General features: G+C 36.0%; 1 long non-coding RNA gene and 1 pseudogene across 2 annotated transcripts; both read right to left on the bottom strand.

Moving 5' to 3' along the window:
- Window positions 1-18,064: 18,064 nt before the first annotated feature.
- LOC306652428 lies at window positions 18,065-58,656 on the bottom strand. Its single transcript, XR_013761395.1, has 3 exons — window positions 58,563-58,656; window positions 55,260-55,326; window positions 18,065-18,182 (listed from the first exon to the last, which is right to left on the bottom strand). It is a non-coding gene; the product is annotated as an uncharacterized lncRNA (long non-coding RNA).
- Window positions 44,127-48,896, bottom strand: LOC306652429 (E3 ubiquitin-protein ligase RMND5A-like; annotated as a pseudogene). The gene is made up of 2 exons: window positions 48,860-48,896; window positions 44,127-45,639 (listed from the first exon to the last, which is right to left on the bottom strand). The product of its transcript is annotated as an E3 ubiquitin-protein ligase RMND5A-like (transcript).
- Window positions 58,657-72,089: the final 13,433 nt, after the last annotated feature.

The following is a 72,089-nucleotide window of genomic DNA, read 5'->3' as shown; positions in this document are numbered from 1 at the left end:
TTAAAAGAATTGAAGGTCACCAAATAAATGACCTAATTTTACATCTCAAATAGCTAGAAAAAGAAGAACAAATAAACACCAAAAGTAGTAGAAAACAGGAAGTAATTAAAACCAGAGCTGAAATCAATGAAATTAAAACTACAGAAACAGACTAGTTGGTAGAAGTCACGCAGCAAGCTGGTGGGACAGTCAACCCACCTGCCTTGCAGAGCTAGGCAGTGGGCAGCCAACCCACACAAACACCAGGCCAAAGAAGACATCAAAACTGAGCAACCTCACCTGACCCCTGCACTGAGGACAGTGTCATCACTATTAGGTCACAGTCACGGAGCAAGCTGGTGGGTGAGTCAGGCTGCCTGCATCGCTGAGGTAAAAGATGGACACCCAAGCCACCTGCCTTGCAGAGATAGGCAGCTGCTAGCTAACCCACAAAACCACCAGGCCAAAGACAGATGCCATCACTGAGCAACCCTTCCCTACCACCAGGCCTAGGTCTGTTTCCATTGCAGAACATACCGGCAGACAAGCTGGCCTGCTTGCACTGTGGAGCTAGACAGAGGCTTCTTTATAGGCTGGTCCAAGCATTTTGAATTATTCCTGAAGGCATGGCCATCATCATTGGAAGGGCAGCTCCATTCCTGACACATTTACAGGAGGCTAGAGGACCTTTGACAAGACCCAGGAGTCAAGAAGTGGTGATATTGAGAGACTCGGGACCAACTCAGAGCCACTGGGTGAGTCTCTCCCACTGGTTGGGCTCCTCGGGTGGAGCAAGAGTCCCAAAACACAGGGAACTTTGTGGAGTAGAGTGGACCAGTGAGACTCCCCTGCTGGAATGGAGAACCCAGTACACCAGAAGCATTGCAGAGGAGGAAACCACAGCAAGGGGCTTCAACACAGACTGAGGTTCTGAGGCTCAGGCAGTAGCTCCAACCCCAGGGAGTGTAGTAGAGGAGGGCAACTCAGTGAGGGAATCCCTCGCAGGGCCAGGTTCCCCAGCCCAGGTGGTAGGGCAAGACCCCTGGGAACATCACAGTGGAGGGCTTCCCAGTCCAGGTGGTAGTTCTGAACTAAAGGGAACTTCTCAGAGGAGAGCTGCAAAGCAAAAAGTCCCCACATGTTGAGTCAACCTGCTGAGCAAGGCTTTCCCACAAGGGCAGTAGAACCAGAGACCCAGGCCCAGATCAGATGTGCCCCAGTCTGAAGTCTAGTACCCCTTTGACCATCAGTCAACAAGTGGAGGTGCCTTTGCCCACATACAGGGAATAAACTCAACCTGAAGGCCACCGACCCTAGAGGGGCAGCTTCCTAAGTGGAAGACTGCATTATCAAGTTCCTCCAAGACTTCAGTCTAGTGAAAGCTAAGAGGTAAGTTATTGGAAATCTACAGACACAATATTAGTTAATAGAGGAAATTTGCAATATCCCAGAGTTCCACTACTGCAAGGGTAGATACCTGAGCAATATGAGAAAACAAGGGAAGAAAATGTCCCCAAAAAAACCTAGATGGTATAGCAATAAAATTCAATGACAGCAGGCAGAAGAAATGCCAGAAAGGGAGCTCAGAATGTACATAATTAAAACCATCAGGGAAGCACACAAGGAGATAAAAGAGCAAATGCAGGCATTGAATGATGAGATGAAAGAATAAATGCAGGCATTGAATGATTGCACCAATCAACAGTTAAAAGAGCAAATATGGGAAGCAAAAGATGATTTCAATAAGGAGTTAGAGATATTGAAAAAAAAAACAAACAGAAATACTTTAAAGGAAGGAAACAATAAACCAAATTAAAAACTCCATAAAAAGAATAACAAATAGGACAGAACACCTGGAAGACAGAATCTCAGACATTGAAGACAAAATATTTAATCTTGAACACAAAGTTGACCAAACACAGAAGATGGTAAGAAATCATGAACAGAATCTACAAGAAATATGGGATATCATGTAAAGGCCAAATTTTAAGAATTATTGGGATTGAGGAAGACTTAAAGAAACAAACCAAAGGAAAGAACAATCTATTCAATGAAATAATATCAGAAAATTTTCCAAATCTGAAGAACAAAATGGGAAACCAAGGACAAGAGGCTTATAGGACTTGAAATACACAAAATTACAAAATACCCAACCAACCCACATTATAATAAAAATACCTAACAGACAAAATAAAGACAGAATTTAAAAGGCTGCGAGAGAAAAGAATCAAATTACATTCAGGGGAAAACCAATACAGATATCAGCAGATTTTTCAATCCAGACCCTAAAAGCTAGAAGGGCCTGGAACAACATTTTTTAAGCCCAGAAAGAAAATGGATGCCAACCAAGAATTTTATACCGAGCAAAACTTCAGATTTGATGATGAAATAAAATCCTTCCATGATAAAGAAAAGCTAAAAGAATTTATAAAAAGAAAGCCAGCAGTACAGAACATTCTCAGCAAAAAATTCCATGAGGAAGAGATGAAAAACAATGATGTAAATCAGCAAAGGGAGAAACTACACTAAAGAAACAGCCAAATAGAGGAGAAACCACATCATGCCAAAAAAAAAAAAAAAAGTGAGCCAAATGACTGGGAATACAAATCATATTTCAATAATAGCCCTGAATGTTAATGGCCTGAACTCATCAATCAAAAGAAAGAGTGGCAGATTTGATTAAAAAGAAAGATCCAAAAAATTACTGCCTGCAAGACACTCATCTCATAGATAACAACAGACTAAAGGTAAAAGAATGGGGAAAAAATGCCATGCACGTGAACACAGCAAAAAAGCTGGAGTATCCCTTCTCATTTCAGATTATGTGGACTTCAAGCCAAATCTATTCAGAAGGGATAAAGAAGGACATTTTATACTGCTTAAGGGAAGCATAAATCAGTAAGACATAGCAATCTTAAATATCTATGCCCCAAACAGTGGCTCATCCATATATGACAAACAAATCCTTCACAATGCCAGAAAACAAATAGACTACAACACAATAACACTAGGTGATTTTAACATACCTCTAACACCACTAGAGAGATCCTCCAAGAAAACTGAAGAAACTGTAGATCTCAATAACACAATCAATAATTTAGACTTAACAGACATTTATAGAACATACCATTCAACATAGAGTGAATACACTTTCTTCTCAGCAGCACATGGATCCCTCTCTAAAATAGACCATATTTAATGCCACAAAGCTTATTTTAGTAAATACAAGAAGATAGAGGTTCTACCTAGAATTCTATCAGATCGTAATGGATTGAAATTAGAAATAAATGACAGACTAAAAAGCAGAAACTACTCCAACACCTGGAGATTAAATATTGTTGATGAATTGTATTGTATGTCTGAATTGTGTGATGAAAGGATAACAGAAGATATCAGGAAGGAAATTTAAAAAATTCTTAGAGATAAATGAAAACAAAGAAACATCATATCAAAATCTCTAGGACACTATGAAAGCAGTATGTAGAAGAAAAGCTATCATATGGAGTTCATTCAATAAAAGAAGAAGGAAAAAAAACAAATAAACAACTTAACACTACAGCTCAAAGCCCTAGGAAAAGAAGAACAGAGCAATATCAAAGTAGTAGAAGACAAGAAATAGTTAAAATCAGAGCTGAAATCAATGAAATTGAAATAAAAAAAATTGAAAAAATTAACAAAATAAATACTTGGTTCTTTGAAAAAATAAACAAAATTGATAAACCCTTAGCCACGCTAACAAAGAGAAGGAAAGAGTAAACTCAAATTACTAAAATTTGGGATGAACAAGAAAATATCACAACAGACACGATTGAAATACAAAACATAATTACAAGCTGTTTTGAAAATCTATACTCCAATAAGACAGAAAATCTCAAACATATCAACAGATTTCTAGAGACATATGGATTACCAAAATTGAACAAGGAGGTCATACATGATAAGTATATCAATTTCAAGTAATGAAATAGAAGGAGTCATCAAAAGCCTACCAACAAACAAAAGTCTGGGACCAGATGGGTTCTCAGCCGAGTTCTACAAAACCTTTAAAGAAGAGCTCATTCCAATACTTCTCAAAGTATTTCATGAAATAGAAGAGGAGGGAACCCTCACAAACTCATTCTATGAAGCCAATATCACCCCAAAAAATAAACCAGACAGAGACACATCAAAGAAAGAAAATATCAGACCAATAGCCTGAAGAATATTGATGCAAAAATTCTCAACAAAATCTCAGCAAATTGCATACAAAAATATATTAAAAAGACAGTGCAACATGATCAAGTGGGTTTTATCCCAGGGATGCAAGTTTGGTTCAACTTTCCGAAATCAATGAATGTAATTCACCATATCAACAGACTTAAAGTCAAGAATCACATGATTATTTTGATAGATGCAGAAAAACCATTTGATAAAATATGGCATCCTTTCATGCTCAAAACACAAGAAAAAATAGGGATAGTGGGAACATTCCTTAACATTGTAAAGTTCACCTATGCTACGTCCATGGCCAATATCATTCTAAATGGTGAAAAACTGAAAACATTCCCCCTAAAAACTGTAAAAAGTCAGGGATGCCCTCTTTTACCACTTCTATACAACATTGTCCTCAAAACTCTAGCCAGAGCAATTAGACAGACCAAGGAAATTAAAGGGATAAAATTAGGAAAAGAAGAATTCAAACTATCCCTATTTGCTGAAGACATGATTATATATTTAGAGGAACCCAGAAATTCCACCAAAAAACTTTTAGAACTCATAAGTGAATTCAGTAAAGTAGCAGGTTATAAGATCAATGCTCATAAACCCAATGGATTTTTATACATAAGTGATGAATCTTCAGAAAGAGAAGTTAGGAAATCTACCCCATTCACAATAACCTCAAAAAGAGTAAAATACTTGAGAATCAATCTAACAAATGAGGTGAAAGATGTCTACAATGAGAACTACATAACACTAAAGAAAGACTTCAAAGAAAACCTTAGAAGATGGAAAGATCTCCCATGTTCTTGGATAGGCAGAATTAATATTGTCAAAATGGAAATACTACCAAAAGTGATATACAGATTCAATGTAATTCCAATTAAAATTCCAATGACATACATTACAGAAATAGAGCAAATAATCAGGAAATTCACCTGGAATAATAAGAAACCCAGAATAGCTGAAGCAATCCTTAGCAGGAAAAGTGAAGCAGGGGGTATCGTAATACCAGAACTCAACTATACTACAAATCAATAGTTAACAAAAATGGCATGATATTGGCATGAAAAGACAGGTAGAACAATGGTATAGAATAGAGGACACAGACTCAAACCCAAATAAATATTATTTTCTCATACTAGACAAAGGGGCCAAAAATATGCAATGGAGAAAGATAGCCTCTTCAACAATGGTGCTGAGAAAACTGGAAATCCATTTGCAGCAGAGGAAAACTAAATCCCTATCTCTCAGTCTGCACAAAAATCAACTCACAATGGATCAAGGACCTTGAAATCAGACCAGAGACCCTGCATCTTATAGAAAAAATGTACATCCAAATCTTCAGCATGTCATCCTAGGATCAGACTTCCTTGAAAGGACTCCAATAGCACAAGAAATAAAAGCAAGAACCAATAACTGGGATAGATTCCAATTAAAAAGCTCTTTCTCAGCAATGGAAACTCTCAGCAATATGAAGAAAGAACCTACAGAGTGGGAGAAAATCTTTGCCACTCATACTTCAGATAGAGCACTAATTTCCAGAATATATAAAGAACTCAAAAAACTCTACACCAAGAATACAAATAACCCAATTAACAAATGGGCTAAGAATATGAACAGACACTTCACAGAAGATCTCCAAGGAATTAACAAATATATAAAAAAATGTTCAACATATTTAGTAATAAGAGAAATGCAAATCAAAACTACCCTAAGATTCCATTTCAACCCAATTAGAATGGCGATTACCAAGATTACTGGCAACGATAGGTGTTGGCAAGGATGTGGTGAAAAAGGTACACTCATACGTTGCTAGTGGGGCAGCAAATTAGTGCAGCCACTCTGGAAAGCAGTATGGAGATTCCTTAGAAAACTTGGAATGAAACCACCATTTGACCCAAATATCCCACTCCTTGGCCTATACCCAAAGGACTGAAAATCATCATACTACAGAGATATAGCCACATAAATGTTCATAGCTACTCAATTAACAATAGCCAGATTGTGCAACCAACCTAGATGCCCTTCAATTGATGAATGAATAAAGAAACTGTGAGATATATATATATATATATATATATATATATACATACACACACACACACACAAACACACACACAATGAAATATCACTCAGTCATGAAGAATAATAAAATTATGGCATTTGCAGGCAAATGGATAAAATTGGAGAATATCATGCTAAGTGAGATAAGCCAATCTCAAAAAACCAAAGCAGGAATGATCTTGCTGATAAGTGGAAGATGACACATATAAGGTGGTGGGAGGGGGACAAGAATGGAGGAAGGAGGGACTGCATAGAGGGATAAGAGGGGTGGGAGAGGTTGGGGGGAGAAAAAAAATACCAGAATGGATCAAAAAATATTATCCCATGTAAATATATGATTACACAAATGGTATGCCACTACTTCATGTACAAAAAAGAAACAAGATGTATTCCATTTGTTTACAAAAAAATGAATTTAAAAAACTAAATAAACATTTGAAAAGACTGAAGAAAATTAAAAGTTGCTTCTTTGAGAAAATTGTTAAACCCTTATCTACACATTTAAGTGAAAGAGAGAGAAAACACAAATTACTAAAATAAATGATGTAAGTGGAATATGATGATGGGCACTAATGAAGTACAGAATAAAATAAAATTATTTTGAAAATGTATACTTCAATAAAATGGTAAATCTTTAAGACTTTGAAAAATTTCTAGAGACTAAAAAGCTACCCAAACTCAATCAAGAGGACATGCACAATGTGAAGAGTCTAATAAAAACAATAAAATTGAAGAAGCAATCAAAATCTACCAACGAACACAAGCCACATACCAGAGATGGATATTCAGCTGAGTTCTACAATGTCTCCAAAGAAGAATTAACACCAATACACCTCAAATAATACCATTAAGTAGAAAAGAGAACCCATCCTATTTCATTCTATGAATGTCATGTTGACACCAAAAAAAAAAAAAAAAAAAAAAGACAAAGACACATGAAGGATTGAAAACTTTAGATCAATATCCCTGATGAAACAGAACCCAAATTTCTTTTAAAACTTCTGTCAAATCACATACAAAAACACATTAACAATATGGTGCAGTACAATCCAATGGGGTTTCTCTCAGAGATGCAAGGTGAGTTCAACATTTGGAAATCGAAAAACAATTTATCACATCAATAGACTTAAAGATGAGAATCATATTCTCATTTCAATAGATGGAGAAAATGCTTTTTTAAAAAATGTAGACTCGTTCATGTTTAAAACACTAGAAGAAAAAGGGATAGTAGGAAAATAGCTCAATATCATGAAAGTTTTTATGCTAAGTCAAAGGATAACATCATTCTAAACACAGAAAACAATGAAACCTTCCCCATAAAAATTTCAAGAGGACACGAATGCCTTCTCTCACCACTTAATTTTTTTTTTACATAGTCCTTGATAACTAGTCCATTCACAATAACTGTTCAAAAATACTGGGAATCAACCTAATGAAAGAGACAGAACTCTACAATGGAAACTACAGAATCCTAAATAAGAAAATGGAGGAAATTCTTACAAGGTGAAAAGATCTCCCAAGCTCTTGAGTAGGCAGAATTAATATTGTCAAAGTGATCATACTACCAAGACTGTTACAGATTTAATGTGATTCCTACTAAAATATCAATGACACTCTTCACAGAACTAGAAAAAGGAACATGAAATTTATTTTCAAAACAAGAGACACAGAATATCCAAAGTGGTACATAGCAAGAAGAATAATGCAGGAGGGATCACAATGCAGACCTAGAGAGTGATGGTAACAAAAATGGCATGGCATTGGCACCAAAATAAACGTGCTACCATGGTACAGAAGACACAGAGACAAACCCAAATTAATAGGGCTTTCTCATACTAAAGATACCAAAAGCATACATTGAAAAAAATATAGCCTATTATGCTAAGTCAAAGGATAACATCATTCTAAACACAGAAAACAATGAAACCTTCCCCATAAAAATTTCAAGAGGACACGAATGCCTTCTCTCACCACTTAATTTTTTAGCCATTTGTTAATGGTCCTGGAAAAATTGGAAAGTCATAAGTAACAAAATGAATTCAAAATTCTATCTCTAATGCTGTGGAAAAAGTAACTCAAAGGTGAGTAAAGATGTAGGCACTATAACAGAGACCCTGCAAATAATAGAAGAAAAAATTGGACCAAACCTCCACCTACTCAGCTTACAAACTGACCTCCTTACTAGTCTCCAAAAGCACAAGAAGTATAATCAAGAAACCATAAATCGGATGGACTCAAAATAAAAATCTTCTCAGCAAAGGAAACAATCTGTAACTTGAAGAGAGTGACTACAGAATGGAAGAAAATCTTTACCATATACACCTTAGATAAATCGATAATCTGTGGGATATGTAAAGAACTCAAAAAACTTAACATGAAAAATAAAATAATCAATAAATGGTGTAATGAACTGAAAAACACTTCACAGAAGAAAAAATACAAATGATCGACTAACATGAAAAATTGCTCATTATCTCTAATAATTAGAGCAATGCAGCTCAAACCTACTTGAAGATTTTATCCCACTCCAGTAACAATGAAAATTTTTAAAAAATAAAACATAATGTATATGTTTTGGTGAGGATGTATGGACCAAGGTACGCTCATACATTGCTGCTTGGTGTACAAATTGATTTAACCATTCTGTAAATTTTATTGAGATTTCTTAGAAAATTCAGAATGAAACCACCATTCCACCCAGTTATCCCACTCCTTGGTTTAAACAAGAAGGATTTAAAACCAGCATACTACAGTGACTCAGCCACATCATTGTTTATAGCAGCTCAGTTCACAATAGGGAACCAATCTAGATGGACTTCAACCTGTGCATGGATAAAGAAAATGTAGTATATGCAGACAATGGAATATTATTTAGATTTAAAAAAAGGAAATTATGGCATTTTCTAGTAAATGCATGGATCTAGAGAATACCACAATAAGTGAAATGAGTCAAACTCAAAAAACTAAAGACCAAATGCTTTTCTCTGGCAGGCAAATGCTAACCCATAATGGGTGTTAGGTGAAATGAAGAGTCTTTGGATTGTGCAGCCGGTAGTGATGGGAAAGGAATCAGGATAAGGAGGGGAATGACAGTAAAATGATCTGGACATCATTATTATGAATACATGTGTGATTAAATGACTTTTGTGTCTGCAACACTTGCAGCCTGTGGAAGGAGAATTTGTACTCCATTCATGTACAATTTGTCTGAAAGCATTCTACTGTCACATATAACTAATTGGAAACAAGTAAAAAATTTTGACAAATAAACTTTCGTCACATTCTTTTCATTTTTAGAACTTCTCTTCAGCATGATTTTTCTGCAAGTGAGAAATGTATACTTTTTCAATAAATGCTTTGTCACATTCTTTGCATTCATAGGGCTTCTCTCTGGTATGATTTCCCTGGTGGTGATTTAGTCATGCTTTTTATTAAAAGTTTTGCCACAATCTGAACATTCCTAAAGCTTCTCACTAGTATGAATTCCCTGGTGTCAAAAAAGGTTTATTTTAAATTAAAATCTTTGCCACATTCTTTAAATTGGTAGGGCTTCTCTCCAATATGAATTGTCTGGTGGTGAATGAGGTCTGATTTTTCATGGAAAGCTTTGTTGTATTCTGTACATTTGTAAGGCTCCTCTCCTGTATGAATTCTTTGGTGGTATATAAGGTATAATTTTGCATGAAAAGCTTTGTCATTTTCTTTACATTGGCAGGGTGTCTCTCCAGTATGATTTCTCTGATGGCAAATAAGGTGCAATTTGTCATTAAAAGCTTTGGTGCATGTTGTACATTTGAAGGACTTCTCTCCTGTATGAGTTCTCTGGTGTTTAGTAACGTATGATTTTCAATAGAAAGCTTTGCCACATTCTTTACATTTGTAGGGTTTCTCTCCAATATGAGTTTTCTGGTGGCAAATAAGCTCTGATCTTTTATTAGAGGTTTTGTTGCATGCTGTATATTTGTAAGGCTTCTCTCCTGTATGAATTCTTTGATGCCAAATAAAGTCGGATTTTACATTAAAAATTTTGCCACATTCTTTTCATTGGTAGGGCTTCACTCCAGTATGAATTCTCTGGTGTCGAATGAGGATTGATCTTCGATAGAAAGCTTTGCCACATTCTTTACATTGGTAGGGCTTTTCTCCAGTATGAATTCTCTGGTGTTGAGTAAGGTATGATCTTTGATAGAAAGCTTTGCCACATTCTTTACATTGGTAGGGCTTCTCTCCAGAATGAATTCTCTGGTGTTTAGTAAGGTATGATTTTCGATGAAAAGCTTTGCCACATTCTTTACATTTGTAGGGTTTCTCTCCAATATGAGTTCTCTGGTGGTGAATAAGCTCTGATTTTTTATTAAAGGCTTTGTTGCATGCTGTACATTTGTAAGGCTTTTCTCCTGTATGAATTCTTTGATGGCAAATGAAGTCAGATTTTTCAATGAAAGCTTTGCCACATTCTTTACATTGGTAGGGCTTCTCTCCAGTGTGAATTCTCTGGTGTCGAGTGAGCATTGATCTTCGATAGAAAGCTTTGCCACATTCTTTACATTGGTAGGGCTTCTCTCCAGTATGAATTATCTGGTGTTGAGTAAGGCATGTTCTTCGATAGAAAGCTTTGCCACATTCTTTACATTGGTAGGGCTTCTCTCCAGTATGAATTCTCTGATGGCAAATAAGGTACGATTTGTCATTAAAAGCTTTGTTGCATGTTGTACATTTGAAGGGCTTCTCTCCTGTATGAATTCTTTGATGGCAAATAAAGTCAGAGTTTGCATTAAAAGCTTTGCCACATTCTTTACATTGGTAGGGCTTCTTTCCAGTATGAATTCTTCGATGGCAAATAAGGTGTGATTTGTCATTAAAAACTTTGTTGCATGTTGTACATTTGAAGGGTTTCTCTCCTGTATGAGTTCTCTTGTGTTTAATAAGGTATGATCTTTGATAGAAAGCTTTGCCACATTCTTTACATTTGTAGGGTTTCTCTCCAATATGAGTTCTCTGGTGGTAAATAAGCTCTGATTTTTTATTAAAGGCTTTGTTGCATGCTGTACATTTGTAAGGCTTTTCTCCTGTATGAGTTCTTTGATGGCAAATGAAGTCAGATTTTGCATTAAAAGCTTTGCCACATTCTTTACATTGGTAGTGCTTCTCTCCAGTATTAATTTTCTGATGGCAAATAAGGTATGATTTGTCATTAAAAGCTTTGTTCCATATTTTACATTTGAAGAGCTTCTCTCCTGTATGAGCTCTCTGCTGGTGAATGGGGCATGGTTTTTGATAATATAATTTCTGATATTCACTCTGATTTAAAGTTCTCCATAGTGTTCTGTGTTGTAAATAGTCAAAGTCAAAATTTCCATGGTTTCCATTCATCACTTTTTCAAATATATGTCTTATACCGTGGTCTCGTGAAAATTCTTCAGTATTATGAGATGTCATTGCTGAAATAAATGAAAGTTTATAAAAATTACTTAGTAGACTGGAATGAATATATTTAGTATATGTAACAGGAAATTATAGCAGAGTTAGCAATGTCAGGACATCAGCAGTGTAGCAGACTAGTAAACCAAGTCCATCATTACTTCAGAAACGTGTTACATAAAAATGTATAGTCACATATATATTGTAAAAATTACACAAATTCTACAGAGAGCAACATAGTATAAGGGAAGGGATGTATCTTACTTTTATCAACCAAACTCTTTCCTGCTTTTGTATATAGCATTGTCCAATTAGAGAAAAAAATCTACAAGTTGCCTTCACTCTCAGTAGAATAAGTAAAATATGAAACATTCACCAACATTTCTACCTTCTTTGAAGATTGTGTGAAAACTGGTTTTTGTCTCCCGAGACATGGAGATCTGGAACTAACTAATACAATGGATATTCAAAAAGTTTTAAGTGTTAGGGAATCTTAAGAAGAAATATGGACAAAATTTTAGCGAGAAAAAATATACGTGTCTAGAAGATTCAACATGAAAACAAATTTGAGAGACAATAAAACCCTTGCACAGACTATGTCAATATTACTTAGATGAAGCCAACACATGGAAATCAAAAATAATAAATTGCATTTTTAATATTGTGCTATTTGCTGATTTGTTTCATTGACAAATTCAACTTTGTGTATTTACTAATTGTATCATTGTATTTTAATGTATACAAGGTGATATGACAAACATAATATTAATAGCACAAATGTCATTTTGTATAATTATCAGTTTTGTGCTTACAAATATTGCATTTTTTTCTATTAGTATTTACCAAGAACATATTACATAACAGTCACCATGTGGTACAGCAAAACTCTTGATCATTTTTTGTCCATTGAAATAAAAAATTGTAGACTTCGAGTAACAGTATGCCCACACTCCACAAAACACAGTACCTGGCAACAATTATACTCTCTGAATTTCTAATTTTCATATGTGAATCAGATGCTCCTGCAACTGATTTGGTGTCTGCTGCATTTCATATAATGTATATGTTGCATATTAATCCCATATCACTTTAAATGACCATGTATTTTATTTTATAGAAAAATAGAAATGTTATGTAAATACCATGTTTTTAGTCATTCAATCATTGATGGACACATGGATTTATCCTGTAAGTTGAATACTGAAAATCATGCTTACACTGAATGTAATAGTGGAGATACATTTTCAACATACTGATTTAATTTCTGATGGACACATATTTTGTACTGGCATTTCTGAATCATGAGTTCATTTTCCTTTTATTTATATTTATTTATATGTTACTTTTATTTATATGTGTTGAGGCTAACACACAAAAATATGTGGTGCTTAGGATTAAGCCAAAGGGTGCTATACAATAGAACTTCCATACAAGCCATTTAAAAATTGTTTGAGACATGTTGTTTCTAAGTTTCTGTGATCTGCCTCAAATTTGAAATTTTTTCAAATGTCCTCCCAATATGCTGGGATTTCAAGCATATACCTTGAAACTGTACTTGAATTTATTATTTTAAAGTAAATCAAAACAACTTAACTAGCATAATTAAATCTAAAAGAAGAAACTGCCAGGTCAGTTCTGATAGAAAGTAGCAAGATATGGAACACAATCTATTCTAAAAACCTTCTGTGGCTTTCCAGTCCCAGCCTGCTGGGTAAGATGGGGGACCCAGGAAAATGGTGCAGTCTCTGCCCTGCAGAACTACCACTGTCATTGCTCACTGGTTGACCTAGGCTGTTAAAGACTGGAAAACCTCCCTGTATGACCTGATGGTAGCTTTGATATTTCCATCCCGAGACCCAGGAATCCTTGACTGTCAAGTCTCCTGGCCCAATCATGTTCAAATTTGCACTGAGTAAATAGCACCAATGGAAGGTATTTCAAGAATGGTAGCCAAACAAAAGTGCCAATTCCAGGAGGGGGGTTAATGGATGACAGAACATTTGGCCAATCAGCACAGACTAGGGCCTTCAGTGTCCAATCCGTGCATACTACATTAGATGATACCTCGTCCTGAGAAGGCAAACAAATGTCTCTTCATCCCAGAAAGTTAGTAAAGCTGTGGAACATGATGAGTGGAACAGTGAGCACTTTTGGACAGTTGGTGTATGTTCTACCAAAGAGAGGCCATGCAGGGAAACAAACTATTTGACCAATTGGAAATGCCCAACATCCTTCAGGAAAATTTACTCGGCATTTGTAGAAGATGTATGTATATATTATGAAACAGCTGCTCTCCACTTGCCCCCCCAATCATTTAAAACTTTTGCTACATCTGTACATTTTAAATTTTAAACAGGTTGCTGATATAGGTTACAGTTATAATATAATGTTACATACCCATTGGTTTTAAAAAGTCAGAAATGTCTTCTGAAAGTGACAGTGAAATGGAGTTATTAGACTACCTCTAGGAATGACATTGTTCACTTTTATTCAGGGGTTGAGGACATGGAGAAGACTTTGACCTTGAGAAGGGAGGGTCTTGGGCCAGACTGGTTATGTGTAAATTACATTTTTCATATTATAACCATTGCTTGGTATGTGCATTTTACTCCTCATTTCTGTATATATAGTTGACAATGCTAAGTATTTTTTTAGACACAATGACTTTTTAGATATTGTAATGTTCAAAGTAGAAGCAGTAAAATATAACACATTTTGTAAATTACATTTTTTGAACATTTCTAGGAAATGTTCAAATGTTGGGGAGGACAATAGCCAAAACACCTGTTGTGTAATAAGCATTGTATGCTTGTTCTCTAGAACACCACACCAGTGTGCTATTAATGAGGCAAAAGTAACCATTGATCTAATGTTTGTGTGCTTTGTTTTACTTTGCTCTTGGTATAGTGTATATAAAGGACAAACAAGTTGAAATCTACACCTAGTTTTTCTAGATGTAAATGACGTTGCCACTGTATGACAAAAGTAGAATTACTAAACAAAGTTTGTATGTTTTTTGCTAAAATTCCTAGGAAGGATTTTCTTTTTAAAATTGGATCATTATAGCACACTGAGTTGGTGAAGGACCAGAATGCTCATATTTTAAAGTCATTTTCAAATTAGAAGTGTTGTTACATGTGTTCGGTTTCTTCAAAACTGTCATATACATAGTGGACAAATTAGTTTTTAATTGAAACATCTAGTCTGTCTAGACATTTAGAAGTGCCTGATGAATGTTAAATGTACAGGTACTAAAATATCACTGATAAGTCTGAATGTTCTCGATGATATGTGGAGGCTAACACACAATAAGTTGGAGGAACACAGAATAAAATTTCATTGAATTAGATAAAGTGAAATTAAGGGAAGGAAGTGGAGATGGGTATAAGTATAATAATAGAATGAATCAGATATAAATTTCCTAAGTTCATATATGAATACACAAGCAGTGTGAATCTACATTGCATACACTCACAAATATGGGAAGTTTTATTCCATGTATGTACATTGGTCAAAATACATACTACTGCCATGTACATCTAAAAAGAATAAAAGTTTTAAAAAAGAAAAAAAATAAATCTAAGATACAAGTAATGCAATTTACAGGGAACTGTAAATCTAAGGAAACATGTAGAATGAAAACAAGGAATAGAAGAATGTGACATAAAAATGTGGCCAAAAGAAAGCTGGAATGACCAAATTATTATGGAAAAAACAGTTTAAAGCAAGAAGTTATCTGAGATAAAATATATTTTAAATTAGAAAAATCTTTGAAAATAGGCAAAGTATAATGTTAAAGGAAGGTTAAAAAAAGCTTTGCCTAGAATACTACAAAAAGAATAGATAAAGGTTCAACTCACACCATATATCTAAGACATAAAAAGTTAAGAATGACAGAAGTAAATAAAGAAATCAAAATCAACACTTGAACACTAGGAGACACCAATATGCACTTGCTGTAAAGGAAAAGTCAATGAAATGATAATAAAAAAATAGAAGACTTTGAAAATAATTTAAATTAATTTGACTTTTATAATGTTTTCAATAGAAATGGAATATCAAAGTGGATCAGCCAAAAGGAAAGTAATAAACCAAAGGTTAATATGTATAAAGATATTAAAATTACTTTCTGATTATTAGAGAATAATGTTAGAAATCAATAGTGGAAAGATGTTCAAATATCAACACATATGTGGCAATTGATTGAACAAACTTGTACATATCTTTTTCCAGAACTGAAAGATTAAATTAAAAGACTTTTATGCTTCTCAAAGTTATCTGGACGCTACATGTAAATATTTCTCAAACTCCCAATGATATGTTTTGCCCAGACAGAAAAAACTTATTCTAGAAATTTTATGGTATCTCAAATTTTTATGGAGATATCAAAAATATTCAGAATCAAAATAGAATTGGGAGAAGGTTGTTTCATGATTTAAAAACATTAAAAACTGTAAAAATTTAATTGGTAATAATGACATCAATTAAGACAGATGGACAGTGAATTCTGAGTGTAATAAGGTCTCGCATATACAGCAAATTAAGATATTTGAACAAAAAAGTTTATTACAGTATTATTCAATAGAGCTACTATGAGAAAGCAAACCAAATAACGCTTGAAATGAGAGGATGGAGCAATCTGGAATATAGAAACTACAGAATATTTTTCAAATTTTTGCAAACTCTATAATCAGGATAAATCTTCAGTACATTATGTTAACTGAAATATGTCACAACCACAAAGAAAAATATGGGAGAACTCTACTGATATAAGACAACTAAAAACAAACAAACATGCAAAAAAAACCCTTCTAAACAGAAGTGAGAATGACATTAGTGATAGGAGAAGACAGAAATGAGAACTTGTTTACATGGAAATGTATTTATTGATTTTTGATATGTAAGAATTCTACAGATATATTATGTGACAATTTGAATTAATATTGCTGAACAGTATGTGTGATATGGTGAGAAAGCAAGTATTGCTTTATGGTTTTGATCACAATTAAAATTACAAATAACACATGAAACCAAAAATATTGTAAAATGTTTGAAAGGTACTTTTAAAATATTATGGTCTTTATCCTATAAATAAGAACAAATTCATAAATATATGTATAAAGAGCATGCATATAATCTAGAATTACTATTGTAATTCTGAGGCAGGGAGGTAATAATTTCAATGCCATCCTCAATAACTTTGTGAGAAGTTATCTCCAAATATAAACAAAAAGGGGCTGGAGATGTAGCCCATTATTAGAGTACCCCTAGATTCTATCCCTATTGCATTAACATATAAAAATATTGCATTACTCTGTACATACACAGGATAAGAAATCAATCTGGATAAAATTAAAACATCATTTAAAAAGTATACTCTTTATACAAACAAGTAAAAGCATAAAAATTTCATTGGCAGTAGAAACAAGGATCACACATAACTTAATTTGAACATTATCCTAAATTGTGAAGTAATAGAAGTTGTCATATATTCATAAAATATAGACAAAAATAAAACAGTGTTTTGTGAAGTGAGAAAACATCTTCTAAAACATGAAATGTACTCTATAAAATGAAAGAATAAAAGAAAAAATTTAACCAACTGTAGATATATTATTTATAAATGCTTTCATATAACTACAATTTCCAGCTATCATTACATACCACAAAAGAGCATTTATTGTGAATCTAATTTCACGGAAAATCCATAACAAGTATTTATTTATAAAGAGCACATGTTAGTGAATTTTAATGAATAAATATATGAATAATATTAAACTGTTTTAGGATATTAACTTATTAAAATGGATTGACCTAGAATTCTCCAAAAATGTGCACATTATCACCTGAACACCCACAAATAACAGAAATCCTTTTAGATCATGCTGATACTCACTAGCAAAGGAGAGTTTGGGTGGTTAATTTAAATAAACTGGGATATCACTGTAGATACACAAAAGATTTTACAGAATTTTAAAACAAGATAAACATGGGGCAGTACACATTCAATGATAACAAGAGAAATAAACCTAAACTTCTGAAAAATCATTTCTGCTAGGTAACTTCAACATTTTGAAGTTTGGCTTCTTCCTTGAACTTTGTGCTTCTCAACTCTGTTCTTATAGGTGTAGGCCACAGTATTTTATATCACTGAATTACTCTCAGTATTAATTTTCTAAAGGGAAGGATATATAACATAACAAGAAAGAGAGAGATTAATGACTAAATGGAATGTCATTAACATTTTATTTATACCAAAAATGCCCCATTTTTCTTGAAAGTGCAAATCTGAAACACATTCTTATAGAGAAGTTTCCAGAAGATATTTTTCAAGGGAAGAAAATTAAAAAATTATAAGTGATTAAAAATTATGAAGGGAAGTTATGCATACCCAGGAAGACCAAGTTTCTGTAGTTATCTACCATCACATCTCTATATAAGTTTTGCTGAGCTGGTTGAAGGCATTTCCACTCCTCTTCAGTGAAATCAATGGCCACATCCCTGAATGTCAAAAGTTCCTAAAATAAAAATAGGTAAATAAATATTACGGAGGAGAATGGAGCAGCCCAAATTTCATATGACAGTGACTGCAGAATGTGGATCTAAAGGAGGAGGCTCTCAAGGCATCAAGCCTTGGACTGCCCACGGAACCTCTGTTGAAGAGGTGGTTATCTACTGTTAGCCTACAGACTGCAGATCACCAGGGGATCACCAGATGCCTGCTGTTGCCTGGAAATTCACTGCCACAGTACCCACTGGTTTGGTTACACATGGCTGCCACAATTTTGAGACAATAGCCAGCACCGCAGGACCTGTGGACAGATTGAAAAAGCCCCATCTCTATGACATCTCAGCCCAATCACCTACACCCTGCCAACAGGACCCCCAGACAGGCTGACCATACCACATCTCCTGGACCCCTGAACCAGACAGACCACACTCTGCTCCAGGACCCTTTCCAACCAACTACACCTGCCTCCCAGACTCCCAGCCAACCACACCCATGCCCTGAGCTGCAGCTCCCCATTTGTCAACATACTTGTAAGCCAATTTGGCCATCTTGGATTACCTGGGAAGCAGAAGCACCCATCTTTAGTTGGGGCAAATCCCATCCTGAGATGCCTACTGGAAACTGGAAGCTCATTGTCATGTATCTCTCATGCATCAGGCTGCTGAAGACTGGGAGCTTTGAATAAAACATAAGTGTTATAGTACAGGATTTTTTTTTCTCCTTTTTGAAAAATTGTAAGTTTTTGTTTCTTTACTTTTCTTGCACTATTTTCCTTTTGTTTACTGGTTTCCTCAGAGTGTCTTTCTCCCTTTTCTCATGCTAACCAACCAACTACTTTTGATTACACTATCAAACTTTCTAAGATATAGAACTTCTATAAACTACTTTCTCATCCCATTAACAGTTACATCTTACACCACTCCCCACCCACTTTGTCCTCCATTACAAACTGCAGACCTTAATGCAAATCTATCTGTTATAATGTAGATAAGATTTGAACTTATCCTCTGTTTATTATGATAATATTGTTAATGTCATCAAAGAATATTTTTGGATGAGGGCTGCATATTGTCTGTATTGGGTGCTGTTATTATTGATCTCCCCCTTAAAGAAGATGTTTTGGAAACCTATAGGGTGACTATAAGCTTACAGGGGGGAAACTGCAACACTCAAGATCTGTATTGCTGGAGGGGAAGATACATGAACAACATGAAAAGGCAAGGAAAGAAAATGTTCCAAACAAACCTAGATTCTATATTCAGAGAACCCAGTGACAGTATGGTAGAAGAAATGTCAGATAAAAGTTCAGAATATTCATAATTAAAGTAACTTATGAGGCAAATGATGAAATAAAAGAGCAAATGTAGTCAACAAATGATCACTACAATAAGCAGATGAAAGAACAATTGCAGGAAGGAAAAAAAATCACTTCAACAAAGAGGTAGAGATTGTAAAAAAAAAAAAAGGAAATCCTTGAAATGAAGAAAACAATAAACTAAATAAAAAACTCAATGGAAAGCATCACCAACAGACTAGATCACTTGGAAGAACAAACCTCAGACAATGAAGAAAAAATATTTAATCTTGAAAATAAAACTGACCAAACAGAGAAGATGGAATATCATAAGAAATTATGATTGAAAACTCCAAGAACTCTGAGACATCATGAAAAGACCAAATTTAAGAATTATTGGGATTGAGGAAGACACAGAGATACAAACCAAATGAAAGAACAACCTATTCAATGAACTGATATTTAAAAATTCCCCAAACCTGAAGACTGAAATGGAAAATCAAATGCAAGAGAGTTACAGAACACCAGATGCACAGAATTACAGCAGATCCACAGAAAGTCAGAATATAATGAATATGTCTCATATACAAAATAAAGATAGGATTTTTAAGGCTACAATAGAAAAGCATCAGAATACATATAGGAGGAAACCACTATGAACATCAGCAGATTTCCCAGTCTGGACCCTAAAAATTAGAAGGGCCTGGAACAACATATTTCAAGCTCTGAAAGAATGTGGTTGCCAACAAAGAATCCTATACCCAGCAAAAGTAACCTTCAGATTTGAAGACGAAAAAAAAAATTCTTCCATGATAAACAAAAGTTAAAATAATTTACAAATAGAAAGCCTGTGTCACAGAACATTCTCAGCAAAATATTCCATGAGGAGGAAATGAAAAACAACAATGTAGGTCAGTAAAGGGAGAAACTACCTTAAAGGAAAAACCAAAGGAGATACCAATTCAAGTTAAAAACCAAAAATAAACCCAAATGACTGGGACAACAAATCATACCTCAATAATAACCCTGAATGTTAATGACCTAAAGTCATTAATCAAAGAGATAGGTTGGCAAATTGGATTTTAAAAAAGACCCAACAGTATGCTGCCTTCATAAGACTCATCTCATAGAAAATGACATCTACAGACTAAAGGTAAAAGGATGGAAAAAAACCTAAAACACCTACCACACACAAGGACTCAGTAAAAAAATTGGGGGTTTCATTCTTATATCAGATAAATTGGACTTCAATTCTTAGTTAGTCAGAAGGGATACGAAAGGAAATTTCATACTGTTTAAGAGAACCATAAATCAGGAAGACATAATTATCATAAATATTTATGCCCCAAACAACGGTGTATCCATGCAGATTCTTCTCAATTTCATGAATCAAAGAGACCACAACACAATAATTCTGGATGACTTTAACACACCAATGTCACCACTGGATAGATACTCCAAGCTAAATCTAAACAAAGAAAACATAGAACTCAATAGAACTATCAATAACTTAGACTTAACAGACATATATAGAATATTCGATCCATCAACAATTCAATACACTTTCTTCACAGCAGCCCATGGATACTTCTGTACAATAGATCATATGTTATGCCACAAAGCAGTCCTTAGCAAATGCAAAAAAAAAAAAAAAAGAGATAAAACCTTGAATTCTCTCAGATCATAATGGAATGAAATTAAAAATCAGTGACAAAATAAAAACAGAAAATACTCCAACATCTACAGACTAAATAATATACTACTGAATGAAGCACAGACAACAGAAAACATCAAGGAGGAAATAAAAATATTCATAGAGGTAAATAAGATTGATCATACATATCAAAACCTCTGGGACACCATGAAAACAGTACTAAGAAGAAAATTCATTGCACGGAACTTATCCAAGAAAATAATAAAAAGTCAACAACTAAATGACCTAACATTATATCTCAAAGCACTAGAAAAAGAAGACAGAACAACATCGTAAGAAGAAGAAGACAGGAAATAATTAAAATCAGTGCTGAAATCAATGGAATAGAAACAATTCAAAAATTGGCAAAACAAAAAGTTGGTTTTTTGAAAAAGTAAACAAAATAGATAAACCCCTAACCACACTAAAAATGGAGAGAGAAAACTCAAATTACAAAAATTGGTGATGAAAAAGGAATTATCATGACAGACACCACTGAAATACAAAACATAATGAGAAGCTACTTTAAAAATCTATACTCCAAAAAATAGGAAATATTGAAGATATTGACAAACTTCTAGAGACATATGATCCTCCCAAACTAAACTTGCAGGACATACATAATTTAAACAGGTCAATTTCAAGCAATGAAATAGAAGTCATCCAAACTCTATGAACCAGGAAAAGCCCAGTACCAGATTTATTCTCAGTCCAGTTCTACAAGACCTTCAAACAAGAACTCATGCCAATACTCCTTAAAGTATTCCAGGAAACATGAAAGGATGGAACCCTTCCAAACTCATTCTGTGAAGCAGTATCACTCTGATACCAAAACAAGACAACGACTCATCGAGCAAAGAAAATTTTAGTCTGTTATGTCTGATGAATATAGATGCAAAAATCCTTATCAAAATTTTGGCAAATCACATATAGAAACCTATGAAGAAGATAGTGCACCACGATCAAGTGGGGTTTATTTCAGGGATGCAAGGATGGTTCAACATCTGGAAACCAATAAATGTAATTCATCACTTCAATAGACTTAAGGTAAAGAGTCATATATTTATTCCAATAGATGCACAGTAAGTTTTTGACAAAACACAGCACCCCCTCATACTCAAAGCAATAAGAAACATAGGGACAGTAGGAACATACTTCAACAATGTAAAGACTATTTATGCTAAGCCCACAGCCAACATCATTCTTGATGGAGAAGAACTGAAACATTCCCTTTAAAAGCTGGAACAGGACAGGGATGCCCTCTTTCACTACTTCTGTTCAACATCATCCTTGAAATACTAGCTGGAGCAATTAGACAGACCAAAGAAATTAAATGGATTCAAGTAGGAAAAGAAGAACTAAGTGTCACTAATTGTCAATGATAAGATTCTATATTTAGAGGATCAAAGAAACTCCACCAGAAAACTTCTAGACCTAATAAATGAATTCACCAAAATAGCAGAATAGAAAAACAACATGCATAAATCTAAAGCATTTTAATTCATAAACAATGTAATATCTAGAAGGGAAATAACTGTTCACAATAGTCTCAAAAAATAAAATACTTAGGAATCAATCCAATCAAAGAGTTAGAAGACCTCTACAATGAAATTGACATTAAACAAAGAAATGGCAGAAGATCTTAAAAGATGGAAAGATCTCCTATGCTCCTGGATAGTACAAATTAATATTACCAAAATGACCATACTTCCAGAAGTGTTATACATATTTAACATAATTCCAATTAAAATCTCAATGACGTTTACCACAGAAATGGAGAAAGTAATCATGAAATTCATGTGGAAGAAAAAGACCCAGAATACAAAAAACAATCATTTACAGGAAGAGTGATGCATGAGATATCACAATACCAGACCTTAACCTGTAATATAGAGGAAGAGTAACAAAAACAACATGGTATTGGCACCACAATAGGAAGTCCAATGGTAAAGAGGATAGAAGACACAAAGACATAACCACATAAGTACAGTTATCTCATACTAGACAAAGTTGCCAAAAACTTACAATGGAGAAAAGATAGTCTATTAAACAAATGGTGCTGGCAAAACTGGAAATCCATATGCAGTAAAATGAAATTAAAACCTTATCTCTCACCCTGTACAAAACTCAACTCAAAATGGACCAAGGATCTAGGAACTAGTCCTGATACCCTTCACCAAATAGAAGAAAATTTGGCCCAAATCTCCATCACGGTGACTTAGGACCAAATTTCCTCAACAAGACACATATAGTGCAAGAAATAAAAGCAAAAATCAATAAATGGGATAAATTCAAACTAAAAAGCTTTTTTCTCAGCAAAGGAAACAATCAATAATGTTAAAAGAAAGGCTATAGAGTGGGAGGAAATCTTTCCCATACATACTTCAGACACAGCACTAATCTCCACAGTATATAAAGAACTGAAAAAACTTTACACCAAAAATACAAATAAACAAATCAATACATGGGCTAAGGAACTGGGCAGAGATTTCACAGAAGAAGATATACAGGTGATCAACAAATATATGAAAAAGTGCTCATCATTCCTAGTAATTAGAGAAACACAAATTAAAATGATCCTGAGTTCATCGAACTCCAATTAGAATGGCTAATATTAACAACACAAGCAATAATAATTGTTGGCATGGATGTGGCAAAAAAGGCACAATCATACATTGCTGGTGGAGTTACAAATTGGTGCAGCCGCACTGACAAGCAATATGGACATTCCTCAGAAAACTTGGAGTGGTCCTTCCACTTGACCCAGCTATTCCACTCCTCAGTTTATACCCAAAATACTTAAAATCAGCTTACTACACTGATGCAGTAACATTAATGTTCATAGAAGTTCAAGTCACAATAGGTTGTGAAACCAACTGAGATGACCTTCAATAGATGAAAGGAAAAAGAAACTGTGGTATATACACAATGGAATATTACTCTGACATAAAGAAGAGTAAAATTCTGGCACTTTCTGATAAATGGATAAAGTTGGAAATTATCATGCTAAGTAAAATAGGCCAAGCTCAAAAAACCAAAGGTCAAATGTTTTCTCTGATAAGTCAATGAGCATATATAATGAGGGGGGATGGTGGAGGAAAGAGAAGAATGAAGGAACTTTGTATGATGTAGAGGAAAATGGGGCAGGAGGGTGTGGGTTAAGAAAATATAGTAGAATGAGACAGTATTACCCTGTGTATATGTATTATTATGTGAATTGTGTGAATCTACATTGTGTACAACCATAGAAATGAAAAGTTGTGCCCCATTTGTCTACAATGAATCAAAGTGCAGGGAATTGTCAGATAAAATTGCACAACCATGAATCAGAGATTACTGAAATTAAGAAACTGATTCAATAGTTTTGGGATGGAGTTGGGTTTTCTGAAAATGTAACAATTTCTTTAGCTATTCCAAGACCACAGTGGGATTAGAGAAACTTTTGAAAGGCAATGAGATTGACCACATAAAGGAAACATTTACTAGTGAATTTGAGTTCAAATATTTTATGGTATTTATGCATGTTATTAAAACATCAAATAGCAAAAACAATCCCATTTGAATTTTTTTTCAAATTAAAATTATTTTAATATATAAAATTAAAACTATACATATTTATTCACTAAAGTTTTGATACATGTATATATTATATAATGTTTATAACAGGATAAACAACTAGTTTTTCAAACAATTGTCATTTTTATTTAAATTTATTAGTTCTTTTTAGTTCTACATGACAGTAGAAAGCATATTCATGAAGTTATACAAGTATGGGATATATTCTATTCTACTTAGAATGACAATTATCTTATGGGTGGGCATGATGGTGGAACTCACTTAAGTATTTTGACATGTATACTTAGGAAAATTATGTTAGATGTATTCTAGTGTCTTTCCAATTTCTATCCTCCTCCCTTCTTTTTATCACCATTGTCTAATCTTATGAACTTTTCTTACCCTCCCCACTTTTTGTGGTTTATATTTAACATATCAGCCAAAAAATAAACCTTTGAATTTGGGAATGGATTTATTTCACTTAGTATAATATTCTTTAGATCCATCCATTTACTTGTAAAAGTCATGGAGTCATTCTTCTTTATGGCTGCATTAACAATGCATTGGGTATATATGCCCCAATTTCTTTATCCATTCATTTGTTGAAGAGCACCTATGTTGCTTTCATAACTTAGCTATTTTAAATTGTGCTGCTATAAATATTAATGTGGCTGTGTCACTGTAGTATTCTGAATTTAACGTACTATGGGTATATATTAAGGAGTGGGTTCTCTCATTTTAATGGTGGATACATTTCTTCAAGAATATTCATATTCCTTCCCAGAGGGTTTACAAAAATCTGCAGTCCCACTAGCAATGTGTGAGCATTCTGTTTTCTGCACATCCTCATGAACACTTATATTCTTGATACTTACCATACTGGCCAGATTGAGATGTAATCTCCGACACTTTTAATTTGTATTTCTCTAATACAAATTAAATTTGTATTTTAATTTGTATTTCTCTAATACAAATTTGTATTTCTCTAATACATTCTAAAGATGTTGCACATTTTTTGAAATATTTGTCGATTATTTCTCTATTCTTTGTGAAAGTTCTGCTCAGTTCCTTTGTCCCTTTATTGACTTTTTTTTGTGGGTTTGTGTAAGATTTATGAATTCATAGTACATCCTAGAAATTAACAACATATACAGGTAGCAAAATTCTTCTCCCATTCTATAGGTTCTGTCTTCATGTTTCTTTTGGTGTAAAGGTATTTATTTTGGGACAATCTAATTTATTATTGTTATTATTATTATTTTTTAGATCCCTGTTCAGGAAATCAGTTCCTGTACAATGTGTTGGAGATCTGGGCCTAACTGCTCTTCTAGTTGGTTCTGTGTTTCTAGTAAAATTTCTAGGTCTTTGGTTTACTTAGTGTTAAGTTTTGTGCAGGGTGAAAAATAGGTATTAACTTTTATTCTATTACATATGGATTTTCAGTTTTCTCAGCATCATTTGTTGAAAAGGTTGTCTTTTCTCCAGTGTACACTTTTAACACCTTTGTGTAATATGGGGTAACTATATTTATGTGGAATTTAAATATGCATCTTCAATTCTGTTCCATTTGCTTTCATGCCTATTTAGTTTTTTAACTACAGCTCTGTTAAATGATTTTCATTGTAGAGGTATTTCAAGTCTTTATGAGATTGATTCCTAAGTAGGTTTTTTTTTTTTTTTTTTTTAGGCTATTGTGAATGGGTCAGTTCTCCTAATTTCTATAGTAGCAGATTCATTATTGATGTGTAGAAATTCGGATGAGTTATGGATATTTGTTTTGTTTGTCATTACTTGTTGAATTTCTTCATGAGTTCTAGAAAATTATCAGTTGAAGTTTTGGGACTTTTATGTATAGAATCAGGTTGACAGCAAAAACACATAGTTTGAACACTTTTTTCCTACTTATATCACTTTAATTTCTGGCTTTAGATGAATTACTCTTGCCAGGGTTTCAAGGAGTATGCTGAATAAAATTGGTAAATGAGGACATCCTGCTCTTCTTCCTCTTTTTAGTGGGGATGACTTCACTTTATCCATTTAGAATGATGTTTGCCTTGGTTTTGACCATGGTGGCCTATCATTTTATTTTATTTATTTATTTTTAGTTTTTCTTTTCTTTTTTTATTTATTTTTATTGTAAACAAATGGGATACATGTTGTTTCTTTCTACACGGAGAAAAGGCATACAAATTGTGCAATCAAACATTTACATAAGGTAAAGTTGTTTAATTCATTCTGTTAGTTTTTCCTTCCCCCACCCCTCCCACCACTCTTTTCCCTCTATAGAGTCCCTCCTTCCTCCATTCTTGCCCCTTTCCCACCATTATGTGTCATCATCCACTAATGAGCGAGATCATGCGTCCTTTGGTTTTTTAATATTGGCTTATCTCACTTAGCATGATATTCTCCAATTTCATCCATTTGCCTGCAAATGCCATAATTCAATTATTCTTTATGGCTGATTAATATTCCATTGTATATATATACAACAGTTTCTTTATCCATTCATCAATTGAAGGGCATCTAGATTGGTTCCACAATCTGGCAATTGTGAATTAAGCAGCTATGAACATTGATGTGCCTGTGTCTCTGTAGTATGCTGATTTTAAGCCCTTTGGGTATAGGCCAAGGAGTGAGATAGCTGGGTCAAATGGTGGTTCCATTCCAAGCTTTCTGAGGAATCTCCACACTGCTTCTCAGAGTAGTTGCACTAATTTACAAACTTACCAGAAATGTATTACTGTACCTTTTTTGCCACAACCTCGACAACACCTATTATTGCTTGTATTCTTGATAATTGCCATTCTAATTGGGGTCAGATGGAATCTTAGGGTAGTTTTGATTTGCATTTCTCTTATTACTAGAGATGCTGAACATTTTTTCATATGTTTGTTGATTGCTTGTACATCTTCTTCTGTGAAGTGTCTGCTCATTTCTTTAGTCCATTTGTTGATTGGGTTATTTGTATTCTTGGTGTAGAGTTTTTTGAGTTCTCTATATATTCTGGAAATTAGTGTTCTAGTTGAAGTGAGAGTGGCAAAGATTTTCTCCCATTCTGTAGGCTCTCTTATCACAATGCTGATAGTTTCCTTTGCTGAGAGAAAGTTTTTAGTTTGAATCAATCCCAGTTATTTATTCTTACTTTTGGTTCTTGTGCTATGGGAGTCTTGCTAAGGAAGTCTGATCCTAGGACTGCTGAAGATTTGGACCTATTTTTTCTTCTATAAGATGAAGGGTCTCTGGTCTGATTCCAAGGTTCTTGATCCATTTTGAGTTGATTTTTGTGCAGGGTGAGAGATAGGGGTTTAGTTTCATTCTGCTGCATGTGAATTTTCGGTTTTCCCAGCACCATTTGTTAAGCAGGTTATAATTTCTTCACTGTATATTTTTGGCAACTTTGTCTATTATGAGAAAATAGTATTTATTTGGGTTTGTGTCCATGTCCTCTATTCTTTACCATTGATCTACATGTCCATTTTGGTACCAATACCATGCCATTTTTGTTACTATTGCTTTGTAGTACAGTTGAAGGTCTGGTATTATGATACCTTCTGCTTCACTTTTCCTACTAAGAATTGCTATAGCTATTCTGCATTTCTTATTATTCCAGAAGAATATCATGATTGCTTGCTCTATTTCTCTAAGGCACATCATTGGGATTTTAATTGAAATTGCATTGAATCCATATATCACTTTTGGTATTATGGCCATTTTGACAATATTAATTCTGCCTATCCAAGAACTTGAGAGATCTTTCCATCTTCTAAGGTTTTCTTTAATGTCTTTCTTTAGTGTTATGTAGTTCCCATTGTAGAGGTCTTTCACCTCTTTTGTTAGATTGATTCTCAAGTATTTTACTTTCTTTGAGTCTCCTGTGAATGGGGTAGATTTCCTAACTTCTCTTTCTGAAGATGCATCACTTATGTATAAAAATCCATTGGATTTATGATCACTGATCTTATAACCTGCTACTTTCCTGAATTCACTTATGAGTTCTAAAAGTTTTCTGGTGAAATTTGTCACTTCCTCTAAATATATAATCATGTCTTCAGCAAATACGGATAGTTTGAGTTCTTCTTTTCCTATTCATACCCTTTAATTACTTTGGTCTAACTGCTCTGGCTAGTTTCAAGGACAATGTTGAGTGGAAGTGGTGAAATACGGCATCCCTGCCTTTTTCAAGTTTTTAAGGGGAGTGCTTTCAAATAGATCACAATGCAGTAATACTAGGTGATTTGAACAAACTCTCTCACCTCTGGACAGATCTTCCAAACAAAAATTGAATAAAGGAAACAGAGGTATCAATAACACCATCAATAATTTAGACTTAATGGGCATATATAGAATATACCATCCAACAAAGAGCGGGTACACTTTCTCTAACAGCACATGGATCTTTCTCTAAAACAGACCATATTTTATGCCACACAGCTAATGTTAGGAAATACAAGAAGATAGAGATACTACCTTGAATTCTAGTTATTGTAGTGGATTGAAATTAGATATAAATGACAGAAAAAATACAGAAACTACTCCAAAACCTGGAGACTAAATAATATGATATTGTATATTAAATGGATAACAGAAGACATCAGGAGGAAAATAAAAATAATTATTAGAAGTAAAAAAGAACAATGATATCATGTTGAAATCTCTGGGACACTATGAAAGCAGTACTTAGAGGAAGACTTATTTCATGGAGCACATTCAATAAAAGAAGAAGAATCAAGAAATAAGTGACTTAACACTACAGCTCAAAGTCCTAGAAAAAGAAGAACAGAACAACACCAATAGTAGAAGAAAGGAAATAGTTAAAATCAGAGCTGAAATCAATGAAATAGAAACAAAGGAAAAATTGAAAAAATAAACAAAATAAATAGTTGGTTCTTTGAAAAAATAAACAAAATTGATAAACCCTTAACCACTCTAACAAAACAAAGGAGAGAGAAAACTCAAATTACTAAAATTTGGAATGAAGAAGAAAATATCACAACACACACGATTGAAATACAAAACATAATTAGAAGCTTTCTTGAAAATCTATACTCCAACTAAACAGAAAATCTTGAAGACATCAACAGGTTTTTAGAGACATGAATTAACTAAACTGAACCAGTAAGATATACACAATTTAAAAAAGATCAATTTCAAGTGATGAAATAAAAGTCATCAAAAGCCTACTGACAAACAAAAGTCCAGGACTAGATGTGTTCTCAGCTGAATTCTACAAAACTTTTAAAGAAGAGCTCATTCCAATACTCCTCAAACTATTCCATGAAAAAGAAGATGAGGGAACCCTCCCAAAATCATTTTATGAAGCCAACAACACCCTGATACCTAAACCAGACAGAGACACATCAAGGAAAAAAAATTTCAAACCAATATCCTTAATGAACATCGATGCAAAAATTATTCACCAATTTTAGCAAATCACAGACAAAAATACATTAAAAATATAGTGGGGTGAAGCTTGGCTCAGGAAGGAGGCCTGGACAGGGGTGGCTACTCAGAGCAGGGCAGGGCACATAAGTCTTCCCCAGGCAGCCCTGCACCCTCCCACGGTGGGCTCCTTCCACGGGCAGATTCTCGGAGCGGGCCGCCAAGTGAGAGCCTTTCCGCACAGAGGCAGTTACAATCCCTGAAACCAGCAGTGGGCTAGGGGCAGCTTTCTTCAGAAGCACTGCATTATCGAGTTCCTCCAACAATTCAGGCTACTGAAGGCTGGGAGGTGATATACTGGAAATCTACAGGGACACGATAAGCCAATAAAGGAAATCTGCAATATCTCAGAGTCCCACTGATATCTGACCAATATGAGAAAACAAGGGAAGAAAATGTCCGAAACAAACCTAGATACTATATCAATAAAACCCAATTACAGAACAGCAGAAGAAATGTCAGAATAGGAGTTCAGAATGTACATAATTAAATCAATCAGGGAAGTGATGTGGAGATGAAAGAGCAAATGCAGGCATTGAAGGAGGAGATGAAAGAGCAAATGCACACATTAAATAATCACGCCAATCAACAGTTAAAAGACCAAATACGGGAAGCAAGAGATCATTTCAGTAAAGAGTTAGGGATACTAAAAAACAAACAGAAATCCTTGAAATGAAGAAAACAATAAACCAAGTTAAAATCTCCATAGAAAGCATAATCAATAGGATAGAACACCTGGAAGACAGAACCTCAGACAATGAAGACAAAATATTTAACCTTGAAAACAAAGTTGAACAAACAGAGAAGATGGTAATAAATCATGAACAGAATCTACAAGAATTAGGGGATATCATGAAAAGGCCAAATTTAAGAATTATTGGGATTGAGGAAGGCTTAGAGAAACAAACCAAAGGAATGAACAATCTATTCAATGAAATAATATCAGAAAATTTCCCAAATCTAAAGAATGAAATGGAAAACCAAGTACAATAGTCTTATAGGACTCCAAATATACAAAATTACAACAGACCTACACCAAGGCACATTATCATGAAAATGCCTAACATACAAAATAAAGACAGAATTTTAAAGGCCACGAGAGAAAAGAATCAAATTACATTCAGGGGGAAACCAATAAGAATATCAGCAGATATTTCAATCCTGTCCCTAAAAGCTAGAAGGGCCTGGAGCAACATTTACCAAACCCTGAAAGAAAACGAATGCCAGCCAAGAATCTTATACCCAGCAAAACTTACTTTCAGATTTGACGATGAGATAAGATCCTTCCATGATAAACAAAAGCTAAAGGAATTTACAAAAAGAAAGCCAGCATTACAGAACATTCTCAGCAAAATATTCCATGAGGAAGAGATGAAATACAATGATGCAAATCAGCAACGGGAGGAACTAGCCTAAAGGAATAGCCAAATAAAGGAGAAACTAAATCATGTCAAAAAATAAAAATGAGTCAAATGACTGGGAATACAAATCATATCTCAATAATAACTCTAAATGTTAATGGCCTGAACTCATCAATCAAAAGACATAGACTGGAAGATTGGATTAAAAAGAAAAATCCAACAATATGTTGCCTGCAAGAGACTCATCTCATAGAAAGAGATACCCATTTACTAAAGGTGAAAGGATGGGAAAAAATATACCATGCACATGGACACATCATAAAAACTGGAGTATCCATCCTCATATCAGATAATGTGGACTTCAAGCCAAAGTTAGCAGAAGGGATAAAGAGGGACATTTCATACAGCTTAAGAGAAGCATAAATCAGCAAGACATAACAATCATAAATATCTATGCCCTAAACAGTGGCTCATCCATGTATGTCAAACAAATCGTTCTCAATTCCAGAAATCAAATAGACCACAACACAATAATACTAGGCGATTTTAACACACCTCTCTCACCACTGGATAGATCTTCCAAACAAAAATTGAATAAAGAAACCATAGATCTCAATAACACAATCAACAATTTAGATTTAATGGACATATATAGACTGCATCATCCAACAAAGGACAAATACACTTTCTTCTCAGCAGCACATTGATCCTTCTCTAAAATAGACCATATTTTATGCCACAAAGCTACTGTTAGCAAATACAAGAAGATAGAGATACTACCTTGTATTCTATCAGATCATAATGGATTGAAATTAGAAATAAATGACAGAATAAAAAAACAGAAACTTCTCCAATACCTGGAGATTAAAAAAATACACAATTATATGATGAATAACAGAAGACATCAGGAGGGAAATAAAAAAATTCTTAGAAGCAAATGAGAAAGAAGACACATGATATCAAAATCTCTAGGACACTATGAAATCAGTAATTAGAGGAAGATTTATTTCATGGGGCGCATTCAACAAAAGAAGTAGAAATCAACAAATAAACGACTTAACATTACAGCTCAAAGCCCTAGAAAAAGAAGAGCAGACCAACACCAAAAGTAGCAGAAGACAGGAAATAGTTAAAATCAGAGCCAAAATCAATGAAATTGAAACAAAAGAAACAATCGGAAAAATTAACAAAATAAATAGTTGGTTCTTTGAAAAAATAAACAAAATTGACAAACCCTTAGCCACACTAACAAAGAGAGAGAGGGAGAAAACTCAAATTACTAAAACTCAAAATGAACAAGGAAATATCAAACAGACAAGAGTGAAATACAAAACATAATTAGAAACTATTTTGAAAATATATATTCCAACAAAACTGAAAACCTTGAAGACATCAAGTTTCTAGAGACATGTGAATTACCTGAACTGAATGAGGAGGATATACACAACTTAAATAAATCAATTTCAAACAGTGAAATAGAAGAGGTCATCAAAAGCCTACCAACAAAGAAAAGCCCAAGACCAGATGGTTCTCAGCCAAATTCTACAAAACCTTTAAAGAAGAGCTTATTCCAATACTCCTCAAAGTATTCCATAAAATAGAAGAGGAGGGAACCCTCCCAAACTCATTCTATGAAGCCAATATCACCGTGATACCTAAACCAGACAGAGACACATCGAGGAAAGAAAATTTTAGACCAATATCCTTAATGAACATCAACGCAAAAATCTCAACAAAATTTTAGCAAATCACATACAAAGATATATTAAAAAGATAGTGCGCCACGATCAAGGGTGTTTTATCCCAAAGATGCAAGTTTGGTTCAACATCCAGAAATCAATAAATGTCATGCACCATATCCACAGACTAAAAGTTAAGAATCACATGATTATTTCAATAGATGCAGAAAAAGCATTCAAAAAAATACAGCATCCCTTCATGCTCAAAACACTAGAAAAAATTGGATAGTGAGAACATCCCCTAACATTGTAAAGGCCATCTACACTAAGCACATGGTCAATATCATTCTAAATCGTGAAAAATGGAAAGCATTCCCCCTAAAAACTTGAACAAGGAGGTATGCCCTCTTTCACCACTTCTATTCAACATAGTCCTTGAAATTGTAGCTAGAGTAATTAGACAAACCAAAGAAATTAAAGGTATACGAATTGGAAAAGAAGAACTCAAACTCCCTTTTCACTGATAACATGATTATACATTTTGAGGAACCTGGAAATTTCACCAGAAAACTTTTAGAACTCATAAGTGAATTCAGTAAAGTAGCAGGTTACAAGACCAGTGCTCATAAATCCAATGCATTTTTATACATAAGTGATGAATCTTCAGAAAGGGAAGTAAAGAAAACTACCTCATTCACCATAGCATCAAAAAAAAAAAATAAAATACTTGGGAAATAATCTCACAAAAGAGGTGAAAGACCTCCTAAATGAGAATTACAGAACACTAAAGAAAGACATTAAAGAAAACCTTAGAAGATGGAAAGATCTCCCATGTTCTTGAATAGACAGAATTAATATTGTCAAAATGGCCATAATACCAAAAGTGCTATACAGATTCAATGCAATTCCAATTAAAATCCCAGTGATGTACCTTACAGAGATACAGCAAGCAACTATGAAATTCATCTGGAAAAACAATAAACCCAGAATAGCTAAAGCAATCCTCAGTAGAAAGAGCAAAGCAGGGTGTATGGCAATACCAGATCTTCAACTCCACTACAAAGAAATAGTAATAAAAATGGCAAGGTATTGGTACCAAAATAGACAGGTAGATCAAAGCTACAGAATAGAGGACATGGACACAAACCCAAATAAATACAATTTTCTCATACTAGACAAAGGAGCCAAAAATATATAATGGAGAAAAGATAGCCTCTTCAACAAATGGTGCTGGGAAAACTGGAAAACCATGTGCAACAGAATGAAATTAAACTCCTATCTCTCACCCTGCACAAAACTCAACTCAAAATGGATGAAGAACCTTGGAATCAGACCAGAGACTCTGCATCTTGTAGAAGAAAAAGTAGGTCCAAATCTTCAACTGGTTGGCTTAGGATCAGACTTCCTTAACAGGACTCCCATAGCACAAGAAATAAAATCAAGAATCAACAACTGGGACACATTCAAACTAAAAAGCTTTCTCTCAGCAAAGGAAACTATCAGCAATGTGAAGAGAGAGCCTACAGAGTGGGAGAATATTTTTGCCACTCATACTTCAGATAGAGCGCTAATTTCCAGATCCAGAATATATAAAGAACTCAAAAAACTCTACACCAAGAATACAAATAATCTGATCAACAAATGGGCTAAGGAAATGAACAGACACTTCACAGAAGAAGATGTACAAGCAATCAACAGAAATATGAAAAAAATGTTCAACATCTCTCGCAATAAGAGAAATGCAAATCAAAACTACCCTAAGATCCCATCTGACCCCAATTAAAATGGAGATTATCAAGAACACAGGCAACAATAGGTGTTGGCGAGGATGTGGGGGAAAAGGTACACTCATACATTGCTGGCAGGTTTGCAAATTAGTGCAGTCACTCTTGGAAAGCAGTATGGAGATTCCTCAGAAAGCTTGGAATGGAACCACCATTTGACCCAGTTATCCCACTCCTTGACCTATACCCAACGGACTTAAAATCAGCATACTACAGAGACACAGGCACATCAATGTTCTTTCCTCATCAGTTCACCATAGCCAGATTGTGGAACCAACCTAGATGTCCTTCAGTTGATGAATGGGTAAAGCAACTGTGGCATATATATACAATGGAATATTACTCTGCCATAAAGAATGAAAAAAATATGGCACTTGCAGGCAAATGGTTGAAATTGGAGAATATCATGCTAAGTGAGATAAGCTAATCTCAAAAAGCCAAAGGACGAATGATATCGCTAATAAGTGGAGGATGACACATAATGGGGGGGAGGGAAGGGTTAGTGTTAGGGTTAGAGTTAGGGTTAGGGAAGGGGGCAAGTATGGAGGAAGGAAGTACTGTATAGAGGGTAAAGAGTGGTGGGAGGGGTGGGGGGAAGGGAAAAAATAACAATGAATCAAACAACATTACCCTATGTAAATTTATGATTATAGAAATGGTATGGCTTGACTCCATGTACAAACAGAGAAACAACATGTATCCCATTTGTTTATAATAAAAAAGTAAAGATAGTGCACCACAATCAAGTGGTTTTTACCCCAGGGATGCAAGGTTCATTCAACATTCTGAAATCAATAAATGTAATTCACCATATCGGCAGACTTAAAGTCAAGAATCACATGATTATTTTGATAGATACAGAAAAAGCATTTGATAAAATAGATCATCCCTTTGTGCTCAAAACACTAGAAAAAATAGGGATAGTGGAACATTCCTTAACATTGTGAAGGCCATCTATGCTAAGACTAAGGCCAATATTATTCTAAATGGTGATAAACTGAAAGCATTCCCCCTAATAACTGTACCTATCATTTTAATGTGTTTTTGTATGCAATTTACCAGTATTTTATTAAGAATATTTTGCATCTATGTTCATCAACGACATCAGCATAAAGTTTTTATTCTTTGATGTGACTTTCTCTGAATTTGGTATCAGGGGGCTCTTAGTTTTATAGAATTAGTTTGAAAGCATTCCTTACTTTTCTATATTGTGCAAAAATTTGAGTAGGATTGATGTTAGTTCTTTAAAAGCATGGTAGAACTTGGCTGAGAGTTTACTCAGTTCTAGATTTTTCTTTTTGTTAGATTTTTCCATGGCTTCTTCAATTTAATTACTAGAATTTGATCTCTTCAAATTTTCTAGATTCTTCTGTTTCAGTTTGGTTAGATCATACATATCTAGGAATATTCTAACACACTGGAGTATAAGAACAGTATACTTTCTGATACTCCTTTCTAGTTATGTAGGGCTTGTGTTGATATTTTCATTGTGGATTTTAAAAATTTACATTGTTCTCTCTTTTCCTATTCTTTGCTGAGCTAAAAATTTATCAAATTTGTTTAGTATTTCAAAGAGCTAACTTTTTTCATTGATTTTTGAATTGTTTTTATAAGGTCAAATTTATTGAGTTGAATTCTGATTTTATTTCCTGGGATCTATTGATATTGTTATTGATTTGTTCTTCTTTGTCTAGGTCCTTAAGATGTACTGTAAGTTCATTTTTTGTGTCTTCCTGTTTATTTCAAAAAGGAGCTCAATAGTATAAACTTTCTTCTTCTAGCCTCCTTCATAGTGGTCTAGAGGATATAACATGTTGTACCACCATTATCATTTACTTCTAAGTAGTTTTTATTTCACTACTAATTCATACTGCAATCCATTCATCATTCAATAAAATTATGTGCAATGATTTAGTCTACAGGTATTTGAGTATTTTCTACTTTTTGTCTTATCATTGAATTCTAATTATATTTTTCAAAATGTTTCACATGCTGTGGAGATGAAGGTATATTCAGTCATTAATCAATTAAATATTCTATATATGTCTGTTAAGTCTAGATTTTTTTAGCATATTTATTTATTTATTGTGTGAATTGTCTATCTAATGTTGAGAGGGGCATGTTAAGTTTACCCAGCATTATTGTTTTGGCCTATTTGATTCTTAATGTTAAGGAAAGTTTGCTTGATGTATATGCCAAGTTTGCTTTATATATGCTCCTTTTAGAACATATCCATGACTGATTTTTCTTCTTGTATGATTCCCTTAAGCAGAATAAAATGGCCTTCTTTGTTTAACGATGCTTTGAAGTCCAATTTATCTGATATGGGAATAGAAATCCCTGCTTATTTATGAAGACAACATGAATAATATATTTTCCCCAAACATTCACTTTCATTCTGTGGATGTATTTCTTTATGCATAAGTCTTTGTGAGACAGCATATAAGTGGGTCTTGTTTTTCAATTCAATCTGCAAGTCTATGGCTTTTTTTTATGAATTTAGACAATTTGTGTTCAGTGTTATTATTGAAAGATGCTTTTTAAAATTTTTTTTATCATTTTGGTTTATTTCTAGTTTTTAACTTGAAATGATTCTCTTTTGAGTATTCTTCTAGTGTTGTTTCTGATTTGCTTTTTTTTGTTTTAGATCCATGTGTTTTTGAAATATTTCATTGAATATCTTTTGTGGTGTCAGCTTTAGGTTGTGAATTTTTAAACTTTTTCATGGAAATTTTTTACCTTATCTTCAAATCAAAACCTTAATTTTCTTTATAAAGTATTTTTGGTTGGCATCCATTTTCTTTAGAGTTTGATATATAGTATTCTAAAACTTTCTATCTTTTAGGATCTGGGTTAAAAAAATCAGCTGAAATTTACATTGGTTTTCCTCAAAATGTGACCAGTCTTTTTCTCTTGTTGCTTGTATGATTATATTTCCTGTATGTTAGATATTTTCAAAATGATGTGCTTTGTAATGGGCCTTATGCAATTTTGTATATCTGGAGTTCTGTATGCTTTCTATATTTAATTTTCCATTTTGTTTTTAAGATTTTGGAAATTTCCTGATGTTATTTTATTGTTAAGATTGTACAGTATTTTGTTCAGAACCATTATCTTTAAATTTCTGTTCATAGTCCCTTAATATCTTTTATCTGTAGTCATTGTTTTTTAAGATAATATACTTTGTCTTCAACCCTGATAATCTATCTTCCATGTGGTCTAGTCTGCCGGTAATGCTTTCAATTGGATTTTAATTTGGTTTATTACTACCTTCATTTTTATAATTTCCAATTAAATCTTCTTCAGGATCTATATCTTCTTATTGAAGTTATCTTTCAATTCTTGTATTTTTCCTCTTAATTCATTGATTTTGTCATCTTTTTTTCTCATAGATCAGTTTAACCATGAACTTTCTGAATTCCAACTCTGGCCTTTCCTCCATTTTTGTGTCAATAAAATCTGTTGTTCAGGTATTCTGTTGTTTGGTATGTTTTTTCCTTCATTTTTCATATTGATTGTGTGTCCACCCATCTATCTGGATGGATCTGAAGCAGTAGAGTTTCTACTTTATAAGTCTATAGTGCCCCTCTATGTAATAAGCATCTCACAGTTTGGGGGCAGAGACCAATGATAGTAAAAATCTATGCCAAGAATATACAGCAGTAGATTAGGTACTTAGTTCCTATTTTGACATCTACAGTGTTACTTGGTATAATATGCAGAAATAGAAGGATCAGTGATTTACATTAGTAAAAAAGTAAGTAATCATAAATTATGTCTGGCACAAACTTAAACAATAGGTGTTGTCTATGACTTCTGCCATATTAATTACTGCTCTGGCATTGGTGGTAGGGGAATATATTATATACATCAAGTATCATAAAGAGGTGTTAAGGATCCATTTGGTTGTGGAATAAGGAGATAGGAAGGTAGAAAATGTGTGCGATTTTAAAGGGTAGAGTGCAATAAATGGTAACATAGGATGTCATGATAATGAGGAAGAGGGAGACAAAAATAGAAGAAAGAATATAAAGGAAGAGCAGGATAGAATTTGGTTGTTCACAATAGAAAATGGAGAGGGGAAAAGAAAAATAGAGAATACAGTGGTGGAATAAAGTATACAAAACAAAATCAAACTATGCTAATCAAAAACCTTAACCCTCAAAAAACTGGCCATGAAAAATAACCTTCAACAAAAAGACTAGAAATTAGGAAGAGTAACAACTCTTTATATGTATAGGTGTTCTTGAACCAATCGGTTTATATTGAAATAAATCAAAACAACAAAAGCAAAATAAAACATAACCAAAAATTTAAAAAAAACTGAAAAACCTGGATGAAAAGTTAAGAAATTATGAAGTCATTTTGACTGTGTTGGACAAATAGTGAGCATATGTGTTTGCTCTGTCCCCGACTGATTTTGTTTCTTCTTGAGGTGTGAACTGAGTGTGGGATACGGGCTGTGGGTTTTCAAGCCCTTCCTTTTTATTGTGTTGCTCACCATGTTGCCAGCTGGATTCTAAGACTTCTAAACTTTTCTTCTTGTGAGATAGATAAGGGTGAAATGGGAAGAGCTGTGTACCCATTACCACTGTGTGCTCTGCATTGGGCTCTATGAGAGAAGGTCCCATATGTGGAGTTCCTGGTTGCAGGGACTTAGTTTTAATTAGGTTCTCATTGCTTTATTTTGTGGTGAGTTTCTGGCATTGTTGAATTAATATTCCTCTAAAGCCTGGCAGATGTCAACCTGTGATGGACTGGGCACTTCAGGTGGTGAAATATTGGGCTGGTTGGGGCTGCCTGTGGGTCAGAGAGCAACGTGGGTGCCTGGGTCAGATTGAACTGGCAGGGACATTGCAGACTGGCACTCTGCCCTATGGGCCAATCAGTGAAATTGCAGGCATAATTGGTCATGCAGTGGGCAGGGTGTGAGGTTTGGGGGCTTAGAATACTGGGTCTCTGTGGTCCAGAGGACCCAGGCTGATTGTGTCCACAGACACCAGACAGATAGGGCAAACCAGGAGCAGTTGGATGTCAGAAGATTGGCAGGTGTCAGCAACAGGTAGGGCACTATAAATGGTGGAAACCAGGGACTCAGTAGGTGCTGAACTAGGTGGGTTCAGGGAAAGGTGGGTGCTGTGGTCTTGGAAGTGCCCAGAACCAGTCAGGCAGTTAATCACAGAGCTATGTACCCTGAAACTCACCACATCAAATATCTGATTCATTGTAGCTGGCCTTATAAGCTCCTTTGAGCCACAGAACTCTAAGAATTGGAGAGAGTTGGGTTCTCTCTACCTCCCCAAATGTTCTTGGTTTCTTCTTTTCCCTGGGTTTTTAAATCTCAGTTAAGTCTTTGCTAGGCTCAGAGAGGTTTATGCATGCCTAGTCATAATCTCCCAAATCTGGGTTTCCACTATCCATTGGAACAGCTGTTGTTTACTCTTAAGTTTAATCCTGGTTCAGCTCTTCTATGATGATTGGTAAGCTTGCTGTAACTTTTTTTTGGATCAATTTAATGAGTTGAACAGTTTCTGGTTCAGCATGAGCACATTGACCCTCCAGTCTCAAGATTTTTCACTTGAAACCTCAGAGAGAAGTACTATTTTTTTTTAAATGTGCATTTCTTTAATTGTTAAAAATATACACAGGACAAGCCATGTGTTTCACATAGGAGTACACAAAACAAAGCTTTTCTTATAGTTTTCCAAAACTCTATTATCAGTCTGAAATTTATAAATTAAATATATCAGAATTTTTTTTAAGTTAAATGAAATCCCTGAAACTACTAGATATGCTCGACTTTTTCCAAAATCAAACGAACAGAAAATGAGCACGGTTTGTGGAAAGTAGGGTTTATTGTTAGCTTTATTGCCTATAATCTATAAGATGCGACTTTATCATGCCTTTGCAAACAGGATACATCTCTTAAAAAACAGATCGAAACTGTCCGTACATATAGCTCTATATGATAGATTACAGTGCAACACTATTCTCGTTACATAGTCATAGAAATACCATAGAACCAAGAGCACAGGATAAGCCAGAGAAACACGATCCTGAGCCATCTGAACAGACGACCTGAGGAACCCTTCACGTAAGTTCAGAAACACCAAGGAGGGACGCCCACACACTGTGGCCCTGGCAAAGCCACCCGACGCCTGCCCTCGCCTCCCCCGCGACCACAGGAGTCCACGCCCGGCTCCTGTCCCTCCCCCCAGTACACACAGAGAAGGCCAGGCACCCAACCCCAGCGGCCCACCGGCCGAGCTCAGGAAGGCGCGGTCCTCCCCTGACACGGGACGCCGGCTGCAGTGCTGCGGGGGCTCCGGCCTCTTTGGAAGTCAACGAAGCCTGTGCTGCTAGTTTACAACTGCAGCTTAAAAATGTCTTAAAAACAAAATTTATTTTTTATTACATCTTGAAATAAAACCAACAGTGGGAACCTCACCCTAAGACTAAGTGCCTCCTCTGCTATTAAAATACACTTGTCACTCTATTTTTGGTATCTACTCCACTACAGTCCAGCAAGGAGTCCAGGAAGCGTGAACCACAAAACAGCTGCCCCAGGCCTGCCGACGCCCCCGCGGCTCAGCGGGCACCCAAGGCGAAGTGAAAGTCGCAGAGCCCAGTGGAGAAAGGCCTCTGGTCTGTGCTCCCCTCACACGTCCCAGCGATGAAACTGACCAAGCCAGGCCTCCACACCTTCCCTGAAGACAACCTGAATCTGTGGAGGAAACAGACTGACCAGAGGCCACCAGTCCACTTTGTCAGATGGGCAGCAGCCCGTCCAGTGCAGAAAAACCAAGAGCCCTTGTCACTGCGGTCTCCACGGCTATGTGGCCGAGACCACCCAGGGAGGTGGACATGACTTGGCAGGAGAACACTGAACTTGACCCTTGGCCACGTGGCCTGTGTGGGTTTTAGTGTCTGTTCACATTTGCTGCTACAGAAAAATAAAAATAAGAGTGCTCACAACCTTCTACTTTCAATTAAATGCTCACACACTCACAAGACACACCCCATGAAGACAAGGTGGCTCTTTGACATTTTTAGGTAGAGGCACCAATACCCGTTAGCTGATGTGTCCAAAGTCTCATGATCGTCCACAGAACAGCAACGCCTCTGCGATGCCCGAGCCCAGGAGGAAGTGTGGGAACGGCTGAGCCCAGGGCAGAGGGAGCTGGCCCGGCAGGCAGGCAGGCAGGCTGCAAGGTCTGGCCAGGCCAGCAGAGTCCCGAGGACTGTTCACAACTGGCAAATGGCAATGGCTCCCCAGGGAGCGTAAGAAGCCATTCTGAAACTCTTTCAACGCACTGCCAGGCAGAGGCAGGGGACAAAGGGCATCCTCTGCCCGCTGAGGTGCAGTGCCACCAGCGCCAAGCCCTGCCGGGAAGGCGCTTCCTTAGCAGGAGGGCCAGAACATGGCACCACAGCTTCTTTGGTTAAGTCTGGCCTCTCCCGCACGCTCGGTCTCCAAGGGGTGTAAGGTCAAGAGGCGTGAAGGAGTGCAAACTGCTGCCACGGCCGGGGACCACAGGCCCACACAGGAAGCCGCTGCTCGCTAAAGCTCGTCCCTTTCAGAGTTTCACGAGCTGCACAGCAAGAGGCCACTGGGCTCCCTGCACTGAGAGGGACACGGCAGAGCTCTGGCCCGTGGCCTTAGGAGTGGACCCAAACTCGTGAACACGGAGAGGCCTGGCCTAGAGAGGAAACGCGGAGGAGGAGAGGCGACCGCGACACAGAGGACCGCCGGTCCAGGGGCCGGCACTGCCTGCTCCTTCCGGCTCCTGCTTCGCTGCTGCCGTGGAGGGGCTCGAACAGCCTCCCACCCCGGAACAAGCCCGCGGCACAGCCAGCTCGCCTGCAGCAGCTGCCTCCTCCGCACACAGACCCCAGGGCTCCAGGAGACATTTCAGGACCACGCCCCCAGCTGGCGTCCCTGACAAGGCTGCCAACCCAAACCTGTCGTCTCCCCCCAAACCAAGTCCACTTGCGGCTGCTGCAGGAAGCACCGCATCTGATTCCACTCTCCTCTGAACCTCCGGTGAGAGCACTCCTGTGTTGGTGTTGAGCTCCGCGTCAGACGGAACACGTGCCAGATCTGGTGACCTCCACGTGATGTCCTCCGAGGGAGCGGCTTCATGGGTCCACGTGGGAGCTGCGCCCTCCTCGCCACGACTCCTCACTCCGAGCAAGCCCTCGCGGATGGCTCTTTCTGGACAGTGCCTTCGGTGAAGATGCCTCGCCTGAGCAGGGCACAGCCTCGGTCCAGAGGCACCAACAGTCTCCCGAGCCAACCCGGAGAAGCCGCGGACACCCTGCTCCACAGGATGAAGCGGGTCACAGGCCCAGTGAGGGTCCGTGGTGGCTGCGGCGGGGCCCGAGCCGCTCCTCCCCTCAGGTGCAGTGGCAGCACGGCGCACACACAGGCGGCACCACGCTGCTGTCGAGTACAGGTGCGGCAGGCGGCCGGTCCTGAAGACAGGCTTCCAGGACAGGGCTACCAGACCAAGAGGACACTGCTAACTTCAGAATCTCATTTTATTGAACACATTTTTAAAACAAGCACCTCTTAGCAAATTAAAGTTAAAATAATAATAATAATATTCCTTCCACTCTGTTCTGGTGGAAGACTTCTCACACTAGCCTGCCAAATTCACCACGGTGTTTTAAATAGGCAGCCTGCTGGGGCCAGAAAGAGCTCACGGCAGGTGTGTTAACCTCCGGGTGAGGCCGGAGCAGAGCATGTCAGAAAGCAAGAGTGGGCTCTATGGCAGGTTCCTCTCCACCCAAGCACAAAGGAAAAGAAGGCAAGAGTAGGTTCGTAACCACAATTCAGTGTGTCAAACTTTCTCTGAAGGGTTTTCATCTAATCATGTGCACAGAACCAGTAAGAAAGCTTTTTCACAAACATTCTCAAGGCCGACAATCATCAAGAAACGACCAAAGTGAAGCAGGAGGGACACAAGCGCGCGGCGGAGAGCGTGGCTTCTGTTTCTGCTCCTGAGTAAAAAACCTTTGAATGACTAAGTAGAAAAGCCTGCACTGGAGACTGCTGGTGTTTACTGGATCAGAGTGGAGACCGGCTTAGCCCATGCACCCCGCAGGCGCCCTCCTGTGCACGCCAGCCGCAGTCTCTGGAGCCCGGCTGTGCGACACGGAGTCCTGGTTGGCGGCACTCGATGGAATGTTCTCTTCTGAAGTGCACCCACAAGTCAGTTTCACGTACAAACCGCAAACTAAATTCATTTCTTCAGAAAAATATCTGTTTGGCATCTTCTGGGCTCTGTTCCATTGGACAATACGGACACTTTAATTTGCTGCCATTGAACATCTTGTTCAGGGCATCTCGTGATATGATATGACCACAGACCAATTTCATGGATGGGTTGCTATCTGTTGTTTGCTGACGAAGGATGGGACAGGCAAATATAGAGTGATACCAGCACTTCTTACCAAGGTCCACTTCAATCGGTAACTCATCCTTCTGGTTCCACACTCCAGTGCACTGCCTCTGCTCGATGATGGCCTTGATGTTGATCAGAGCGGGCAGCGCCACGCAACCTGCCGAGAAACTGACGCTGAGCGGGGACTCCACAGACAGCCCCAGGAGGGCGCAGGCATCCCGCGTGAAGATGTCGCAGATGTCTCCCCACTGGTTCGCGTCCAGCAGGTGCACATACGGCGAGTTCTCGATCCCTTGTCTCAGGTACACGAGGCTTCCCAACAGCACCTGAATGTCTTTTTGATGATTCAGGGCAAATGGCTGGAAATTCTTAGCATACTGCAGTGCCTCTCGCTGATTTGTAGTTCCACCCATCAGCAAGCTGATAAAGTACAGTCAGTCGGTGCAGCTTGAATTCCAAGGAGCTGTTTTGAGCTATGAGCATTTCTCGGTTTGACACTGCCCACTCCAGGGCAGGTCTTAGAACTCTGACTTTCAATGCTTCTAATATTCAATTTACCTCCACAAATGGTTCTTTCTGACTTGGGTCTACAGAAAGACCAGATTACTGGCAGAGCTCCTCGGCCACGTCCAGCATCCCCTGCCTGAAGAAGTGCTCCACCATCACCTCGTTGAGAAGCCACTGGCTGTCCGCCTGCCAGCAGCCGTCGATGTCCACACTGCTAATGTCAGAATCGAAGTTCTTGTCAATGGCTTTTCCAACCCGAGAGACACTGCTGTGGATGTCTTTGTGGTCTGAGGCCAACTTTTGAACAGTATCCTTTATTCTTTTACAGCACCGTGTCAAAACAAGTGAAAGTGTCCCTGATAATTCAGCATCTTGGCCGTGGCTCTGCTTGAGGCCGCCAGCTAGTCCATGAGCTCCTCCAGGCCGCGCTCGCACAGCTGCGCGTAGCCCGAGAACTTGAGCAGCACCTTCTCCAGCTCCGCTCCACCGTCACTCACTGCTCCATGCCGGGCGGCGTCCGCGGCGGCCGGCCTTGAGGCTCCCGCGCGCGTCCCGGCCGCCCGGCGGGGAGGCGGCGTGCTAGCCACGGCGCCCGGGGAGCCCCGCGCGCGCCCGCCCCATGGCGCCCGGCCCTTCGCGGCGCTCAGCCCCGCGGCGCCGCGATTGTTTTGCTTTCCGGGAGCCGCCGCCGACCCGGTCCTCCCGGCCGCTCCAGGCCCGCGACCCGAGGGGGAGGGGAGAAGTACTATTTTCAACACTTGAGTTCTGGGTAAGTGAGCTGGGAGAAATGCTCCCTCACTCTAATACACCATCTTGCCTGCCTCAATACTAATCTTTTTTTAGATTTTTTCAAATGTGTACATAACACTGTATGAGTTTTTCATATCTTAAGTCATAAAACCAAAAACAATGTGGATAGTAGTAATAGTATTCCTTTTTATGATATTTTATGAAGTATCCATTAGATGGTAGAGTTCAATATTTACCAAAGTTCATTTGAGCTGAAATTCAGATTTAAGAAAATATTAAGGTCAAAAGAATGTTTGAATGTTAAAACAATTATCAGAGCAGGATAGTTACCATAAATGAGAAGAGCAAGAGAAATGAGAAGATAACAAAATCAATTGGATCAAATGATATTTATATGTTATGTGCAGATATAAAAATATCAACCTTTTATACATTAAAATAATTTTCATGTGAAGAAAAATTAAAAAATTATTCAATTTTTAAAAACAAAAATCAATTTGTGATGTTTTTACTTAAAGAAATGATTGAATCATGCACAGTGGCACATACCCCTAATCTCAGCTGTTTGGGAGGAGGGGGCATGAGGATTTCAATTTCAATGCCACCTTATGCAAAATAGTAAGACCCTAAGCAACTTAGTGACACCCTGACTCAAAATAGAAAAAAGAATATAAAGTGCTGAGGATATGGATACATGGGTACAATCCATGGTCAAAATAAATAAATAAATAAATAAATAAATAAATAAATAAGGCTATATTGTTCAAAGGGACACTGAGAAGGATGACAAATATTTTCTCAAACAATATTTTGTTTAAGGATATTGTTTCTTTACTTTACCCTGTACAAATATATACAACAATATATACTTAAAAGTATAAAGAAACAATATATACAACAATATATACTTAAAAGTGAAATATTAATATGGTTGAAATATCTTGTGGATGAGTTCTTAAAAGATGGATTTGGTTGTATTTGCCAAGCACCTTGCAATAACACAATCTTCTGTTTAAAAAAAAGAAAAAAATTAAAACCAACTGATGCATACTAATTTGGGCAAGATCTGAGAGCTAAAAGTATCATAGTTTCAGATATTCATCCAAGAGTACCAAATCCATATACTTTACTAATAATAATGCCAGGTGACAATGATTGGTTAAGTACAATTTTAAGAGATGAGCTCCTTTGCATTCCTCTGATAAGGTATTCCTAATTACTGTTCTTGAGTGACAGGACTTCAATACAAAATTAACAATCCAGGATTGTTTTGGGTTTTCTTCCAAAGAGATTTAATTTTTTTGAGTAGAATTCTATCAAAATTGTTAGCTGAGGGTCATGAGTGGATTAAGAAATCCTTTCTCAATATGAGGATTATCTGCCAATAGCCAACCCCACCTACGAACTCAGATTTTCAATTACTATATTACTGCAGTAAAACACCTCATCTCATGTGGATATGAGGTACTCACTACAATGACTGAGTTTTGTAAACATGTCACCTATCTGGGATTCCAGATTATCCAATGTACCTGAATTTTGATGTCAGATTTAAACAAGACTATCTTAAGCTTTACAGAAGTCAGGAACTAGAGACCGGTACATAGGTTCCTGTAAATGTCAGTGCTATGATTGGATATTAATTTTTCCCCAAAAGCTCATGCATGAGAAAATGCAAGAAGAATTAGATATTAAATTATTAGGTTATGGGAGTCTTTCCTATTCAGTGCATTAAGCCTCAGTTAGGGATGGAATGATAAATCCAGGCAAGTAGAGTGTGGCAGGAGGAGAAGGATCCCTAAGGGCCGGCCTTTAAGGATTATCTTTCATCCTTGTTGAGCTGAGCACTCTCTGCTTCCCTGCACCATCTTCTCAAATGTTTTTATACACCACACTCTCCTGCCATGATATTCTGCCTCATCTCAGTCCCAAAGGAATGGAGCCAACCATCTCTGAACTGAGACTTCTGAAACTGTTAGCCCCATAATAAACTCTTCATTCTCTAAAATTGTGCTTGTATAGAATTTTTGTGACAGTCGTAAAAAATCTGACTAAAACAGTCAGATGCTGGTCTTTAATTTTAGCTTAATATGTAAACTCCTGTATTAGGCCTTAAAAAGAAAAAAATAAAACATTTCATTTGTACACCAGAATTCCAAGCTGCCTGTGTAAAGTTAAAAGATACTCATGACACTTCCTGCCCTACACCTACTTGACACAAAAGTTTATAAGACTATATAATAAAGGTGAGAAACAAGGTACAATCCTTGAGGTTCTCAGCTTGACAATACCATGAAAGGAAGTTTCTCCTTCCCTTGGGTTGTGATTGCCAATTGTGATTTACTACAAGAGATTGAGAAACCCACTCTCAACCATTTCTTTGGGAAAAAATACATCTCAACAGAGTACAGCACAGATGAGAAACTTCAAAAGATTTTACAAAGGAGGAAACATTAAAATTATAAAAAAAGAATATGAGTATAAAGCAATAATATTTAAGGACATTAAAATTCAAGCTAAAAGACTATTGTATACTCACCAGGAAGAAAAAAAAAAAAAAAAAAAAAAGCAATCACACACATGCAACAAACCAATGGTCACCCAGGAGTTAAGTGATTGGAATTGTCAGGCCTGCTGTGGTAAGGTAAAAATTAAAGTACCTTTAGAAAATAGCATGGCACTTTCTATTCAGGAGCATAATAGGAACCATTAATTATACCCTTAGAAAATAAGTAGGAAAAATGATTATAAGAGAATGCTCTAACTGGGACCCACCGCTGGTGATTTTACCACTGGGATAGTTTCCTCCAGCTGCCACCACATTGTGCAGGCTAGGACCTTTCACCTGGATGATGGGACCCAGTTTTCACACAAGTACAAACAGAACCCCAGCTCCATCTCAGAGAAAAGCACAGGGCGGTTGTCTAATTACCACCAAGGACCTGAAGGACAAAGCAAAATGGAAAGAGAAAAATAAAGAAGTGGTAGAGGAGACTAAGAAGGGGGCTGAGGAGGAAATAGTACCTGCAGAGTATGAAGAGGGGAATAAACAATATGCACAAGAGGAGGAAGAACAGGAGAAAGAAGATAAAGTAAATACCAATTGGGAGAAATCAGAAAATGGAGTGACAGCAGGAGGCCCCTTTCAATGGTTTTGAGATGGAATGCCCCTTGGAAAGTGAGAGTGGGAAAAAAATAGAGTGCAAACAATTTACCTGCTTGTAGCTTGGAGAACTGCACAAGAGATGCCATTCTTTTTACTCCAGCCTTCTTGTTTCCACCTGTCTAGATGCTGATACTCCCCACTAACTCTCCCCTTGTTACACCATCTGGTCTGCTCCATTTGAGCTTTCCTCTGGTCACCAGTTTTATTTCTCCCCTTACTTGCTCTTTTGCTACCTCATACCACTTATACTCTCATTGCCTCTCATAGCAGCCCCCAACTTTGCATCCTGCTCCAGCCTTTTCTAGATTTACCTCAAAAATTCTCCTATCAGCTACCAGGAGGCTGGGGTGAGGTCAGGGTCAGAGACAAACCCACATCTTCCATTTTATCCTGCACCTTTTGCATAAATAAGTTCAGAGGGAGTAATGCTTCCCTTTTATTTTTTGCATGCTTTGTTTTTAAAAAAAGGATAAGTAGTACTATACAGAAAAGGAAAAGAGTACTTATTTTCAGACATTATGGAATGGTACTAAGAGGAAGAGGGCATGAAGGTGTTCTCAAGGCATCATTAATGTTCAATTTCTTGATGTAAGCAATAGTACATGCTATTTTTTCTTTGTGTTAATTCAAGAAACTCTAATTTCAATATGTGCCTGTTCTTGCTGTACTTAATAAAATCAAATTTATTACATGAATGGCTGTGAGGAAGAGCAAAATAAGGGATTTAAAATGACATTTGGGAACATTTTATTTTTAATTTATTTTATTTTTTCTAATTACTTGTACATGGCAGTAGAATGCATTTATACATTTTGTAGATCACACATAAATGGAATGTAATATCTGGGAACATATTTTAATAATGGACACAATTTGGTTGATTGTGGTGCTGGTTTTAAGAATATGTACATATGCCACAAGATAAAAGTATACAATTAAGATATGTGCAGGTAAATATGTGCCAATTAAACCTCCATAAGACTGTTAAAAAGTGGGGGGTATCCAAAGTTGATTTAAAAATGAAATATAGAGACATAAATTAGTAATCCATAAAATGACTAGGAATTTATTAGCAAATCATCCATCTTGATAGTTTGAAACAAATACATTTTATAAGAGTAGAGAAAAAATCCTAAGCAAAAGACTAAAATTAAAAGATATTGAAAATAAACATAACACAGAATCACCAAAGTCAATGATGGTGCTTTTAAAAAGCAAATGAGTCAGATATAGTGGAGCAAGCTTGTATTCCAAACAACTCAGGAGGATTAGGCAGGAGTATCAAGAGTTCAAAGACAGCCTCAGTAACTTAGTGAATCACTTACTAACTCAGAAAGACTCTGGTAAATTCAATAATTCAATAATTAAAAATTATATCAATTATATACTAAGTAATTTCATATATATGAATATATATTATGATGTCTCACTTGAAGTGAATATCTTTTTGTGAAATTCATTCTAAGATGATTCTGCTATTTTCCAAAAACCTGAGTGAAATGACAAGCATCTAGTTGGGACAGACTACTACATGGTAGAGGTCCTTTGATATATCCATTCCACTGTTGTACATGGATTCTACCACAGACCAAAACACTATAATGCCACAATAGAATAATGTTATAAATTTAAAGCAATCAGGGTAGACTTCATGATAAAATTAATACATGGTTGAACTCAAGAAAAAACTCTTAATAAGTCTTTTGTTGTTTAGGCAGTTTTTAAATCATAGAGATTGTAGTGTAGGAAAGAGGAAAAATAACATTCTTTCCAAAGAAAAATGCTAGGATATGGGGATATTTGTATGATAGTAAAAATGCTATTGTATGCTTTACTCATACCACATAACCCATTTTCACATACTAAATATAAGAATTATGAAAAGAGAAATATAAAAGAAAATATAAAGCATCCAAAAGTTGACATAAGAAAATGAGACAGGATGCATATGGTGGTGCACAACTGATATATCAAGTACTCTAGAGGCTAAGGCAGGAGGATCACAAGTCTATGATCAAACCAAGAAACTTATCAAATGTGTCTCAAAATAAAATTTAAAAAAGAGCTGAGGATATAACTCAGTAATAGAACACCAGCTTCAATCTATAATCCAAAAAGGGAAAAAGAACAACACAAAAGTTATTATTTTCAAACTTACACAAAATAATATTTTTAAATTGTATAATATTAAAATAAAATTATTTTCAGCAAATGATTCCATGAAATGGTGCAAGGACAAATGACCTAATTACCTCATATATATCAAACACTTATAAGAAGAAAACTACACACTGCAAAAAGAAAAGCAGGCAAGACACTTGAATATTCACTTTAAATAGACCATAGATAAGTGTTCCATAATCATAAAAAACTAAAAATCTTTAGAAATTAGGTAATGTAAAATAAAATCACATCATATACACAAAGTTAAATAGTATTGATGAACATGTGGAAGAAAGGCATTCTCATAAAGGGAAGATATAGTTTTAACTGTTATTATCCATGTGCAGATTTTTATTTGTAATCAAGCATACATGATGCACCATTACCAGAAATATAGATTAAATTACAACACCTTGACATATGAGGACATAACCATATTTCTTCTGAGTTGAAACCCAGGGGCATGATTAAAGGGGGTATATATTTATGAAGAAATTAATAATAAAAATATAATGGTTCTCATAGGTAGATACTTTTTTATTATATTCATTTTGACATATACTAAAAAACACCATGTATATTTAAAAAAGTTGTTACATGAATGTTTTATTTCATATGTTAGAATATTTTAAAATGTGCAGAATTTGAGAAAAATAAAAACAGAAAGAAATAAATCAAAGAACCAATTGCACACCTTATATATAGATGGTAAACTTATCATAAGGATGACCATTTTCTCCAAGTCAACTATAAAAATACCTCAATAAAATTAAAGAAGGGAACAATGCAAAAACATACAAAATTCTCCAGGAAGTTTATTTTATATAAAAGCACTATCTATCATTGTAAAATTATAATATTGTGGTAATATAAAGACCAAAAAATAACAATAGAGAAAATTAGATAGTTAAGTCTGTATGTATCTAAATATTATTTTTATTGTTAAGTGCAATAAAAAGGCCTATATAAATGCAATCATATCAAAAAAAGTATTTAATGTGAATGGTATAATCCAACCAAAAGGTAGATATTAGTACAAGAGGCCCAGACCACTGGTTGGGATTGTGTGCAGAATGGGTGACACTGGAATTATACCCCAGCACCACCAACCAGAGAGCAGATATTAAGAGGGATGATTATAAAAATATAGAATATGAACCTACTGACTCTTGGTCCACTCACAGATATACCAAATCAATATTTACTCCTGTTTTGAATCTGTCTTAAATTTATAAATTAATTAGAGGCATATAAAACAAAAATATCTACCATCAGATGAGGAGGAAAGATTGGGTTATATTAGGACATTAGCATTCCTTGAGCAATAATTCTTATAAATGGGATGGGATTCTTAAATCCACTGTCACTCTGAGTAGAGGAAGATGGCTTGAGTCATAAATATAGCACATTTAATTCTAAATTTCCTACAGTTTGAATTTTAATTTAACTGCTGCACACAGAGAAAGAGACTAGATATACATAAGTATAAAGATCAGAGAAAAGTGGTTTTCTATGAAAATGCAAGGTCCCTGAGTTTTATTTCATGGGACCAGGGAAGAAGAGGAGATAAATCTCAAGGGTCCCAATTTTCCCTAAAAGACATTTGCCAGCATAATCTGCAAAAGGCTGTTGCTAACAGTTGAGGTTCTATCTATCCAACACCAAAGAATTAACAAGGGAAATATATCCCATGAGTGGCAGCACAAGTGGAAGTGAAGTACTTCATGAGCCCTCTTCCTCAGCTAACCTCACTAATAACTCCAGCAGTAAGCAATTCTTTCTGTAAGGAATATGTCTGAAATGCAAATTTTTCCATTCATCAGACTACATCCTAATCCTCCAGGTTTTGGGAGCAATGACAAATGCATATGTGCTTATCTCAGTATCTCACAAAGAAGGGACTCCATATTGGTCCAAGCATTTCCATGTACTAAAATCCCCACTAGGAGTGAAGAAAAAGGGATAAAAGAACAGATCCCTGTATATTTCTAGAACAGGATCACATCAACTTCTTTCAATGAGTGTAAGGCAGCCTCAATTCTAACAAACTTGCATCATAAGTTTAGTGCACCATTCAACAATAAAAGCATCTGTGACCTGAGTGCAGCTGTTAGAATGGTTACTATCAAAAAGTGGAAGAATAACAAGAACTCCGATTATATGGATATGGAAGAAAGAAACACTTTAAACTGCTAGAAATGAATTTAGTAAAACCAATTTTTAAAAAGTCTTGAAAGTTGAAAGTTCTTTAAAATCTAACAGAATGATAATAATTCTGGGTATATTTCCAAATTATTTGAAATCAGTATGTTAAATAAATGATTGCATTTTCATCTTCACTGCAACAGTATCCACAGTAGCCAAGGTCAGGAAACAACTGAAATGCATTTTGGATAAGGGATATCTGAGGAGATTTCTTCCAGCTGTAGGGTACTCAGCTACTTCCCTGAAAAACTATACTCCCTAAATTAAGTCTACTAACAAGATAAGACCAAAGTACTGATATTCACTAGACTCTCAAGAAACATTAGATGTGCCAGCTATGGGATTCTCATATCAGATAGTTTTGAAACACAGTACCAGGAAATATCAGAGAGAGAAGGAGAACTTTCTCACATAATTTTCTTCAGAGAAACTCTCAACACAAAGACATTTGACAAGGTGTCTGGCCTTGGAGAGACAAAAGGAGAATACAAGCACGTTTTTTACATAGATCAAGTGATTTTTATGTACCTTTCTCTCATGTGAAATTCTCATAATAACAACAACAAAATCCTCTGCTTTTGTCTTTTTCTATGGTACTGAGGACTTAACACAGGGGCATGTTAAACATGAGCTACATACCCAATCTATGTTTTAAAAGTTGAGACAGGTCTTTCTAAGTTGCCCATGCTCGACCTAAATTTCTGATGTTGACCTTAGAATTGCAATCTTCATGCCTTAGCCACCTGAGTCCCTGGGATTTTATGTATTTGTCATTGCACCCAGGCAGTAAACATATCCTGTAGAAAGTTCTATCCAGTTCTTGGTAAAAAAAAAAAAATTAAAAATAATGTACTCATTTGAAATGCAATGGGGAAAAATAATTGATAATGTTGAGGACAGGGGAAGTTGTCATTGAAAATATGAAGAGGGAGCTGGAATTTTAGGATTTTATTGACATATATATAAACATTTAAGGTGTCATACAGGGTTCAAGATTTCACATTTTGCTTCCCATACATTTAGAACATTCAGGAGGATTCAACCAGGTTGTCACACACCTGTAATCCTAGCAACTCATGAGTCTGGGCTCAAGATTAAGGCCAGACTCAGCATCTGTTTCAAATTAAAAATAAAAAGTACCAGGGGTATAGCTCAGTTGTAAATGACCTCTGGGTTCAAAGCACAGTATCACCATCCCACTAAAACAGAAGAATGAGCTCAGGAAGAAGGAAGAACTGAGAAACATACAGACTACAGATCACAACTCTCCTCATGCAGGAAAACAATACATGGAATTGTGATTCTGATGATCTTCCCTTTCCACAATCTGCCACACAATCTGGCACTGTGCTGGAATGCTGGCATATATGTGCTCAGACAGGATTTCAGATAGTGGCTGAAAATATTCTGCAGAAACATGACAACCTTCTGCTGACATATGCCTCAATTGAGTGACAAGTGAGGATTCAGGATTAAAGATCAACTCCTGGGCTGGGGAGATAGCTCAGTTGGTAGAGTGCTTGCCTTGCAAGCACAAGGCCCTGAGTTCGATCCTCAGTACCGCAAAAAAAAAAAAAAAAAGATCAACTCCTTATTTTGCAATTTGGCCTTAGACTTACCTGCCAGTCTATGATATTTTTCTTCCTATGTGAAAGCCCCTAAATGAGCAAGTGAACTTGAAATCAAGATAAATTTTGTTGCCAGGCCTGGTGGCACACACCTAAAATCCCCACAGCTTGTAAGTCTCATGTAGGTTCATTGCAAGTTCAAAGCCAGCCTCAGCAACTTAGCAAAAACCTGTCACTAAATAAAATTTTAAAAAGTGCTGCAAATGTGGCTCAGTGGTTAAGTGCCCCTGGGTTCAATCCCCAGTACAAAAAAATTGTGTCTAATTTTTTAGACACAAAACTACACCACATGACTCATACCACTTTTCTTATTATTTTAGAACTTGGTTAGTGCACTTATTAAATAAAACAGGATTTCTTGTGTGTGTGTGTGTAATTTTAATATATGTTGCTTGCTTTCTGGTATCTGAAATGGAATGGACCATGGCCAGCATTTGGAGGGGGAAAACCTACCTCTGGAAGCTTTCTGCTTAAAGCTCTCTGCTTTCATTCAGAGCAGTGTCTCTCCAGTTTTTTGAACCTGAGAAGAAATACAGATAAGAATATTGTGTTACTCACCTGAAAGAAAAGCAGGTAAGAGAATTGTCTGAACCTTTGTGCATATATAGAATAAGCACATATATTCCATATAAACAAAACCTTTTATATACCTGATTATTTATGGGGCTCCTTTTCTAGGACCTGGGGAAATCCTGGTTCAGTTTATAACAAGGAATGACATCAGGCAGAAGTAATCTGAACCCTCCTGAACAAATCAACAGAAAAACCAGGTTTCATTTTCCAGACATAGCTGATAGAGGCATGGAGGAAACAACCCTTTTATTGGGGACATGAAATAAAAGCAGTGCAAGAAAACACAATTAGTTGAACCACCTTGAACCACCAGTGAATTGAAATTTGGATTTCAGACAAGGAAGATTCAACCTTTTTGTTGGGAATGTGAATGACGTTTATGCCTACAGTGAAAAGGCTACTACACACTTTGAAAAGAAAATTTATGTGAGTGGTATATAATAGTGAAACAATGAGTATCTGAAGTATATTTCAGGTGATTTGCCGGCCATGACCATAGCACGTATATGTATTACTAGCCTCCATGAAAATCATTTTTTATCTGTGTTCTCTAAAATTATTTCCTGTTATAGAGGTGAGTTAACACAGGTTTCTGAATATTAAATGGCAACTCAAAGAGAACTACCCACAGACAGAAATTTATAAAATCCCTTCACCGCTCCTCAAAGGCTGATTTGCTCCTGATGTAGAGGATGTGTCTGAAGAAATATTTTCACTCTATTTTGAAGAAAGTACCTAGAGAAGACATCCCAGGACCAACATAAATGTTTTTTTTCCTACTTTCATGTTAATTAACTCTTCAAAAATTGAGATATCAACCTAGATTTATTATGAGGTAAGAGCATGGAGATTTCAGGGGGCAAAAATCATATCACAGGACCAGAGTCTGAGTATGATGCAAAAGAGAAATAAGTCTAAAAGGCTCATAAATTTTAAAGAAAATATATGAAACTATTTCTAAAAATAAATGTCCATTTGTTGCTATCTCTACAACATATTATTAAGAAAACAATAGTTCATAATGAATATTTCTTGGAATGCCAAATCTTATCCAATATGATTTTACATTAAAGTTCAAAATCTAGATAAGACAATGCATGATTCACTGTCAAAAACATTACAAAAAATCTTCAAGGAAGGAGTAGAGGTTTCTGTGAACATGTCATTCAATAATTTACTTAAATGATATTGAGGAAATATATTCATTTTCCTGCAGCCATAGGGAAGTGAGATTTTCCTTATTTATATTTTTATTAGAATTTTAAAAGATAAGCCCTAGAATTTTAAATGAATTAACCTACAAATACAAAACATATAAGATATCTGCAACTCAGGGGAATAAAAATGTAAAATGTTTTATTAATTAAATGCAAAATCTTTTATTTCTTGAAATCCACCAATTCTATCTGCCTTTTTGGATACATTTTCTTAACTTTGAAGCCAGAAACCACAAAAGAAATGCAGGCAAATGACTTGAACTGCCAGTAAATACAAGGGATATCTATATCTAAATCTTAAATAATCATAAAAGGTCAAAATCTAAAGGAATATTAAAAATATTTAAAGAAATATAAAATTCCATCACAGACAAAATAACATTGATGATGATATAAAACACATGAATATTCATAAACTCAAGGAGTCAATTATTATTTGTGGGAACTTTTGTTATTGAGGATATATGATGCTCACTGTCACAGAGACTTCCTAAAAATATGGCACATGTGACCATGATAACAGGTAGGAACACAACAATACTCATCCAAACACCAACCATACAATCTCAGGGGCATGGTTCAAGAGATTGTAAATTTTGGAAGGGATAAGTAATTATCTGTGGGAAAAAAGGTTACTAGGAGCAAGTCAAATTGTTAGTTAAGAATATTCAGTTTAAGAAATAGTATAAAACACCATACTTAGGTTTTATATGTGTGCAATATGCATGTGATATTTCACATGTATACATGTTTAGAAAGAAAATATGTAGAACTTATGAGAAAATAAATATCAGAAGCACATGAAATACTCACTTACATATCTCATGTGTAGATGATAAAACTCATTACAAGGAAGATATTTTTCTCCTAAATTTACCTACAACATATGCAGTAAATTTGCTATGTGCCTATATGAATATATCACAGTAAATTCTACTTTTATGTGTATCTATAAAGCAGTAATGTATAAAACTATAAATAAATAGAAGAGAGGAGAAAGTAGAAGGAGAAGGAAAGAGAAACTACTGGGTAATGAAGTGGAGCAAACTATATTCCATGCTTATATGATTATGTCAAAATGAACACAAATATTATGTGTAACCACAGTGCAATAATGAAAAAATATCAACATGCTTTACTTTTAATGAAATATTAATCCATGAACTTCTAAAATTCATCCACAAAATTATATATAATTTTACTCAGAAAATTTTTCGATTATAAGACCAAAAGGAATACTTCTCATTACCTGATATCCATGTATATTGTGATACTACACTACTACAGTAATCAAAAAGGAATCATAATATAAACTAAATCCATATATTAATTCATATGTATGTAAAGATTATACACTTAATTGCAATAGAAAAGTCTAAATAAGTCAAACCATAACAAGACACTCTCAGCAAATAAGCTAGACCCTGTCTTGAAATAAAAAATAAAAATTACTAGAGATATATCTCAGTAGTAAAGTATTCCAAGGATCAACTTCCAGCAACACACACAAAAAAAAAAAAAGAAAAAAGAAGGAAAGGAAAGGAAAAGGAAGGATAGGAAAGGAAAAAGAAAGGAAAAATGATAATTAGCTAGCTTAGAAGGAAACATGGTCGCTACAGACCACAGTTGCTTTCCTGCAGGAAAATGGCATGTGGAGATTTGATTACAGTAATGGGACCCCCTGTCAATCACCAACATCTGAGAAGATGCTGGGCCACAGGCACACACCTGTGAGATATTATTGGAGAATGTCCTTCAAGGATAAGGAAGTGAGGGGTCTGCCACTGACATGTTCTCCACCTGGATGACCAGTAAGATGGAGGGTGCACTGCCCCACAGGAGGGCTTAGGGCTGCAGACTTCAGAGACTAGGGAGAGTCCTGGTCTGCCAGGCCTGGTTCTGCCACAGCCAATCCCGCAGTTCCAAAAGCCTCCCTCCCCAGCTCATGATGCCACTGCCCACTCACAATTTCCAGGTGTTCAGGAGCTGGTCCTTCTCCCTAGGGATCTTCAACTCCTGCACAGCAGAGCAACCTGGGGCTCCTAAGCAGGACATTGAAGCCTAGAGCTGAATGGCCCATATGGTGGACTCAGGAGAATTGAGAAGACAGTGGAAGCCCACCCCCAATTCCCTGTCAGCACACAGGATTGGACAGTTCTGAATGCTCCTGATTGGATAGGGCTTCAGACGTGCCTCTGAGGTATAAGACCAGAGAGACTTCCCTGTGAGTGACAGTGAATAATAGCCAATGAACATGAGTAAGAGCAGAATGATGGGTCCTTGGTTGCAGCTTTGTTTTCTTTTGAGATCTGGGAATTGCACCCCAGAGCCTCAGGCTGCTGCTATTTTAAGACAATATTTTCTTCCAGAAGTTGGATCTAGTCCAACCAGCAGAATATTTGCATTTAACCTGGTGCTCGTTGCCATTTCAGTTTATGGATTATGTACACCAGTATATTATTCATGAATGAAAATAATATAATGACAATTAATTGTTGAGAACGGGGTGCCATCCGTGCAGCCCTCTTGTATAAACAAGCTATTTTGTGAACCGGAGCCCCAGGAAAAGGGCGTGCAAGCACTGAGGATGACAGCAGCCACAGCGGTGCCTTCAAGGGCCAATAAGGGTCAAATGGGATGTGCTGGGCTCCGGGCTTATCAAGGCTGTTCAGAGATATCTACCTGAGGAATGTGCAGCTGTCCGGAGACCCCATCTATCAAGGACAGGGGAACCTAGCCCTGACCCCTCTCCCTCATAATTCACTCCTTCCCTCCTCCCTGCTCCCTCCAGGACCGTTCAGTTTTGGCGGGACCCAATAAGATTCAAAGAAAGTGGAGGGACCAAACCAAAAGAGGACAAATATTTAGCTGTGTGAATTTTAACCAATAATGTACAGGTCCTTGTGTATGAATGCTGGAAAAAGCTCTTAAATAGAGCGCTTTCTCAACACTCGGGGCCGCTCCCTCCCCCCAGCCATTGTATGGATCTGAGGGGCTGGCTGTGGTCCAGGCCTGAGCTTGCTTTACTAAAACCTTGTTGTGTGATTTGCATTACTGTGTGTTCATTTTGACTCTCCAGGGACTAGTCGGAATGGGACCCTAACAAATATAAAATGTTATTTAACTATTCTGCTCTGTGTTCTTGTTAGGCAACAGACTAAACTTTGAATGGAACAACCCTTAATCAACAATATCCAATGAAAACAACACCTATGGTGCAAGGGTAATTTAAATATTTCTAATATTCATGTTGATAGCATAAAAATAAAGAGTTGGAATTGATATTAATAACATTACATATTTCGAGAATATTACCTTCATGTGATTTATAAAATACTACCAATAAAGAACATGTGCTTTTGGAACTACACCCTCAAGTTTGACTCTCTCCAGCATACTTCATTTTACCATAGCCACATGCCAGGTTTGAGGGATATGGGTCCCCATATGTCAGGGATTTAAAGGGCCTGGTCTATCACTTTACATGCTAGTGTTGAGGGATAGAGTTCCCTATAAAATTTCTCCTCAGGCCCAAAATTAGAAGAAAAAAATACCCTGAGTGAGAGCAGGAAGTTCCAACCTGGAAGTGTCCAAAAGTAGATCATTCTTTCTCACTTCATAATGGCCACAGGTTTTTCATATTGCACATATCATACAGCAGAAAAATGAAGATGCCTAGGGCTTAGGGACACATAGCCTGCAATCTTCCACAGCCCAGACTCTGCTGTTTAAATATATGAAATGCAAACTTATTTGGCAATTTGAGGTTAGACCTATTGGCCAAAACGTAATATATGTTTTCTCCTGTGTACGCATCCCCACAATAAATAAGGATGTGCAGTGGGAATCAGGATAAGCTGCATCTGATTCCAAAGCCAAAATAGCTCCTCCAGATCACAAAACTCTTGCAATATTTCTTATTCTCATCAGACTTGAAAGGTGACAAAAATGTAAAAAGGCAGGAGATATGATATATGTGTATAAAATCCACTCCTGTGTATTACATAACACAACACAAAAAGAACATTCTCATATAACTGTATCATCTTGGGGCTCCCATTTCAGAATCCAGGGAATCCTGATTCAGTTTACTTCAAGGGAAAACACTGATACGGCCATTTACTGGTGACGAGTTCTGCTCCCTCTAATGTTGAAGTTTGAACACTACAGAAGCACACCAAGGCAGGCATATTAAGCAGGTTTTATTTAAAAGTAGTAATAATACAGACTTCTGGTAGGGAGACCGGAGCCATGGCTGATGCTCCAAAGTCCCAAGAAGTGAGCCCACCCTAAATCTTTTATTGGTTAAGGCCTCTTTTGTTCTCCAGTTTCCACTCCTTATCTCTCCTTCCTGCCTACTTGACTAGGCCTGGTTTTGTAGCTGAGATGTAAAAAGTGAGAAGCAGATGGGGCAGGGGGAGGGCCAAAGTAATTCAGTCAGGCAAGGGCCCCGGGGGCATTAATTAGCAGCTCCTTGCTTGCAGTCCTTGACAAGGGAAGGTAAATTTGGTAATCAATGAGCTCCAGAGATCCTTAACATTCCATTCTCCCAGATGCAGTCTCCAACTTCCAGAGGCAGATGGCTTTCATTTCCTCGATTTGACCCAATTCCCTATTTCTACACTAATTTCCTGCCCCCAATTCTGGCTTCAACACCAGCTAAAATATATCTCAACACTTCTTTACAAATCAAAATATAGGTTGATGTTAAATATATGGGGAGTTAAATCAGGGTTTATTAATTATGAAACAGGAGGATTTAGAGGAATGTAAAGGACCACCAAGCCCTATGTTTTCAAAACAAAGAGAGGCATGCACTATAGAGGCATGCAGCAGAATTTTTTTTATTGAAGGCTTAGAGCAAAAGGAGGCCAAGGAGGGACATACAATTATTGGAAGTATGATAAAATATCAAAGAAATGGTATCTGGATTTCAGACAAGCAAGAGTTGACTTATTGTGTCTGGGCTTGTGGATGACATCAGTGACCCTGATGAAAAGATTATAAGATTTTGATTAAAAAAAATTGGTGAAATGTCAGAAAATGGTTAAGCACTATTTACACAGTAACTTCAAGGTGTTTTGACAGATGTGGGAGCAACTTATATCAATTCTTCCATGAAGCCTTGATCCAAATGAGTCCTCTAAAAACATTCAATTGTAGAGATGAGAAAACACAGGCTTCTAGTTAGCAAATGGCTTCTCAGCATTATATGTCAGACTGACAACTGGCCAGGACAGAGCTGTATGAAATTCCTTCTAAGATTCTCAAAGTCTGGCTTAATCCTGATATAGGGGATAGTTGTCTACAGGAATAATATTTCTTCTACATTTTAAAGAGAGACTCTTGCAAAAACATCCTAGGAGGTTCATTTGAATTGAAAGATTATTGTTTACCCTTCTTTCATGTTAAGGAAACTCTTCAATTAAAGGTCAATTCAGGTTCTACCTTGGGGCAAGTGCTTTGTGACTACTTGGTGCAAGAGAGCACAATATGTGGTCCAAAATCTGAGTGACTGAGGGAAGAAACTATTCTATATGACTGATAAATCAACTAAGAAGTAACTCAGCTTTTCTGTTGAAAAATTTTAAAAAAATGGAACAATATGATCTTATTTACTTCATGGACAAGAGATTAATCAAGAAAAATAATTTTTTTAAATGTCAAATCCAAGAGAATCCTGGCTGAGAGAAGCTGCTACAATCAGAGATTTCTTGTGCCAATTAAGCTTCAGCAGCCCATCTGTGATGCTATGTGCCTGTATCTATTAAAACGTTGCATGCTCACATCCCTTCATTCAGTATTCCCTTTTCTGTGAGTCTGTTTTCAGCAGCCCACTAGTATATATTACCAGATTAATTGTATCCTCACTCAAAATCTCACATGTTGATGTTCCAAATACTTGGTTCCTCAGACTGTGACTTCATTAAATATATGGTTCCTTTTTAATTTTTATTTTTATTTTATGTGTTGCTAGAGATTGAGCCTAGGGCCTTGGGCATGTGAGGCAAATAATCTACTAGTTGAAATATATCCCAGATCAATTATGGTTCTTAAAGTAATGGTTAATGTTAATCCAGTTAATTGGTATAAAGCCTAATCCAAATAAATTTTTCTCCTTATAAAAAGCAGGAATAAGTTTACAGAAGAATAGAAAAAATCATGCAGAGTCAAAAGATAGCAATATAAATGTCAAAGTGTGGGCCTCAAAGAAAACCATTCCTGGAGACATTTTGATATAAAGACTCTGGAATTGGCACAAATAAAGTTATGTTTCACCACATCTGTGACTTTTTCATGAGAGCCCAATTATATTGATGGAGCCCACTAGGACACATATACACTGTACCTGCAGCATGGGTGAATGAAGGTACAAATGAATCATGTCACATTCCAACAGCACTGAAAGGCTGAACTGCTGCAAGAAATATTTTTTTTTCTGAAATATTATAACAGCATTGAGGATACACTCATTACCTGATGGGGCTATAGAGATTTGTGGCTACCCTCTCCTATATTAGAAGAATAACTTGATTATATTTATCAGACTTCAGGACTTTGCTAGGTAGTTTGTTGGTAGTGGGAAGTAAAGACAATTAAAATTCTGAAGAGCATGTGATGAAGACTTTTTAACTGTAAAATGAAAATTTGAGTTGGGGCAGAGCTGCTGAAAATTACAAGTGTGAGAAATGCTATCCTCACCCTGAGCTGAATAGTCCCAAATAAACACATTCATATTAAGAATAAAAATAGTCTTTATGTGTACATTATCCACAGTCTCATATAGTAATATGACTTGAAAAACTACTTACCAAACAAAATATAAATTTGATGTTCATTGACACATTTCTAGATACCAAGTCAAAACGCAGACAATTTAGAAAATTGAATATTTTGTATACTCATTTTATCTGTATATGAAAAACCATTTGATAAAAAATACAATTTAGTATAAACTAATTATTCAAACTTAGTCAAAATATTTTATGAAATTGACCTCAGTTAAGTTCTGCCTTAGCAAGTTAAAAAATGCCATTAGATCTAAATCCTCAACGTGTAAAACAAGCAACAATCCATTAGAAGAGGGATTCAGAGGAGGCAGATTCCTAGAGAGCCTACCAGTCTATTTGATATCCTTATTTCTAAAATTATCCTTAAGACAAATTTGTTTGGCACTTTAAACCCTTTTAAAATCACTGTTGAAAACAAAATAAGTGACTGAAGTGTTTCTAATATTGGCACATGAATTCCATGGATATTAATCCAAAGGTCTATTGGAGAAAAAAGAGGTGCCTGAGTATTTTTGTTAGGTGTGTGTTTCAAAGGTGTTGAAACAAAATCAGAATAAAATGTTTCAAAAATTACAGCAACAGAATTTGATTGAATCTTTCCTTTTTTTATAGACATTATTACAGTGGTGAAGTCAAGCAAATACAGGAAAAGTAGCACTTCATACCTAGAAGTGGTCATGTAGTTGACTGTGGGCCAACCCAAGACAAAAAAGTTACAGAATTTATGTTGTCTTCTTCCATTGTATCCACAGGGCTTGCTGTAAACATATCCATTAGTTTTACTCTGAGTTTCATATTTAAGTTATTATTTACACAAAGATAAAAACCAAACACAATTATTGATATTTTCGTTATTAAATTTTATAGGAACTTCTGCATTTCTTACTGTTGTGCCCTGTGGCTCGAGACCCCACAAAGACCACCAGAGACCATGATCAATGCAAGCAACAAAGAGTCATTTATTGACAAGCTCGAGCCTGGTCCTCCACGCACTCGGTAACCCGGTGACGCTAAGAGGCCCGAGCCTTAGTTCAACAGGCCTATTTATAATGAAAGGCAAACAGTTTTACAGTGTTCTTTTTAATTGGCTGACATAAAATTATATATGATGTTATTTTAAGTTCTGAGTCTCCGAGAGGAGTGTTATCATTATCTTTTAAGTTTGCTTTTGCACCGGCAAGGTCAGCCACCTGGCCTTTACGGATAAGAGGTGAAGATTCTTTGCAGCTTTTATGAGGGGTTGAGGGCAATTAGGGAAGAGGCTTCTGTTTACACAGGTGCGGGCTCTTTCTATCTTTACACTTATAATAGGCCATTTGCAAATAACCATGGTCAGAAAATATCTGTGGTGTTTATCTTCAGTGTCTAGAAGAATATGTTGTAACATGGTTGGATACTGAGGCCCAAGAAGGCCTTTGAAATATTTGGGAAATTATTTTAACCTCATGCTTCTGTTTTTAGAAATATTGTTTTTAATTTTTTAGAGTAACTATTTTAGGCTTCTGCACGTAATACATTTGGATCAAACACCTAACTTAAATTTATTGTGGTTATAAAAATTCATCAGTTATTTCCAACTTGCTTACTTTCTAAAGTCTTAAGTGGTTGGAATTACCAAGTTATATTAAATTATTTATAAATATATATTAAAGTGGATGCTCAAGAATATCTTTAGTTCAGAGAAATTTATCATACTATTTACCATGATAAATGAAATTTATATCATTTTCAGCTTCATGGTTGTAACATATTCTAATATTTACATGTGTAGGTCATTTTAAATTTTACTTTTTATGATTTTATTAACTTTTCCTCCTATATTCTGACAAAATCCTAAACCCAGGGCCTTAAACAGAGTTTAAACTAAGCTAGCGAAGACAAAAACAGGAAGAATACAGTTGACAAAATCATCTTTCATCTTTGTGAACATCGATGGTAGCTGTCTTTTGAAAAATTATCACTAAAACTGCATTTTGAAAATTTCTACTAAACTTCCATCATGACATTAATACAGGTAATTGATTTTATGGACAGTTTTAATTCTCATGTTGGGTTTGAGTCTTCAATACTTAGAAGACAATGAGATGGACAAAAATCTTACTTCTTGATGAAATCTAGGTAACAGAAAAAAAACTAAAATGCCTTTGGGAAAATATTTTTTATAGTTATGCTTTATTCAGGTCTCTGAATTAGATATCATGTGCAAACTTGAATATTTATTGACCTAGAAAAAAGTTATTTCAAAAATCCTTTCTCTACATCAAAAAGTGTAAAGGGTATCCAATCCTGATGTCAGGAAAATTGATTTTAGCAAATATAAGAATATTTTCTGTTCTCAACTAAAAATGATAGCTGGTATTTACTTAAACCCTACCAGGTACCAGTGTGTAAAGGTCTACAATGTTATTTAGTTTAATTCTCAAATATTATTTGCCTAAATGGAGCCATAAAGAGATTAACTTGCCAAAATGCAACAGCTTAAAGCAGAAGTGCTAGAATCTGAGAAGAGAGAGAGTACAGTTCTGAGCTTACTTATGTTCTGAATTCCTACATGCCCGCAAAAAGACCTGGAAATTGTGATCCCTATGTACCAAATGGATGGAAGTCACTTTTTGGTCTCAGGATTTCTGTGTTTGGCTACCCCGAGATAAAAGAATTTCTGACATGATTATTTATATTATGGGTTTGGGAGAGAAAAATCATGAACAGTTACAGATGTAAAGGTAGAATGTCTATCTCACAAGTGCTAAAAACAAGTATTTCAATAAAGCTTTATACTAAAGTGAACAGCACAGGGGTCATAGTGTACTTCCTTAAAATTCAACTCTCAACCTGAAATAGTAATATCCTATAAACATAAGAAACACAAATCTGTCTTCTGGCTACAACAGTATTGCTATTATTATCTAGAATTGCACTACACTAAAATAAATAAGATTCTAATATTTTAGTTTTATGCAATATGATTACATTATAATTTTACATAACAGTGGTTCTCATTGTGACATATTCCTCCATGCATGTACTATTATTTACTCTAATTCATTCCCTAGTACTTCCCTTGTCCTCTTTATCTCCCTTGTCCTGTTCCCTTCCTCTACTCTTCTGGTCTTACTTTAATTTATTTACATTTTTATTGGTGCATTATAATTATACATAAATATGGAATTCACAATGGTATCTTCACAATTTATACAGTATATTTTTTGACACTATTGCCCAGTTCTTTCCCTTTCCCTCCCTACCTCCCTCTTGAACCCCTACCTCTCCTCTACTGACTTCCCTATTTATCTGAGATGCTCCCTTTTCATTCCATTTTTCTAACTTATGTATCGAGAATAAACTAACTGACTACAATAAAACAATAGTCTTCCCAAATAAACTACTATTTTTTACATGTAGTTTATTGCTTCCAAATTTTAAGAAAATGGGTAGGTTAGGATCTGTACAATGGGGCTGGGGATGTAGTTCAGTTGGCCCTGGGTTCAATCCCCATCACTGCAAAAAAAAAATAAATAAATAAAAGAAGGATCTGTACAGTGGAAGGAAATACCATGAAACATTGTAAAATAGTACTCTCCCTTCCCTTTTTATATAGAAAGGTGTTGTGGTTACATTTTGCAATAGAAATTGCAAATTTGCCTCAAATATCCATTTAAAATTGTAGTGAAAACTAATAATCAGAAGGTTTCTCAAAATCTCTCTTATGTACACATAATTTGTTGCTGTTAATTTGCTTATTGAATAAAATATGAGATTGGTGATGGTTTCAGTGGGTGTGAGATTGTTGCCAGAAGCTCAGTCCTTGTCTCTGATGCCAATCCAAAAATGAGGACTTTTTTGGAAAAGGAAAAAAATGGTTTATTGCCTTCCTAGTGGAGGGAAAATGCAGGGGACACCTGTTCCAATGACTGATTTTGCCCATAATCAGGAACTGCCCATTTTTATAGGAGTGATTGAGAGAAAATGAGTTCAGGAAAGAGAATTCACAAAGAAGAAGATCAAGGAAAAGAAGATCAGGGTGGAGAAGTTTAGGGTTAAGAACAGGGAGAAGTTTAGAGAAAAGAAGATAAGGGAGAAGGTCAGAGAAATGGCTAGAAAAAAGAAAAATATGTATAATTTTTAAAGTGACAAGGGATATACTCAAAGCATCAAGTGATCCTCTGATACATTGCCCCATTGTGAATTTTGAGCTGAGCAACAATATATCCAATCTATTTTCTCCTGAAAGCAGGGGAAATTTGAGGAAGTATCCCAAAGTCCTTGTTCTCTATCAGGTGGGACATGGACTGTAAAGGGCATTCAGCATCAGAGTAGTCCAGAGGTTCACAGTGGCAGATGGCATGTGACTGAACTATCATATATAGGACAGGACTTGTGCTAAGTTCACAATAAACAGGGCAGTAAATCATTACTTTATGTAAATAATAAGCACAAAAAAATTAGTATTTTATTCAGTCTCCGAAAACCATGTGGACTGTAACTCATAAACTTATCAGTGAAAAACAGATCAAACTCACCAATGTTGGAGGTTAGGAAGATCTGTAGATCTATGAAATCACAATAAAATTAGCTCATGAGAAATTTTTAACTCTTGTAATTATTATGTTTTGGGGGGGTGCTGGGGATTGAACCCAGGGCCTGTGCTTATAAGGCAAGCACTCTACCGAATGAGCTATCTCCCCAGCCCCAACTCTTGTCATTATTATTAGGCAGTCATACACAAGAACATTTCCATGCTAACTTCCAGCTTTACTTACTTTTGGTAGGGCTCACACAAGGGTACCTTATTTTTTAAAATTTATTTTTATTGTAAGAAAATGGGATACATGTTGTTTCTCTGTACATGAAGTAAAGACATCCCATTGTGTAATCATACATTTACACAGGATAATGATGTTTGATTCATTCTGTTAGTTCTTCCTTCTCCCCACCCCTCCCAAACCCCTTTTCCCTAAATACAGTCACTCCTTCCTCCATTCTTGCCCCCCTCCAATCCACCATTATGTGTCATCATCTGCTTATCAGCGAGATCATTCGCCCTTTGGTTTTTTGAGATTGGCCTATCTCACGTAGCATGATATTCTCCAATTTCATCCATTTGCCTACAAATGCCATAATTTTATTATTCTTTATGGCTGAGTAATATTCTATTGTACATATATACCACAGTTTCTTTATTCATTCATCATTTGAAGAACATCTAGGTTGGTTCCACAATCTGGCTATTGTGAATTGAACAGCTATGAACATTGATGTGGCTGCATCTCTATAGTATTCTGATTTTAAGTCCTTTGGGTAGAGACCAAGGAGTGGGATAGTTGGGTCAAATGGTGGTTCCATTCCAAGCTTTCTGAGGAATCTCCACAGTGCTTTCCAGAGTGGCTGCACTATTTTGCAACCCCACTGGGAATGTATGAGTGTACCTTTTTTCCCACATCCTTGCCAACAATTATGGTTGCTTGTATTCTTGATAATCGCCATTCTAATTGGAATGAGATGAAATCTTAGGGTAGTTTTGATTTGCATTTTTCTTATTACTAGAGATGTTGAACATTTTTTCACATGTTTGTTGATTGCTTGTAGATCTTCTGTGAAGTGTCTGCTCATTTCCTTAGCCCATTTGTTGATTGGAATATTTGTATTCTTGGTGTAGAGTTTTTTGAGTTCTTTATATATTCTGGAAATTAGTGCTTTTTCTGAAGTATGAGTGGCAAAGATATTCGCCCACTCTGTAGGCTCTCTCTACACATTGCTGAGAGTTTCCTTTGCTGAAAGAAAGCTTTTTAGTTTGAATCTATCCCAGTTATTGATTCTTCCTTTTACTTCTTGTGCTATGGGAGTCCTGTTAAGGAAGTCTGATCCTAAGCCAACATGTTGAAGATTTGGACCTAGTTTTTCTTCTATAAGATGAAGGGTCTCTGGTCTAATTCTGAGATTCTTGATCCATTTTGAGTTGAGTTTTGTGCAGGGTGAGAGATAGGGGTTTAGTTTCCCTCTGCTGCATATGGATTTCCAGTATTCCAAGCACCATTTGTTGAAGAGGCTATCTTTTCTCCATTGCATATTTTTGGCACCTTTGCCTAGTATAAGAAAATTGTATTTATTTGGGTTTGTGTCCATGTCCTCTATTCTGTACCCTTGATCTACCTGTCTATTTTGGTACCAATACCATGCCATTTTTGTTACTATTGCTTTGTAGTATAGTTGAAGGTCTGGTATTACGATACCCCCTGCTTCACTCTTCCTGCTAAAATTTGCTTTAGCTATTCTGGGTTTCTTATTCTTCCAGATGAATATCATGATTGCTTGCTCTATTTCAGTAAGGTACATCATTGGGATGTTAATTAGAATTGCATTGAATCTGTATATCACTTTTGGTAGTATGGCCATTTTGACAATATTAATTCTGCCTATCCAAGAACATGGGAGATCTTTCAATCTTCTAAGGTTTTCTTTAATGTCTTTCTTTAGTGTTCTGAGGTTCTCATTGTAGAGGTCTTTCACCTCTTTTGTTAGACTGGTTCCTAAGGAGTTTTTTTTTTTTTTTTTTTTTTTCGAAGTTATTGTGAATGAGATAGTATTCCTAATTTCTCTTTCTGAATACTCATCACTTATGTATAAAACTGCATTAGATTTATGAGCATTGTTCTTATAACCTGCTACTTTACCGAATTCTCTTATGAGTTCTAAAAGCTTTCTGGTGGAAATTCCCGGTCCTCTAAATATATATTCACATCATCAGCAAATACGGATAGTTTGAGTTCTTCTTTTCCTATTTGTCTCCCTTTAATTTCTTTGGTCTGTCTAATTGCTCTGGCTAGGATTTCAAGAACAAGGTTGAATAGAAGTGGTGAAAGAGGGCATCTGTGCCTTGTTCCAGTTTTCAGGGGAGTGCTTCAGTCTTTCACCATTTAGAATGATATTGGCCATGGGCTTAGCATAGATGGCCTTTACAATGTTAAGGAATGTTCCCACTATCCCTATTTTTTCTATTGTTTTGAGCATGAGTGGATGCTCTATTTTATCAAATGCTTTTTCTGCATCTATAAAAATAATCATGTAATTCTTGACTTTAACTCTGTTGATATGATCAATTATGTTTATTGATTTCTGAATGTTGAATCAACCTTGCATCCCTGGGGTAAAACACACTTGATCATGAGCACTATCTTTTTAATATATTTTTGTACGTGAATTGCTGAAATTTGTTTGAGAATTTTTGCATTGCTGTTCATTAAGGATATTGCTCTGAAATTTTCTTTCCTCGATGTGTCTCTGTCTGGTTTAGGTATCAGGGTGATATTGGCTTCACAGAATGAGTTTGGGAGAGTTTCCTCCTCTTCTATTTCATGGAATACTTTCAGGACTATTGGAAGGAGCTCTTCTTTAAAGGTTTTGTAGAATGTGGCTGAGAACACATCTGGTCTCGGACTTGTGTTTGTTGGAAGGCTTTTGATGACTTCTTCTATTTCATTACTTGAAATTGATCTATTTAAATTGGGTATGTCCTTCTGGTTAAGTTTATGTAATTCATAGGTCTCTAGAAACCTTTTGATGTCTTCGAGATTTCTTTTTCTGTTGGAGTATAGATTTTCAAAATAGCTTCTAATTATGTTTTGTATTTCAATCGTATCTGTTGTGATATTTTCTTGTTCATTCCAAATTTTAGTAATTTGAGTTTTCTCTCTCCTTCTCTTTGTTAGTGTGGTTAAGGGTTTATCAGTTTTGTTTATTTTTTCAAAGAATCAACTATTTATTTTGTTTATTTTTTCATTTTTTTCTTTTGTTTCAATTTCATTGATTTCAGCTCTGATTTTAACTATTTCCTGTCTTCTACTACTTTTGGTGTTGCTCTGTTCTTCTTTTTCTAGGGCTTTGAGTTGTAGTGTTAGGTTGTTTATTTGTTGATTTTTTCTTCTTTTATTGAATGTGCTTCATGAAATAAATCTTCCTCTAAGTACTCCTTTCATAGTGTCCCAGAGATTTTGATATGATATGTCTTTGTTCTTGTTTACTTCTAAGAATATTTTTATTTTCTCCCAATGTCTTCTGGTATCCATTCATCACACAATAGCATATTTTTTAATCTCCAGGTGTTGGAGTATTTTCTGTATTTTTTTCTGTCATTTATTTCTAATTTCAATCCATTATTATCTGATAGAATACAAAGTAATATCTCTATCTTCTTGTATTTGCCAACATTAGCTTTATTGCATAATATATGGTCTATTTTAGAGAAGGATCCATGTGCTGCTGAGAAGAAAGTGTATTCCCTCTATTGGCTGGTATATTCTATATATGTCCATTAAGCCTAAATTATTGATTGTGTTATTGAGATCTATGGTTTTGTTATTCAATTTTTGTTTGGAAGATCTGTCCAGTGGTGACAGAGGTGTGTTAAAATCACCTAGTATTATTGTGTTGTTATCTATATGATTTCTGGAATTGAGAAGGATTTGTTTGACATATATGGATGAGCCAGTGTTTGGGGCATAGATATTTATGATTGTTATGTCTTGCTGATTTATGCTTCCCTTAAGCAGTGTGAAATGTCCTTCTTTATCCCTTCTGACTAGTTTTGGCTTGAAGTCCACATTTTCTGAAATGAGGATGGATACTCCAACTTTTTTGCTGTGTCCATGTGCATGGTATGTTTTTTCCCATCCTTTCACCTTTAGTCTGTGGGTATCTCTTTCTAT

Source organism: Sciurus vulgaris (genome assembly GCF_902686455.1).
Source record: "Sciurus vulgaris genome assembly, contig: HiC_scaffold_586_arrow_ctg1, whole genome shotgun sequence".
Classification (NCBI taxonomy): Eukaryota; Metazoa; Chordata; class Mammalia; order Rodentia; family Sciuridae; genus Sciurus; species Sciurus vulgaris.
The sequence above is the reverse complement of the archived record's forward strand: the minus strand, read 5'-3'. Positions and strand labels throughout refer to the sequence as shown.